The following is a 66,784-nucleotide window of genomic DNA, read 5'->3' on the forward strand; positions in this document are numbered from 1 at the left end:
GACTGTGAACCTGGCTAACAATATTCTGTGTTTACTGGAAATACAGGTGCAATGCTTCAAGCCATGGGAAGAAGGATGGGCAGTTAGACTCTCTCTCTGAGAACCCATAAGAAGCAGAAACAAAAGCTAATATGCAACAACATTATTACCATCTTCAGGCCAGACAAGGATGGATGCAGTCAGAGGCTGTTGGCAGGCTTCCCTCTCTGGGTCCTGCCTCCTTGACCTTCTCCCTGGCCCATGATGCCTTTCCATTACCATCAACCATCACTCTCCAAAGTCCAGGCTTGCATCATTTCTCCCTTGAATTCAGGAAGCTATTTCCTATCTGTCTGGACTCCTTGCCTCCAGTCCCCTTCCGCTTGGGTGCCATGAGACTGAACTTTCCATCAGTCTACAGCCTTAACCCACACCATTCCTCCATGCCTGTAGCTCCTGGAGAGCAGGAACACTGTCTTTCTCACTCTTCTGTCTCCAGTGCTGGCATAGCTCCTGGCAAACAGTAGGTCTTCAGTAATTGTTGGTCAAATAGAGAACCAAGTATGATAAGCAAACCCCTCCACAAGCTGGCCCCCCTGATCATCACAGTCTCATTTCCGCTAGCCCTGCAAATGTGTCAGCCATTCTGAACTGCTCTGTCTTCCCAAACGCACCGTGCATGTTCACATTTCCAATCTTCAATGAAGCTGCTCTCTATTTAATATTCCTCACCCGTTTCTGTTCTGTCACCGCCTAACTCACCTGGTGACATTCAGACTGATACACACTAAATGAACGAATGAACTCACGACTCTCAGAAGCACCTGGCCCCTCCTCCTGCATCTCACTGGTAGGGCTTCCCTGTCAACGCTGTTCTCTGCATCTCACTCCTTCCTGTCAAAAGTCATATCCCACCACATCCTCACATTAACTAAAACAAGTCCTGCAACCCTGAACCAGACTCAGTTTTCCTATTCGTTTAAAAATGTGGTTGGGAGACAGATTCTAGAGCAATGTCAGCTTGGGTCTAATGTTTCTAATACTTTCATTCTTATTTCTCCCACTTTATGATGGAAGATCTGGAAATGAGAAAGTATATCATATATTCAAGAAACAGAAGAATAATTCAACACTTAGGAAACACTGTGTGTATGGAGCAGCAGCAGGAAAGGCAACCATAAAAGGGACGTTTGGGCTGGATTATGAATATGTCCATTAGTCATACTTCATTCCATATCATTTAACAAGAAAAAATAGCTAATGGACAAAGAAATGTGTGTGTTTTTGTGTGTGTGTGTGAGCGCGCGCACACACACACGCGTGCATGCATGTGCTTGCACGTGTGTGTGAAAGACACAGACAATCCCATCTGAGACATTTAGCTCCCAAGGAAACTGAGCTGAGCAGCCAGTGGAGGGTGTGTACTTCTGGAATCTTGTTTAAAACTCTAGCAGGACTCAGTCACTGCAGAGAAAACAAGCTTCTTCGGGCAAGGCTGGTACAATGCAGAGATTGCCTGAAGAACCAGAGCTCGAGACCTAAACCTCCCAAGAACTGAGAATCACGCTCCTCAAAAAGAGTCCAAATCCTGCTTCATTTTGATCCAATCCCAGCAGCTGACACGAGCAAGCAAAGATCATATCTGAATAGGTGGCTCCTACTAAGGCAGATTTAATGGGAGAGAAATGACAATGCTTGGGTAGATCCATTTAAAGGGAAGAAATACGCTTCAACATCAGTTACTATTTAGTGACTACTGAAGGAAAAGAACTGCTCCAAGAACTCTATGCCCCGCCAGAGTATCATTTAATGGAAGCTGGTGAGTACTCTCACTGGTGAGTCCCCTCATTGGTGAGTCCCCTCCCCCGAGACTCTCCTCACTTTGCCTGCACCTGAGTTGAGTAATAAACCTGTAAATTACCTGCTTTCATGGCTCTGGAATGAAAGTCTTTAAAGGAGGAAAGAGCAAGCCCAGCAGTGAGAAGTGTCAAACCACAAAGCAGGTCAAAGAAGAGCATTTTCAAACATAAAAAGACTCAGAATTTATACCACCTATACACATTTTCTGAGGAAATCATGCTAAAGCATAAGAAACAATGGTGATCCATGAATCTAGTAAAATCCATAGTTATATCAAAATGCATGGTGGTATTATGTTTACATCATAAGAGACAGCCCACTTCTCAAGAGGCAGAATGGAAACCAAAAGGGTGAATAATATCTTCAAAGTCCTGAGAGAAGGTAACTATCAATTTATACCTGCATATCCAACTAAATTGTTTTTTTATTAACTAGGACATTTTCAGATAAACAAAAACTGCAAGAGTTTGCCATCAGGAAATCTTAATGAAGGAATCTTATAAGACTATACTTCAGGAAGAGAGAAAATGACCCTAAAAGAATTTTAAGAGATAAGAAGGAAAAATGAGCAAAGATATTTGTAAATATCTAAATAAATTGTTAAATCTAGATATATTATCTGTAACTATAATAATGTTTAATCTAAGAGTTTAAAAAAAGATACAACTAAAATATTAACCAAGAAGAGTAAATAATTTGATGGGAGATGATCAAAGTTCACAACCTTCTATTATTCAGCACGGAGTGTTAAGATACTGATTAACCTTAGACTTCTTGAAGTTAAATATAAGTGGAAAAAATCCAGATGCAACCTTGTAATAAAAAACATCCTAACTTCTAAACAATTAGAAAAAAGAAATGAAAGAAAAAAATATTCAAATTAAGAAAGAGAAAATGACAAATAAAAAGCAAGGAGACCATTAAGACAAACCCAAATATACTCTAAATTCCATTGAATGTTTTTTATTTATTTGTTTGACTGCTCCAGGTCTTAGTTGTGGCATGTGGGAACCTCAGATGCAGTGTGCAAATTCCTAGTTGTGGTATGTGGGATTTACTAATTCTTCTGATCAGTAATCGAACACCAGCCCCCTGCATGTGGAGCGGGGAGTCTTAGCCACTGGATCACCAAGGAAATCCCGCACTGAATGTTAATGCATAAAGCTTCCCAGTTAAAAGAGATTGTCAGGTGGATTTTTTCTAGCTATCTACTACTCACAAGAAGCATACCTAAATAATGAAGACACAGAAAAGTTAAATTTAAAAGGAAAAAATATATATTTATTTCAGGAAAATACAGAGAACTGAATGAAAATCAAAGTAACATACATTTTGTGAGACATGATAAAAGTATTACTTGAAGGGAAAGGTACAGCTTTAAATACTTACCTATTTTTTTAAAAAATCCAAAAATTAGGAACTTAACTTGAACTAGGGGCATCCCTTGTGGCTCAGCTGGTAGAGAATCCTCCTGCAATGAGGGAAACCTGGGTTCGATCCCTAGGTTGGGAAGATCCCTTGGAGAAGGGAAAGGCTACCTACTCCAGTATTCTCTACAAATGGACATCACCAGATGGTCAATACTGAAATCAGATTGATTATATTCTTTGAGGCCAAAGATGGAGAAGCTCTATACAGTCAGCAAAAACAAGACTGGGAGCTGACTGTGGCTCAGATCATGAACTCCTTGTTGCCAAAGTCAGACTTAAATTGAAGAAAGTAGGGAAAACCACTAGACCTTTCAGGTATGACCTAAATCAAATCCCTTACAACTATACAGTGGAAGTGACAAATAGATTCAAGGGATTAGATCTGATAGACAGAGTGCCTGAAGAACTATGGACAGAGGTTCATGACATTGTACAGGAGGCAGTGATCAAGACCATCCCCAAGAAAAAGAAATGCAAAAAGGCAAAATGGTTGTCTGAGGAGGACTTACAAACAGCTATGAAAAGAAGAGAAGCGGAAGGCAAAGGAGAAAAGGAAAGATATATACCCATTTGAATGCAGAGTTCCAAAGAATAGCAAGATGAGATAAGAAAGCCTTCCTCAGGGATCAGTGTAAAGAAATAGAGGAAAACAATAGAATGGGAAAGACTAGAGATCTCTTCAAGAAAATTAGAGATACCAAGGGAACATTTCATGCAAAAATGGGCACAATAAAGGACAGAAATGGTATGGACCTAACAGAAGCAGAAGATATTAAGAAGAGGTGGCAAGAATACACAGAAGAACTGTACAAAAAAGATCTTCATGACCCGGATAATCACAATGGTGTGATCACTCACCAAGAGCCAGACACCATGGAATGCAAAGTCAAGTGGGCATTAGGTAGCATCAGTATGAACAAAGCTAGTGGAGGTGATGGAATTCCAGTTGAGCTATTTCAAATCCTGAAAGATGATGCTGTGAAAGTGCTGTACCCAATATGCCAGCACATTTGGAAAACTCAGCAGTGGCCACAGGACTGGAAAAGGTCAGTTTCCATTCCAATCACAAAGAAAGGAAATGCCAAAGAATGCTCCAACCAATGCACAATTGCACTCATCTCACATGCTAGCAAAGTAATGCTCAAAATTCTCCAAGCCAGGCTTCAACAGTACATGAACTGTAAACTTCCAGATGTTCAAGCTGGATTCAGAAAAGGCAGAGGAAACAGAGATCAAATTGCCAACATCCACTGGATCATCAAAAAAGCAAGAGAGTTCCAAAAAAAATCTACTGCTTTATTGATTATGCCAAAACCTTTAACTGTCTGGATCACAACAAACTGTGGGAAATTCTTAAAGAGAGGAGAATACCAGACCACCTAACCTGCTTCCTGAGAAATCTGTATGCAGGTCAGGAAGCAACAGTTAGAACTGGACATGAAACAGACTGGTTCCAAATAGGGAAAGGAGTACGTCAAGGCTGTATACTGTCACCCTGCTTATTTAACTTATATGCAGAGTACATCATGAGAAACGCTGGGCTGGAGGAAGCACAAGCTGGAATCAAGATTTCTGGGAGAATTATCAATAACCTCAGATATGCAGATGACACCACCCTTATGGCAGAAAGCAAAGAACTATGGAGCCTCTTGATGAAAGTGAAAGAGGAAAGTGAAAAAGTTAATTTAAAACTCAACATCCAGAAAACTAAGATCATGGCATCCAGTCCCATCACTTCATGGCAAATTGATGGGGAAACAGTGGAAAGAATGACAGACTTTATATTTGGGGGCTCCAAAATCACTGCAGATGGTGACTGCAGACATGAAATTAAAAGATGCTTGCTCTTTGGAAGAAAAGCTATGACCAAACTAGACAGTTTATTAAAAAGCAGAGACATTACTTTGCCAACAAAGGTCCATCTAGTCAAAGCTATGGTTTTTCCAGTAGTCATGTGTGGATGTGAGAGTTGGACTATACAGAAAGCTGAGTGCTGAAAAATTGATGCTTTTGATCTGTGGTATTGGAGAAGACTCTTGAGAGTCCTTTGGACAGCAAGGATATTCAACCAGTCCATCCTAAAGAAAATCAGTCCTGAATATTCATTGGAAGGACTGATGCTGAAGCTGAAACTCCAATACTTTGGCCACCTGATGCGAAGAACTGACTCATTAGAAAAGACCCTGATGCTGGGAAAGATTGAAGGCAGGAGGAGAAGGGGACGACAGAGGATGAGATGGTTGGATGGCATCACTAACTCAATGGACATGAGTTTGAGTAGGCTCTGGGAGTTGGTGATGGACAAGGAGGCCTGGTGTGCTGCAGTCCATGGGGTCACAAAGAGTCAGATATGACTGAACGACTGAACTGAACTGAACTGAAGTTGAACTAGAGACATTTTCTTAAAAAAAGAATAACACTATCAAAGTTGAAGAAAGATGAATAAAAGAACAAAAATTAATAGGATGAAAATAAAAATATACTGGAGAGTATCAATCAAGTAAAAAACTAGATGTGTGCAAAAACTAAATAGAAAATCCTCTGATAAGACTGATCAAGAATAAAGAGAGAATATGACAAAAAATATTAGGAGTGAGGCAACAGCATAACTTTAGATAAAGAGGAGAATATTTGAGAGGCTCTTATGAAAAGTTTATGCCACTAAATTGGAAAAATTAAAAGAAATAGACAAATTTCTAGAAATATGTATCTTACCAAAACTGTTTTGAGGAGAAGAAAAATGACTCCACTCATAAAAAAGAATTAGAACTTTAAAATCTCCTCACAGAGAAAATACTAAGCCTACATAATTTTATATGTGAATCCTACTAAGCTTTCAAATAATCAGATGTACCAATCTTATACAAACTCTACTAGAGATGAAAAAAAGAGGAATGCTCCCCAATGTAGCCAATAATGCCAGTGAAACTAAAAATAGAAGTACCATATGACCCAGCCATTCCACTTCTGAGTAAAGGAAACAAAACCCTAACTTAAAAAGATTCTCTGTACCCCCATGTTCATTGCATCATTATTTACATTAAGCCACAATAAGGAAACAATCTAAGTGTCCATCAATGTATAAATGGATTTTTAAAATGTGCTATAGATAGATATAATGGAATATTATTCAGCAAAAAAAAAAAAATGAAATTTCACCATTTGCAACTATACAGATGGAACTTTAAGGCATCATGCTAAGTAAAATAAGTCAGACATAGGTAGACAAATACCACATGACCCACATATTTTAAATCTAAAAAAAAAAAAATTACCAAAAAATCCAAAACTCATAGAGAGCAAACTAGTAGTGAGGTGGTGGGGCAGGGGGCAGCATAAAATGAGCATATTAGTAATATCTACCTCCTAGGCCCACTGTGAAGATTTATAATCATTGCTTGAAACATTGTACTTGCTCCGTAAAATAGTGGCTACATGTCTTTACTCACATCACTGCCATCTACTGGATGGTACTATCTTTCTCTTCCCATCACTACCATCTTCCTCCTCCCATCTACTTAAATTCTACCCTGGCTCAAAGGCCAACCCAAGTTATTCTTACATAAAAATTTTCACCAATTACTCCCTTCATTATCTCCCTCCTCTACAATACATAGTTCTCAACCATGTGGGTGAGGCGTAGAGAGTCACAGAGGTTTTAGAGAATCTGACGGGGATAAAAAAAAGTTTCTATTCATTAAGGTGCAGACACACACACACGTGTTTGCACCAAGCACCAAGGGATTCATGTCCCCCTGAAGCTCATCCAATTAAGAATCTCTGTCTTCAAGTCTATGTTTCCCCGTCACCCACACTTCTCTCTTGAGGCCATATTAACAGAAGCACAGTGCTACACGAAGCTAGAAGGGGCATGGAGAGAAGCTGGTGAAGCTCAAGTCATAGACAGAGAAACTGACAAAGAGAGGTGAAGTGACTTACCAAGCCACCCACAACTATGAAGTAGGGAAATGGAGTCAGAACCTGTCTCCTGACACCTCACAAGGGTTCTTTGCAAAAGTGTGTTTGAATAACTTGTCTTCCACTCACAGAACTCTAAAACCGAGAAATAACGTTAGCTCATTTTTCAGATGGGATGATGAACCCCTGGGGAATTTGTCCCCAGGTAATCAGACCAGAAATCACCAAGACACATTCTTTGAATAATTACTAAACATACCAGAAATATTATTATATTTTATTCTACAGGAATACTTTATTTTATTGTGTTTTGCAGATAACAGTGTTTGTTTTGTTTTGTTTTTACCACTTGAAAGGTTTGTGGCAATGCTGAATTACCAGATGATGGTTAGCATTTTTTAGCAATAAATTATTTTTAATTTAGGTATGCACATTGATTTTTTTTTTTTGGCTCAACGGTAAAGAACCTGCCTGCCAATGCAAGAGATGCAGGAGACATGGGCTCTATCCCAGAATCGGGAAGATCCCCTGGAGGAGGAAATGGCAACCCACTCCAGTATTCTTGCCTGGAAAATCCCAAAGATAGAGGAGCCTGGCGGGCTACAGTCCATGAGGTTGCAAAGGGTTGGACAAAACTTTGAGACTGAACTCACACACACATACTTGGTTTTTTTAAACATAATGCTATTGCACACTTAACATTAAAGTATTATGTAAACATATTTTATATGCACTGGGAAACAAAAAAAATCAGATGACTTGCTCTATTGTAATATTCACTTTCTTTGCAGTGGGCTAGAATGAAAACTATAGTCTCTCCGCATGGGGTATGCCTCTGCTTTCCCTTCCTTGTGTTGAAATTCTCTGACTAGCTTTCTCTGAAGCAAAACAAAACACAAAACTGCCCTGATTTTATTATTTGAGGGAGTTAACTTTGAAGCTTTCTCTAAAACTTTTCTATAATTGTAATAATCAAAGAATAGCATCACTCCTAGATCTTGGGCCAGAAAAGATACAAATAAAGCCAATCTACCATAATCTTTCATTCCCAGACCTGACCTCATAATATAAATATCTTAAAAATATTTTAAAATATATCTTCTATCTTCTTCCCTATAAGGCATTTTTCAAGAACAGATAACAAATAGTAAAACAGTGTAAACACTGCTCATTCTCTACCCTGCCTTAGAGTTCTCAAAGAAGTTTAATGGTAAGCGGAAGAAAAAAAAGGAAGAGGAAAAGCATCATGAAAAACCTACAAAACACAATAATCAACCTCCACATTATTAAACACTGATTAGCACTTGTATAGTCACAGTCTCCTTGTGCGCACAGGAAGCTGTTTCACTATGTGGAGTCATACAACCAGCCTAGGAAATGAAATAAATGACTCAGGAAGAGGGGGAGGTTGGTAAACGGATACATCTGTCAAAAAATTCAATCAATAACCAAAAGAGAAAGTGCTTTATAAGAAAGTAATACTGGAGCATCAGAAGAGTATAGCTTTTCTTTTATAGTTTTTGTTGTTTTTTTTTTAACTTCTCACTTTAATTTTTTTTAAGGATGGCTTTCTTTCTTTTGTTCTTATTTTTTTGGCCTAGCTACATAGCATGTGGGATCTTAGTTTTCTGAGCAGGGATTGAATTCAGGCTCCCTGCATTGGCAGTGTGGAGTTTTAACCACTGGACCACCAAGGAGGTCCCCCAAAACATAGCTTTTTAACAAAAGAAAAGGATCATAGAGATGAATTGTAAAGGCCACATAGTCAAAACCCTTCATTTTCCAGATGAATAAACTGAAGTCTGAGACTTAAAGCCTAATCCACAGGCTTTCTAGAGAAGGAAACCCAGGACCCACCATAGGAAGGGAGATTCCACAGCTGAAATCCACACTGTCTTGGATAATGAGGCAGTTGAAATGCCTGGAAAATGTCAGGAATATTATCTATACATTCTAAATAATGACTCCTAACTGGGCCTTCGGAAAAGCCCACACACCACAAGCAACTGGATCTTCTGTGTCACCAGGCACCCCAGGAACTGGTCGAGACCACCATGCACTCTTGGGATGCTGACAAGGACAGAATCACACACCTATTTGCCACTAAGAGATCCATTGCTTTGCTGTCTTCCTCTGGGAAGTAAAAACACTTAGAGAAGGAAAAGTGCGGGCTACAGAGCTTCCCATATGTGGGGTCTTGGTTTTAGCTTTCTGTTTGTTGCTTTCATTTTTCACAGACATGTTGTACAAATAGAGAAACAATTTGTTTCTGTACAAATTGGTTAGAAACAATTTTTGGCTAAGAGGGCCAAGAATTAATGTTTGTTTGGTATAGGACTAAATTCCCTGTGCATTCTTGATATTGCTCTTATGGGAAATTTAGAAGAAAATTTTGATGGGCAGATCAATATATGTTCACACACGGTCTATGACTGCAAAGACAAGTTGAAGACTGGGTGGCAATGCAGTTGCTTTTATTAGGGGGAAGGAATTCAGGACTTAGTTACCTGATGTGGAGTAAATCCACTCTCAAGCTATGTACAAAAATTATTCAGATTTCATTAACTGAAAAGAAAAACAAAAATATTTCTTACTCATTGCAATTTTACCTTTGTAAGTTAAAGTATAACAGAGAATGATACTTTAATAAATGGATCTAAATTTTGTTATTGAATTCTTAAAGTGCAAATATCCATAAAATTCTGGAACTTCAGTTTTCCTTTTTATCTCACTCTTTCATTTTATATTGAACTCTAAATCTCAAACCAATTTTATTCCCTTGGATTTAATGATGCAGTCATGAATGAAAACTATCGGCCATCGGTGCTTACTTATCTTACAGGTGATAATAAGATTTTGGCAAATGCAGTTTTCTGAAGTGGAACCATTGTGTATTTTACAGAGAACAAAACAACTTAAGTCAGTTCTAAAATGCTACCGTCATTTCTACTATCCTGAAATCCACAGCTCCTTCTAGGCAATAGCACACTGTTCAGTCTGCTTCTACACTAACCACACAAAACCTTAATTATATATCTTCTTCCCTTTTAAAGAAAATGATAGGTTTTTTGTGTCGGTTTCTGATTAAACCGAACTACATGAATACACAGATTTTTATCTATGATTAAGAAAGTTTCAAAATTAAATTTTCCCCTCAAGTACATCTAAATTACATTAAAAATCTGTTAAAAAAAAAAAAAAAAAGAAGAAGAAGAAGATGAACCTTGTGGAAATAATGTGTTTTAGGAGTCTTTTCCTGCTATTGTATCAAATTACTGGAACATTGAATTTCCTCGACAAAAATATTCAAAATAACTGTGCTCACAGCAGGACTAGAGAATGGTTGGATAATTCCCCATGATTTCTGCTACCAAAAGGGGCAACTGAGAAATGTTTAGAAAGGAAATCTGAGTTAATCAAAAGGATGAAGAAACTGCTTACAAAAATGTTTTACTGACCATCTAGTTATGTTTTGAGAGAACAAGAAAGGTACTAGCTTCCCATCTTTAACCCTCCTGCCCATGGCTGGGGGAGGGGAAGCTCCCTAACAGGTTCACTTTTGTTATTGTTTCTCAACGTCGCAACAAAAATAAAATCATTGCTTTTTCTGTCCTGTCCCTCATCTTTGCCTTTCTTGAGAGAAGTAAGGCTCTAGAAAATAGCTAAGATGGAAACTAGGGTGGGAAAGAAGTATCTGAAAGGCAAGTAAAAGGAGCAGTCCATTCTGAAGGAGATCAGCCCTAGGATTTCTTTGGAAGGAATGATGCTAAAGCTGAAACTCCAGTACTTTGGCCACCTCATGCGAAGAGTTGACTCATTGGAAAAGACTCTGATGCTGGGAGGGATTGGGGGCAGGAGGAGAAGGGGACGACAGAGGATGAGATGGCTGGATGGCATCACTGACTCGATGGACGTGAGTCTGAGTGAACTCTGGGAGTTGGTGATGGACAGGGAGGCCTGGCGTGCTGCGATTCATGGGGTTGCAAAGAGTCGGACACGACTGAGCGACTGATCTGATCTGATCATGCCATGTGAGTAAGAAGAGTAGTTTGGGGTCAGATCATTGACATCCAAGACCAAGAACAAGATAGAGGAGTTTTTGAGGAGAAGAGTGATTTGGCTAAATCTGTGAAAGATAAATCCTCCAGATGCACTCTCTTAGAGTGCAAATGCAGTTTTGCATTTCCTGCACAGAGGCAGGAAACTGCTTAGGATGCTCTGGGAAGGGTCTCTGGGTACTAGTCAAGGTCCTGGCAGGAAACAGGTCGCAGGTGGGCCGGGGAATTTCAGATTAACAAAGGGAATATTACAATAATGTGGACATGGCTTAAGGAAATTCACAAAGAATAGGACCACAATGGTAAAAGCCTTAACCACCCCTAGGCCTGCAAAGCAATTAGAGGAGCTGGGAGAGGTGCCTGCATGTGGAGAGATGCCTGATTAGAGCTATGGCCTTTCAGTTAGTAATCAGCCAACCCACACCAGTCTGCAGAGGGCTAGGGACAAGCAGGGTAGCGTGGCTGAGCGGTCTAAGGTACTGGGTTAAGGCTCCAGTCTCTTTGGGGGCGTGGGTTCAAATCGCATTGTTGCCAGCTCGCCTGGGAAATTCCATGGACAGAGGCAGGCTATACATAGTCCATGAGGTCTCAAAGATTCGGACAGGACTGAGCATGCAAGGGACAAACACGCCTTCATCCTTCTCTCTTCACTTCTGATCTGTCACTGCCTCCTGCTGGTCATATGTGGAAGCCAGAGCAGAGAGCAAAGTGGAGAAAGTACCTGGAGAAATGGAAGAGTTCCAGTCTAGGGTAAGGTCATGGTCGTGAGGATGACAAAGGAATAATACAGAGACAAATTTTAATAGACTGACTGGATTTATTTTATTTTATTTTTTTGGCTGTGGTGGGTCTTCACTGCTGTGCTCGGGCTTCTTCCACTGCAGAGTGAGGGCTGCTTTTCTTTGTGGTCCTCGAGTTTCTCATTAGAGTGGCTTCTCTTGTTGCAGAGCACGGGCTCCAGTTGCAGCTCACAGGCTCTAGAGCTTGGGCTCAGTAGTTGCGGCACAGGGGCTTAGTTCCTCTGCCACATGTGGGATCTTCCCTGACCGAGGATCGAATCTGTGTCCCTTGAATTGCAAGGCAGATTCTTAACCACTGGACCACCAGGGAAGCCCAACAGACTGGCTGAATTTAGAGATGGGAAGAGAGAGGCCAAGGATGATATCGTAGTGTCAAGCCTTACTAGACCAGAGCAGATGATTACATTAGTGAGCCTGGTTTTACTCATCGTTGCATTTCCAAAGCTCAGAACAGTGTTTTGGCCATAAAAGCCTTCTATAAACATTTGTTGGAGAGGGGGAAAAAGGTAGTTGGATGGAAGATGGAAGCACATTTTCAGGAAGATGATGGGTTATGTAGTCTTAGACATACTGAATTCAGACTATGGTGGAAGGGCCCAGCAGGTGATCAGAGATTAGAGTCTAGAGCTCTGAGAAGGAAAGAGGAAAAGATGTACCTCTAAGAATCATCTGCACAGCGGTAGCGGCTGACACAATGAAAGTGGATGAAATGGCACTGAGAGTCGGTATATAGAGAAAAGAAGAGGGGTCTGAGGACTGAACTTGGGATCTAGCTGCATTATGGGATAAAGAAGCAAAGACAAAGGGGAAAACCAGTAAGAGGAAAAGACAATATGTACAACCCTTTGCCATACTATTATAGCATATTCATATATATCTGCACATCCCTGGTAGGCTCTCTCTTTCTTAACACTGCACAGTCTTGCCCAACATAAACATGATCCAAATGCAAGCTGCCTCAATAAGATTAATATTCCTTAAAGCTCCAAATCCTGGTCTTACTAGTTTTGCTTACCTTGACTAGAACAGCCAACATTAATCCCTTTTTAATTTAGAAACTAGACTTATTCTTTCAAACAAGTGTGCATTGGACACCTGTTATATATCCAGTGCTAGGCTCAGCAAAGTGAAAGTAAAAATCAGTTTCCAGTCATCAAGGAAATTAAAATTTACTTGGATTATAAACATTAAACAATTCAAGTTCAATGAAGAGTTGACCTATATGATTCAAACCAAATAGCATTTCATCCAGTGAGAATTCATACCATTCAACGTCTATCTACACCTGCTCTTTTTTCCCTAACTCAAAAGACTGACAAAAGAGCTCAATTCTACATAGCTGTACTTCCTGTTAAAGGCTTAATCATGCCATATTGTAAATTTCTCTTAACCTTTCTTTCTTCTCCACTGTTCCATAAGGTCTCATTAATCTTTGCATCTAGTGTCTCAAACATGGTAGTCATTCAAATGTTTGTTGAATGAATGAATCTAAGCCAAGCCCAGAATAGTTATATCAGTGTCCTCAACGCTCTCCTACGGCAAACCCCAAGAGCTTTAAGGTCCAAGAAGGTTACCTAATAAGACCTATGACCTGGCCTCAGCCCCATGGGATGATTGGTATTAAGGACTTAGTGTTGAGTGTTAAGGCAAACATTCAGAAAATCCCCCAGCAAATCCTAAAATGCTTTTAAAAAAGAGGAAGAAAGAATATTAGAGCTAAATTCCTGAGGCATAAATTGCGGTCACGAAATGTCTGCTGAGTGAATGAACAGAGCAGAGCTGAGATAAGTCAATCAGCTCAAGAAGAGCCCAATCTTAGGGAGCAAGTGTGACAGGTATGTGTCTAAAGCCCTCTTTAGCAGACACTCAAGTGAATCTATTTCCTAATGGCTATAATGTCCATTTCTATGGGTTAATTCTTCAGCTAACCCCTTCTTCACTACTCCCAGTGAAGTGAAAGTCACTCAGTCGTGTCCAACTCTTTGCAACCCCAGGGACTATACAGTCTGTGGAATTCTTTAGGCCAGAATACTGGACTGGGTAGACTTTCCCTTCTCCAGGGGATCTTCCCAACCTAACCTACTCCCAACTTCCCATTAAAGGAAAACAAAACCTGTCAACCACACAATCAGCAGTGCCTCCCACAATTGACTACACCTATGGCTTCCCTGGTGGCTCAGATGGTAAAGAAGGTGCCTGTAATGCAGGAGACCTGGGTTCAATCCCTAGGTTGAGAAGTTCCCCTGGAGAAGGAAATGGCAACCCACTCCAGTATTCTTCCTTGGAGAATTCTATGAACAGAGAAGCCCAGCAGGCTACAGTCCATGGGGTCTCAAAGAATTGGATTCAACTGAGCAACTAACACTTTGACTTTCATGGCTTCCCCGGAGGCTCAGATGGTAAAGAAGCTGCCTGCTGTGCAAACCCAGGCCCTAGTTCGATCCCTGGGTTGGGAAGATCCCCTGGAGAAGGGAATGGCAACCCACTCCAGTATTCTTGCCTGGAGAATTCCACGGACAGAGGTCCATGGAGTCGCAAAGAGTTGGAGATCACTGAGCAACTAACCGCTTTCATTTCCATTCATCACTAAGATATTTTGTTAAAATGAAGGTTCTGAGTCATAACATCTGGGCTAAGGCCAGAGATTCTTCATTTCTAACAAGCTCCCAGATGATACTGTACTGCTGGTCAACAGACCACACTTTTCGAGTATCAAGAATCTGGAAGACATTGCAGAGAATATGTGTGTAGTCTTAGAGCCAGAGTTCAGATCTCTCCTGCTCCCACACTTCCTGGCTGTATAACCTTAGACAAGTCATTTTACTTCTCTGAGCCTGCTTCTGTCATCAGTGGAATATAGTGAATAACAATAGCCAACACTTACTGAATGCTTACAATGTACCAGGAACTAATGCTTCATGTTCATCAACTTATGAATAGGACTTAAGTTAAACAACCTGACCAATGTGGGTACAAGAAACCCAGATCTTATTCTAGGTAGCTTGATTCAAGAACCTGGTATTTAATCACTGTATAAGACTGCCTTTTCAGCAGAGTTCCCAGAGCCATGATGAGAATTAAATAATAATTCGTATTCAGCTCACATTTATTGAGCACTCATATGCTCAAGACCCCAGTGTAAGCTCCCCTGGGAGCATATTAACTCATTTATCTTCACGGCAGACCTGGGAGGTAATATTTGCAATCCCATCTTACAGGTTTAAAAATAGGCACAAACAAGTTACACAGCCGAAGGTCACAACACCAGAGCGGTCAAGGTCGGAACCCAGGCGGTTTAACAGCTGAGCCCCGCGCTCTTCTGCCATCAGCCAGGAGAGGAAGTGGCCCCGGACTCCGGGGACCAGATCGCCGGGATGGGGGCACAGCCGCGCCCCTTCAGGGCGGACTAACCTCCAGGCCCGCTCGCTCCCAAAGAAAACCAAGTCTCCGTCTCCACTTAGCTTTCTGTACATCCCCGGGTGAAGTGCCCACACCCAGGGGCACACCATGAACAGGTGTCAGGGCTCTGGTGAAAATGACTGGCTAAACATCTTGAGAACTGACTTTCTACACACACTAAAACTAACAGTCGCTCCGGGACCCCCTTAATCCGCGGCCCCCAAACTTGCCCAGCTCGCACAGGACCACTCCCTCCCGCAGCTGCATCCTGGGAGCCAAGGTCCCAATCAGGCGTCGGAATTCGTAGATTCGGCTCCGCCTACCTCCGGCCTCCACCCCAAAGGCCGCCTCTAATCTCATCTGCTCTCTAACACCGCCCTCTGCCGGCCGTTCCTCGGGTAGCCGGCTCCTTGAGCCCCTTCCGGGTGCCCCGGAAGCGGAACTTTCTCTTCCGGGTCGAGCGTCCGGGAAGTCGCACGTGTTTGTGGTGCGCGGCTTTAACCCGTGTGGGAGGAGACGTGACTGGAACTGTCTCCCAGAGGCAGCGAGCCGAACCGGAGCCATGGAGGGCCAGAGCGTGGAAGAGCTGCTGGCAAAGGCGGAGCGGGACGAGGCAGAGAAGTTGCAGCGCATCACGGTGCAGAAGGAATTGGAGCTGGAGTTCGACCTGGGTAATTTGCTGGCCTCTGACCGGAACCCCCCGACCGGCCTGCGGCTCGCGGGACCCACACAGGAGGCCGAGCTGAGGGCCCTGGCGCGGGACAACACGCAGCTGCTCATCAACCAGCTGTGGCAGCTGCCTACCGAGCGCGTGGAGGAGGCGCTGGTGGCAAGGCTGCCGGAACCCAGCACTCGTCTGCCGCGCGAGAAGCCGGTGCCCAGGCCGCGGCCGCTTACTCGCTGGCAGCAGTTTGCGCGCCTCAAGGGTATCCGTCCCAAGAAGAAGACCAATCTGGTGTGGGACGAAGTGAGCGGCCAGTGGCGCCGCCGCTGGGGCTACCAGCGCGCCCGCGACGACACCAAGGAGTGGCTGATCGAGGTGCCGGGCAATGCCGACCCCATGGAGGACCAGTTCGCCAAGCGGATTCAGGCTAAGAAGGAACGGGTGGCCAAAAACGAACTGAACCGGCTGCGTAACCTGGCCCGCGCGCACAAGATGCAGCTGCCCAGCGCGGCCGGCATGCACCCTACTGGACACCAGAGTAAGGAGGAGCTGGGCCGCGCCATGCAAGTGGCCAAGGTCTCCACAGCCTCTGTGGGGCGCTTCCAGGAGCGTCTGCCCAAGGAGAAGGCGCCCAGGGGCTCTGGCAAGAAGAGGAAGTTTCAGCCTCTTTTCGGGGACTTTGCGGCCGAGAGAAAGAGCCAGTTGGAGATGCTGCGAGTGATGAACAGCAAAAAGCCTCAGATGGACATTACGAGGGCCACCAATAAGCAGATGAGAGAGGAGGACCAGGAGGAGGCGGCTAAGCGGAGGAAAATGAGTCAGAAGGGCAAGAGAAAGGGGGGCCGACAGGGTCCCGGGAGTAAGAGGAAAGGGGGCACTCCCAGCCAAGGAGGGAAGAGGAAAGGGGGTCTGGGAGGCAAGATGAATTCCGGGCCTCCCGGCCTGAGTGGCAAGAGAAAAGGGGGGCAACACCAAGGAGGAAAGAGGAGGAGGTAAATTTCATCCTTGGACCTTCTCCTAAACCAAGAACTGTACTTATGCTAAGTTCTAGATACAGTACCCAGATGCACAAGATTTGGCCACTGCCTTCATTGAGCTTGAGGTTAAAGGGCCAGGACTACCCTCCTCTGAAGATGATATGTAAATATTGGACTGGACACATTAATGTATTAACCACAACCAAAACTCTGGCTGGAGATTAAAGGTTGTATTTAAGGACATCTGAAGTAGGGAAAGAATCTGTGAAAACTAGGAATGAGTTTTAAACAGCCTTTTTTTTTCTCTCTTTAAACTTTGGATGGGGTTTAAGGGAGAGACTTAATAGCTGGGTTTTGCATCATTTTGATGACAAGTTTGTGTATTTACTAAAGCATGTGGGAACAGAAAGGTTACATTTTAAGTAAAACCAATGACCTGGATACCTGGTACAGATTATTTTCATTTACTTTCTAGAAAACATAGCAGCTAAATTATGATTTCAGCAAGACAACTTTTATTAGAAAAACTCATCCTGCTTTTGGTGTCAGATATAATACTGAAAGTGTGTCTCTTTCAAAAATAAAATTTGATGCTTTTCAACACTGAAAACATTAATTTGCTGTAAATGATAAATTTGGGCTTCACTAAATAATGGTAATAATCCTCAATCGTAATTTTTTTTTTAATGTTTGTTTATTTGGCTGTGCTGGGTCTTAGTTGCAGTATGTGGGATCTAGTTCCCAGACTAGGGATCAGACCCAGGCCCCCTGTATTGGGAGTGTGGAATCCTGGCCACTGGACCACCAGGGAAGTCCTAATCCTAATTTTATACTTAAATCTTTATCAGTATTTATATTGCAGGTTTTTTTTTTTAAAGCTTCAAGTGGGATCTGTTTGGGGAAGAGAGAAAGAAACCTACAAAATCCTTACTTGCAATATTACTACTATCTTTTGATTCATTTGTCAAATTGACCTGCTGCTGCTAAGTCACTTCAGTCGTGTCCGACTCTGTGTGACCCCATAGATGGCAGCCCACCAGGCTCCCCCATCCCTGGGATTCTCCAGGCAAGAACACTGGAGTGGATTGCCATTTCCTTCTCCAATGCGTGAAAGGAAAAAATGAAAGTGAAGTCGCTCAGTCGTCCCCGACTCTTAGAGACCGCATGGACTGCAGCCCACCAGGCTCCTCTGTCCATGGGATTTTCCGGGCAAGAGTACTGGAGTGGGGTGCCATTGCCTTAAGCTGATCTGATTAGGAGGTGAAACATTTACAGTTATCCTGGATGTCTTTCCCTAACAGATTTCAGTAACTCGTCTTTGTAAAACTAAATACCTCCTGAAAAGGATTCACAGTATACAGATCTAGAATGGGGGAGCTTTTCTGCTGTTGTTATAGCTCTGGGGAGCCACCCTACTCTTGCTTTTTGGTCTGACACCTGATAGGAAATTGAGAGTTTGTTTCATTTTTCCATTGTCCAATTTTTATATGTTACTTCTAGAAATTGCTATGAAGATGAGATTAATTCCGATTTCATAATAGGTTACTAAAAACACATGTTCAACTTACTGTCTCATACCTTCTGACAAAGCTGAACTGTGCCATCACTGATCATTGTTTCCACTGGGGCCTGGAGCACTTGGTGCTGTAAGCCCTCCCTTCTCATGTAACCATGGCAAGTTTTAACCGTTGATTAAAAAAAGAAAGCATAATGGTATCCTGAACAGCTTCTTCCAAACCAAACCGTTAATAGAGCATTTAACACCTTTTAAATTCTTCTCAACTGTCTGGGATTTTTTGTTGTTTGTTTTGTTTGGGAATTTTTCTGGCTTTTGTTTTGTGACTTGATCTAGCTGCTAAGTCGCTTCAGTCATGTCTGATTCTGTGAGACCCCATAGATGGCAGCCCAGGCTCCCCCATCCCTGGGATTCTCCAGGCAAGAACACTGGAGTGGGTTGCCATTTCCTTCTCTAACTAGTCTTGTTTAAAAAAAAAAGTCGGGGTGGGGGGGGGGCTGTTTGCAAAGTTCTTATTTACCGTTAAATTTAAATGCAGTTGTGTTTATTCTGAAAATACACTTAAGGCAAAAGAGCATTTTAAAGGATTTAGGGAGGGGGTGAGGGGGCGCTGCCCTTGTTTCTCCCTCCCCCACGTCCTTGCCTTGTGAAATAGAGCGTTTTATCTAGAGACAGGAGAGCAGATCAAAACCCTACAGAGCAGTTACCTGTATGGCAATTTCAAAGGTGGACGATGAGACATTGCAGCTGGGGCAGCCGTAGCTTCAACTAGTGGGAAAATGTTCGGCCGCCAAGCGCTGTGGCTGGGGTGAGCGGAGGAGAAGCGGAGGCCGGGATTGGCCGGCGGCGGAGGGGGCGTCGCCGGGGGGAGGAAGACTCGGCTCAGCCATGGCCGCCGCTCGCTCTCGGGTAGTGCACTTGCTGAGGCTTCTGCAACGCGCAGCGTGAGTGCGGGGCCGGACGGGCGGCGGGCAGGCAGGGGACCCGAGGGTGCGGCCGAGCCCACGCAGCCCCCGGGGAGCGACCCGCCCGGGCCCGCGCGTTCTTCCTCGGATCTTTTTCCGGGACGCGGTACCGCAGAGCGCGGCGGCCTGGACTCCGCTGTCAGTGTGCCAAGTAGCCAAGGAGCCAAAAGCAGCCGCTTGTACTTCGTCTGATCTACCGTTGAAACTAAGGTCGAGAGAGGAGAGCTCCAGGTCCCAGTCGAGGCAGACAGAGGACAGCTTGGCACAGTGACCAAGACAAATGCATGTATCCAACCAGCACATACTGAGTGTATGGTAATGCATCAGAAACTATTCTAGGTGCTGGGGATACAAGGACAAGAGGCTTTGGATCAGTTTAAAGTTAGCAGAGACTTGCATGAGGGGATAGCAGTGAAGTTAGGTATTGGTTCAGTGGTAGCATTCTTCCCTTCCACGTGGGAGGTCTGGGTTCTGATTCCTGGCCAATGCAATGTCCTTATGTTGGGGCTTCCCAGGTGGCACAGTGGTAAAGAAATCTCTGCCAATGCTGACACAAGAGAGCCGGGTTTGATCCCTGGGTGGGGAAGATCCCCTGAAGAAGGAAATGGCAACCTGCTGCAGTATTTTTGCTTGGAAACATCCCAAGGACCAGTCCATGGAGTCACGAAGAGTCGGACATGACTTAGCTACTGAGCACATGCACGGGTGAAAGGGGTCTGTGCAGAACGCAGAGGACAGAGGGTGCAGGAGAGAGGGAGGGATGTGAAGACAGAGGTGAACCGCAAGGGACTCAGCCACACATATACATGCATACATTCTCCCCCAAACTCCCCTTCCATCCAGGTTGCCACATAACATTGAGCAGAGTTCTATGTACTTGCTATACGTTAAGTCCTTGTTGGTTATCATTTTTAAATACAGCAGTGTGTACATGTCAATCCCAAACTGGGTTGGGGTGGGGGGAGGGGGTAGTGGGTGAGGGGGTTGATGATGCAGGAGAGCAAAGGAAGAACTGTTGGTAGTGATGTTTTGAGAAGCTGAGCAGAGCTGAGATTTAGTGTGCAGGGGAGAGGTTGGCCTTTGCTAAGATATGGCCAGTTTATCAGTGATACCAGGAAGGAAGTCAAAATTATTGTGCCAGACCCAGAAGGTGTGTAGATGAGAGCCTGGCTGTAACTTTGCAGAGTTCAGGAGGCCAAGGAAATGAAGTCAACAGGATGTGGGTGAGGAAGAGAGAAACCAGAGGGTGAGCAAGCCAGAGGGGAGAGGAGGGTGAGAGTTTTAAGCATGAAACTCTTAACTATGATAACAAGGATCAAGTAAGGGGAAGGATGGGACATAGGGGACAGATGGAGGTCCAAAGAAGGCAAGAGGGGGTGGAATTCAGACTACAACTGAGGAGTAGAAATGATGAATTGAGATAGCCTGAGAGCTTGGAAATTATATAACAAAAAGAGAAGCGGAGTGTCCTCCCACAGTGTCGAATTTTCCTTCCCTTTGAGCCCCTCTTCTTGTCCTGGAGGGGCATAAAGCAGCGAAGGACCTAGAAGGTAATGCCAAGTGAAGGACAACTCTGGGACCCTGCATTATTCGGTTTTCTCCGCGGGAGCCTGCAGATGACTCAGGCCCTCCGGGATGCTCCAGAAGAAACCCTTACACGTGGCGCTTTCCGCGGCGCCCACCAGATGGCAACCTCAACTCACGCTGGCGACTCACACCCGACCACGCCCGTGTTCACTTAATTGAGTTTTTGAGATCTTGACTATCATTGAGTTTAACGCTTTTCCTTCCTTCCCCTTTCCCTTCTGCCCTCTCCCTTCTCAGAGGTTTTCAGTCCAAGTTTGCAGGCGGCGGTCGGGGATGGTGGGGTGGGGGGTATGCACGCGCTTACCTGCGGGACCCACCAAGACAGGGTCCCGTGGGCAATAGAAACACAAACCCTTTTGCGAGGCTCAATCGGATGGTGGTAAACAGAAGAGGAAGCCAGAGATGGGACTGACCAAGGACTAGGAGGCGACCAAGATGTGGAAGTCAAGGGAGGGAACCTCTAGAAAGAGGAACACATGGGATATCTGTAGAGGAGCGGACTGAGGTAAGGGATTGGGGAGAAGAAGGTGACAGGTGTGATCTCGGTTTAGGGGGACACGGAGAGCAGGAAATCCTGGAGCCGAGAAAGGCCAGAGGCGCCACGTGGTGACCAGAGGGGGCCTACTGGCCACTGAGGGCTTCCAGAGGAAGCAGCCCAGAGCCTGTTTGAACACCCTGAAGACAATGGGAAAATACAAGGAAAGTTCAGGAGGAGAGAAGTAGGGTCTGAGGTGCGAGTCCTTAACACTGGGTCAATTTGGCCAAGGCTCCTAACCTAGTAAGAAGTGAGACCTCATCTTAAACTTTATTGTAGCCCAGGAGCACTCATCTCAGTTCCCCACGTCATTAACTGCTGCAGAAGAATAACCCTACAATGCTGGAAAGACTCTGAGTTGGCTTTTTGTCCATAGTGATTTCTGGCTTTTTCTATCGTGCAGTGTTTGTCAATAGCCGCTACTTTGAAAGCATCTTAAAACTAGAATGCAATGTATGTTACTTTAAAACTTCCTAGCTTCAGATTTTCTGGTTTCACTCTCTTTTTTCTTTTTCTGATTCCCTAGATGCCAGTGCCCGAGTCATTCTCATACTTATTCCCAAGGTAATAATACATTTTGTGTCTAGCCGCAATTTCAATTTCCACATTTGGCAATGCATTTGGACAAAGTCAAAGCATGTGAGAGGAAGACTGATGCAGATGGTTGCTTTGCTCTTGAAACTGGTAACATGTAGTTCTAATTATCTGGAGAAGGATCGGCAGCCCACTCCAGTGTTCTTGCCTGAAGAATCCCATGGACAGAGGAGCCTGGAGGGCAGCAGTCCATGGGGTCGCAAAAGAGCTGGACATGACTGAGCAACTGAACAACCGCAGTTCTAATTATGTCAGCTGAATGCTATTTATAATGTCTTTCTTTTTGAAATAAAATTATGTGCCAAAGCTAAAAATGGTAATGCAAATAGGATATTAGGATGGTCTGAGTTCATCAAATAGAATTAAGTTGAAATCTTCGAAAGATTCTAATACATTGCAAAAAAGAGTCTAAAGAACAGTGTGGTTCCCAGAAGGAAAAAAAAATTGTATTGATGTTTAAAATAACACTATTTCTTAATAATTAAAAATGACAAAAAGTTTTCGGTTCCTACAGACATCTTAATCCTTACCAAGTCCATTGTCCACAGTGAACAGCAGGAGCTCACTGTAAGTTCAACATGTCCCCAGAATGTCACATGAATTATAGTGCCACAAAAACTGATTTCACCTCTTAGGAGAAAAGGTCACATCCTAACAGTTGTAAGGGATGAAAAAGGAGCCTAAGCAGAAATTCACCAAGAAGCTGATTGGGAGTAGAACAGATAGAGTAACTAACCAAGGACTATTTCCTGCCATGAGAGTGACTCATTCTTTAGGACCAGCCAAGGGACCACCCCAGTCTTTAACAGCCAACTACCAAGCAGAAGCATGCTATGCCTTTTCAGCCCTCATGGACACATGCAGAATTTTGTCTTCAGCTGCTTTTCTGCAATTCTTAACTTAGTTTCAACAACAAATCAGTAATGTTTCCTATTTGGGACAATAAAATTAGTAATTTAGAGAAAGATAATCTCAGTGTTTTCTAAGATCCAGTTTATGTCTTTTCCTAAATTTTAGTTACTGGAGTAATAGACAATTTCTTTAAAGCCTGTCAGTATCAAAGAAATTTGAAATACGATTAAGGATACCCTTGCCCTCTACCAAAGGTAGACTGTTATCCAGTTGTGGTCTCCTTTCTTTGTCTTGTTAAAAAAAAATGGTAGTGAAAATTGTTCCATAGACTTTTTTCCAATCTTATGACTGGTCAAGACTGATAACAATAAGTAGATGAAAACAAAGATAAAATCCACTAATTAGAGACTTCTTGTTGTTCCAATAAGACAAAAAAAAATTTTTTTGCCACAGCTAAACCTGGCACCTTGCAAAGAAATATCCATTTATAAAAATGTTTATTAAATTTCCCAGAGAAAACTCAATAGTTCATAGGCATAAGCTTGAAAAATATCTTAGTGTGATAAGCACCCTCCATAGAGAGAAGTTTTATTTAAATAATCACAGTTATTAAAGAAGTGTAAGCAGGACTCTAATGAATGAATGTACTAATAGTTGTTCTCTAATAATAATCAAACTCCAAGCATCTAGAGGATTTTTTTCTAGCAGATTTTTACTCATTATGTTTTTAAAAGTATATTTTAATTTCAATGGAGAAAAGATTTTAAATAAGTTTATTTTCACAGTCTGCATCAAGTTAGCATTACATTGTCTTAAAATGCAGAGTTTAATTTGAATTGAATAGGCAACAATGAAACTGAGAAATGTATTTTAAGTAAGGCTTCAAAGGAGATATTTACATTCAACTGCTGAAATCCCAACTTACTATCAAATAGCAATATCTTTGCTCTGTTTCTAAGGCCTACTCTGATGCTAACTTTTGTACTTCTAGCTCCTGGACTTTCACCTTCTGGGAAAACAACAGATTATGCCTTCGAGGTAGATCTAATTATTCATTCTTTTTAAAAAATATTTATTTCTGTATGTATAATATTTGGCTGCCAGATTTTCGTTGCAGCAAGTGGGATCTTTTTTTAGTCGTAGCATGCAAACTCTTAGTTTTGACATGTGGGATCTAGTTCCCTGACCAGGGATTGAACCCAGGCCTACTGCATTGGGAGAGCAGAGTCTTAGACACTGGACCACCAGGGAAGTCCCTATTCATTCATTCTTTTATGAATGACCTGAAAAAATACAACCAGAGTATTTCCCTAATGCATTACTATCTCATTTGAAGTCTGTTATTAATTGATGTTCCCTAACCTTATTGTTTGATCAGCACCTATTTAGCAAAGTATTTTGTCAGGATAATGGAATATAAATATTCTGGTAACATGAGTAATGCCTAGAATACTGTCTTCTGTACAGCCATTAAAACAGGACAGATTCCCGTTTCTACAGACTCCATCATATATGTTGTATGATGAATCTTCTTTAGTTTTGTAACTATAACAGCCCCCCAAAGAGGTTCAAGTAATCTTTGAAGCAGGAATAAAAGAACAATTAATTCTGATGAATTTTTTTATCACACTGTGATTACATAATTATATGTTAAATCTCTGTCTCCTCCTAGTTTAGGGATCATAAATTAAAATGTGACCAGAGGCCTGACAGTTAATCATTCCAGGCGCAGACTGGGACGATGGGGCTGAGCTGGCTGAGAGTACAGGCCCATCTGAAGGGTGCAATCTGCCCTTAGCCCCACTTGGTTGCTGCCACACTGGAATGCAGCCAGTACTGCCTGATTGAGGTCTTCCCAGGTGGTGCTAGTGGTAAAGAACCCACTTGACAGTACAGGCGACATCAAAGACATAGGTTCGATCCCTGGGTAGGGAAGATCCCCTGGAGGCAGGCATGTCAACCCACTCCAGTATTCTTGCCTAGAGAATGCTATGGTCAGAGGAGCCTGGTGCACTACAGTCTATGGGGTTGCAAAGAGTCGAACATGACTGAAGCACCTTAGCGTGCATACACGCTGCCTGATTATTCAAGAGAGAGAGAAATCCAGATGGTCATATTGTTTTGTTTTGTTTTTTTCCTTTAATTGGATAATGAGAGTTACTATCCAAACCAAAAAAAGAAATCTAAACATAATATGGTTCAAACAAAGCATGTCTCCAGGCCAAAAGTAACCCATCATCCATCAGTATAAAAGCTCTTCTCTCGGCTGTAAACTATGAAGCCATGTTTGTCTTCTTCATAGCTGTATTACCAGAGCCTAGCACATGCCTGGAACATAGCAGACACTCAGCAGTGTTGGTTGGATGAATGGATGGATGGATGGAGGGACAGATAAATGCATGCAATAGGGGTTGGAGAGATGAATGGTTGGATGAGTGGATGAAGGCATGAAAAATACACAAAGACAACATTAACATTGGAAAATAAGATACTGAAGAATTAATTTAGGTGTGGAGGCAAGAAGAGACAGGCATGTCAAGCTGAGGAAACAAATGAGGATTATGAAATGTTTGGGGGAAAATACATAATTCTAGTGTATCTGGAAGGAATGTTTGCTTAAAGAAGTGTGATGTGTGTGAGGCCAGTTGGGGTGACTTAGAAGGCCATGCTGGGGCATATATACTTTATTATCTAGACAATGAGGAAGTGTTTCAGGGTTTTAGAAATGAAATAATCAACTCTCCAAACACCTGTCACCTAAATCTTTTATTTTTCCTCAGATGGCTGTTTCAACTATTAGATATGGAGCAGGAGTTACAAAGGAAGTGGGCATGGCAAGTATTTAAGATTTCTACAGTCTTCTACTGTAAATGTTAGATATATTTTACAACAAGCACAGATTAACAACTGTTGATCCTTTGTTTTAATCTCATCTGATCTCAGAAGCTAAGCAGGGTCAGGCCTGGTTGGTCCTTGGATGGGAGTCCTTTATTTTGGACTTAATGTTAATTTTGTGAGAAGTGTCTATTACATTTCTTGTGCAATCAAACTTAACTTATACGTTATTTTTCTTATTGTAGGACCTACAAAGCATGGGTGCTAAAAATGTTTGTTTGATGACAGACAAGAACCTCTCCCAACTCCCTCCTGTACAGACAGTGATGGATTCCCTAGTGAAGAATGGCATAAACTTTAAGGTTTATGATCATGTGAGAGTGGAACCAACTGATACAAGGTATTCTTTTATTGTTGTTAAATTTACTTTAAGCGGAAGCCAATACATATCAGTGCTGATTGAAACTTGCCCCAGGCCTGACTGTATAGCCCTCCAGGCTCCTCTGTCCATGGAATTCTCCAGGCATGAATACTGGAGTGGGTTGCCATTTCCTTCTCCAGGGGATCTTCCCGACCCAGGGATCGGATCCATATCTCCTGCATTGCAGGTGCATTCTCCTCTGTCTGAGCCATCAGAGAAGCCCTATTTAATGGCATGGCAATTTATTTCTGGAAGTCCTGACATAATGGCATTCATTTTCCCTTCTCCAAGCTTCATGGAAGCCATTGAATTTGCCAAAAAGGGAGCTTTCGATGCCTTCCTGGCCGTGGGTGGCGGTTCCACCATAGACACCTGTAAAGCCGCTAATCTGTATTCATCCAGCCCTGACTCTGACTTCCTAGACTACGTCAATGCCCCCATTGGGAAGGGAAAGCCTGTGACTGTGCCTCTGAAACCTCTGATCGCAGGTAAACACTGTCTGTTTATTTTGCAATTGACAAGAGGCCTTAGGAAAAATGTTGGTTGTGGTGTTTAGGTGCTGAATTGTGTCCTCCTCTTTTGCGACCCCATGTACCATACTCCTCCAGACACCTCTGTCCATGGGATTCTCCCAGGCAAGAATACTGGAGTGGGTTGTCATTTCCTTCTCCAGGGGATCTTCCCAATCCAGTGATCAAACTCGCATCTCCTGCATTGGCAGGCAGATTTCTTTACCATTGAGCCACCTGGGAAGTCTCTGGTCTTCATTACTGCACAGACAGAGGCAGTTTGGGTCAATGGTAGGGGTCTGCAGAGCTCAGCTATGAAGTCACTTTTTGGAGGATAAGGAAGGTCAGTGTTTATAGATGCTCAGACCCCTCTCTGGGCAGGCCTGTCTTCTGAGCCCTTCTCTGTTTTGTCCCACTTTGGCATCTGGGAGTTTAAGGGGAATGTTTGCTGTCATTTCTCTGGTGTTGACTCAACCCTTTCTTCCACATGATGGCTCCTCAGCTGACCTGGGGCTTTGTCTGCCCCGGGACATGTGGCCAGCATAGCCTTGTCACGCTGGACGACATCTGCTCGGTGGCAACACAGGACACAGACACGCAAACCCAAATCATGCTCCCTCGTCTGATCCACACAGACCTGGGGATCTTTTGGTCTTTTCTTTCCTCCATTTTATTGCTGTCGGCACATCACTGTTTAAAGCCTTACAGCTCAAATGCCCTAACTGGAAAATATCAGCATAAAGTCTTGTCTTCTATCTTCCCCACTCCTCCCCTAGCCCCATTGTGCTGGGACAGGAGTGAGTTGACAGCAGATGAACGGCTTTGACGTGAACAAGGGATCAGTGGGGCGCAGCATAATTGATGTCTGGAGATTGGAGCCCTGTGGTGAAACTGTGTCAGTATCACACAGAGGGGTGATTAGTAAAGTTTAGAAACTTGACTGAACTGCAAAACCGCAGAGCCCAGCAAAGGCAGGGTGTCACTGTGCTTGCTGCCAAGGGGGAATAAAGATGTCTTTTAGAGATGGCAAATATGAGCTTTCTTCCCAGAGATGGAAAGAGGTCTGCTTTTGAATTCCAAGCTGCAGCTGCTTAAACTCTAGCCCTGAGGGAGACCAGGGCTCCCAGAGTGCCTCCCTGTTAATACAGAAACAGATACCACATGAACACATTAAACACACATGTGCATAATACAAACGTGGATGTGGTACATACATGCTGAGCATACATACATGTTAGCACCATATGGACATCAGACATACATGCTGACACAGATACAAGCATCATGCATACATATCAAGTATACATGCATTAGGTTTACATGCATGTTAATGTAGGCATGTACCTCACATATACTGAGTATTAATGCCAGCACACACACATTAAAGACAGATGCCAGAAAGCCAATGCCAGCACAGGTATCAGAGCTATTCCTCACATGTTAATGCAGACACAGTCATACACATCAAGCATGTGTGTGCTAAGTTGCTTCAGTGGTGTCTGACTCTGTGACCCTAAGGTCCATAGCCCGCCAGGCTCCTCTGTCCATGGGATTCTCCAGGCAAGAATACTTGGGTTGCCATGGGTTGGGAGTGGGTTGCCGTGTCTTCCTCCAGGGGATCTTCCCGACCCAGGGATCAAATCCATGTCTCCTGCATTGGCAGGTGGATTCTTTACCACTAGCACCACCCGGGAAGCCATCCACATTAAGCATACATACATGTTAACACAGATACACATCAAGCGAGTAGACAAGAGCAACAAAGCTTTCTTCTCTAACTTTGCTCCTTATCTTCTGAGGCTGAATTAAATATCTCCACTGACCTTTATTTAGATGCGCTATTAAAATTAATTTTTTTGTTGTTCAAGTTCCAACTACCTCAGGCACTGGGAGCGAAACTACCGGAGTTGCCATTTTTGACTACGAACACTTGAAAGTAAAAACTGGTAAGAACTTCCTCTATAAATGTTTTTTAGTTCTCTTAGCTTTCAATTCCACACCCTTTTCTTTAATCCTAATATTTAAAATTCAAAGAGTTACAGAATTAAAGAAAGAGTATGCACATAGACACATGTTCTTTCTTTTCCCAGATACATATAAGAGTATGAAGCAGTCTAATAATCTTGTTTTTGAGAATTACCTACAAAAGCAGATTGAAATGCGATGAACCAGGGCCATTTTTCTGCCCAAGTTAGTGACTGTATATCAATGACAAATGGTTATTCCCTTTCCCAGCTTTTTTACATTCTAACTCATTTTCTTTGAGATGTGATTTTTAATAATAAAATGTATAATTTTAAGAATCTGGTTTGATGAGTTTTGACAAATATATATACACACATGTACCCACCACCCTAATCAAAATATAGATATTCCCACTGCTCCAGAAAGTTCCCTCATGCTTCTTCCCAGTTAATGTCTCCAGCTCCATTCCCAAGTACCCACTCTTCTGCCGTCTGCCTTCTTTGTCATCTGTTTCCTATCATCTTCTCCAACTCTCAGCTGATCTGGGAGAAATGTCCCTCTCCTTGAGATGGTTCAGCATCCTTCTTCCAGGGCTTTGTAGCAGAACAAACTGGCAATGAACTGCACATTTATGGTAACTTCTCTTTTTAAATTAAATTATATTATCCTGTGACCTTGTTAAAGATACTAATAATAGTAAGCAACACTTAAATTCTCCCTTACATTTTTTTTTTAAAGACTTCCCCATCATGTTATCTAATGTGGTCCTTACAACATCTCTGGGAGGGATGGAGGCCCTGTGTCACCAGAGTCTGTTCTTACAGAGAACTCAGAGAATCTCAGAGAGAGAACTCAGAAAGGCACAGACATGTACCAGTGTCACGCAGTAAGTCACAGAGCCAGGACCCAAACCAGCAGTGTGCTGGTAAACCAGTTCTCTGGAGTTTTATGAATAAATAAGCCCTGAGTTGTAGTGTTTGCGTGGTATAAATACTCCACTATAGTTACAACCTGGAGCTGGGACCAGATGGGATAGTGGCTTTTGTAAACTGCAGGGAGCTTCAGCTGCCCTGAAATTCCCAGGTTTCTGACTCCAGATCTCTTTCCGCTGCTCCTTGGAAGCAGAAATAAGACCGAATCTTATCTCATATTTTGATTTTTTTAGGATAATTTGTTACCCTAAAGTTATTAGATTTTTTAAAAAATTGTGTCCATACCTGTGGCCTGTGTTGCAAATCCCTGTCTTAGGCATTGCTTCGCGAGCCATCAAACCCACACTCGGCCTGATTGATCCTCTACACACCCTGCACATGCCTGAGCGGGTGGTCGCCAACAGTGGCTTCGATGTGCTCTGGTAGGTACCCAGGCCCCCTGCAGGGGCTCTTTCGGGGACTCGGGTCAATGCACAGCACTTGACTGCTGAAAGCACTTACTAAGCTCTCAGTGATTGTGCTCCACAACCACCCTGGCTTTGGCTGTCATTATCTCCTTGCCTGGATGACAAGGCTGAAACTGTAGAGAGGAGGTGAGGTCCTGGGTGAGTCACAAAGCTGCTGGACCGGGCCAGCCACAGCTGCAACCATGGGATCAGAGAGACAGGTATGCAGCATCTCAAGCCCACAGCACCGCCTCTGCTGCATCAACCCAGGGCCCCCGGGCTGCAGCCAGAGGAAGAGAGCAGGGACAGGAGTGTCCACTTCCTGAGCTGGACAGGCTCACTGTCGGCACTTACACATCATCACTTCCCCACATCTCTGTGCCAGGCGGAAAAGAAAACTGAACTGGAGACGTTTAGCAACTCGCCCAGAGCCACAGCCTGTGTTCTCCTGGCTTTAGCTGCCATGTGCTGATGGCTCCCACATCCGTGTTTCTGCTCAAGTTCTGGGCACTCTGTTCCAGTGGCATCACAGGGACCCACGGGCACTTCACATTCAGCCGGCCCCAAAAGACTACCATCCATTTACACATGTATATTTCTTCCCCCATTTTAACATCTCTGAAATCAGGGCATATCTGTATATCTGCGGCATGCAGTATGGTTTTCTTCTTCAGTGGTACTTTTTAAAAATGGTGCATCTTATAATGCATGGCATCTTGGAGTTGATGAAATCTGACCATTCTCTCACCACCACCCCCTTACCCCTCACAGCTTCTCCTCCTGGGTTCCTTACCCTAGTGAGCAGCAGGACATAGTATGAGCTTATCCCTTGTCTCGTGCCTACACCTAGCCACAGAGCTCACCCTCATCTGCTTGAATCTCTCCCATCTGCTCCCTGCTCTCAAGCTTTATGGTCCCACCTCAGTTCAAGCCTGGATCCAGTGCAGCAGCCTCCTCATCAGTTTTTCTGCTCACATCCCATACTCCTTCCATCTGTCCTCCATACTGGCCTCAAGAAGCTTCCAGAATGCAATATGACCACTGCACACATACACACACATGCCCCTCTACCTTATCAGTCTCTCATTGCATTTCCACACCTCCTGTCTAAAGCCAAGTTTCTTTGGCCCTGGACTGTCCCCAGTGCTCAGCTCAGCTCTTTATCTGCTTGGAGAAGTCATCCTTCATTTCCACTGGGGCATCCTGCCCTTGATGGAGCCTTTGCTGACTGCCCCGCCTCCTCAAGAACCACTCTGCTTTGCTCCTCCCCACTGGGGGGCTGTGCCTTGCTTTGGAGATGCCCCTCTCTGCATGCTGTCTCTCTCACCGTACTGTGAGCTTGGCGAGGACAGGACCATCTTACAGACTTCTGCATCCCTGTCCCTTAGCAAAGGGGCTGTCACGTCATAGGTACTCAGTTAACACCTGCTGAGTAAAATTCACACGAGCAGGGGGCAGCAGAGTTCGGGTTCATGTCCAGGTCTATCCCAGTCCATGGTCTGCTTTTCTCACTGCATTACGCTGCCTGCCAAGAAATGGGAGAAAACTGTGTCCAACTCCATCCTGGTCGATGTTGTCAGTGCTTTGGAGAGTTGTCCTCTAATAACTTGGAAATAAGGGAAATGAGATTACCCTCCCTAGCTGGGAACTGCATAATAAATATATTAATATAACAGACCAAAGCAGTCACGTGTAAGTGAATGACCCACAGACCCAAAGATTTTGCTGTCAATCAGAGGGGAGGGGAGTGAGTTCAGAACAAAAGACAGTGATGGCAGCGGCCCTTCCAAGGACTGACCACTGGAGAGCACACGTGGTCCAAGGAGAAGTCTGCCCCCGAGGCCCAGTGGCCTGTACTGAAGATGGACATACCCATATATTCAACCTTAGAAGCAGTGACCCTGGTTAGGGCTCCATGGGCCTTGTGATCATAAATTAGCATCCACAGCTTTGACAACAGGGAGAATAGATGTCATCTAGAAGACTCAGATGTCTGCCCCCCTCAGAGGTTCTATTTTCTCTTTTTTTTTTCTTTCAAAATACATTTTATTAATGGCATATGGAATTTAAAGTGAAGCAGTTTCTTTCCAGAGAGAAAGTAAGCCCTGACAGGTTATAAAAAAATGAGCAGATATGTCATAGCAAAAATACCGTCTCCAGTGTAAAGAGGCTAATAGGAATACTCTCCACCAAGGAAATGATTTTCTTTACCATGCTGACCACAGTGGACACCTAGTGGGTTCCACCCACAGCACTGGACAGTCATGGACAGAGGTTCTATTTCTTGTTGGAAATCAGTAATCAGACTTCCAAGTTTTACACAGTTTCCCTGGTAGCTCAGGTGGTAAAGAGTCTGCCTGCATGCGGGAGACCTGGGTTTGATCCCTGGGTCGGGAAGATCCCCTGAAGAAGGAAATGGCAACCTACTCCAGTATTCATGTCTGAAAAATCCCATGGATGGAGGAGTCTGGCACGCTACAGTCCATGGGGTCGCAAAGAGTTGGACACAACTGAGCGACTAACACTTCTGTGAGCTCAGTTCAGTGAATCTACCCCTGAAAGACAGATCCAGTCTTGGGCCCAGAATCCAGATACACAATGGGCAGAGGTTCAACTCTCCACCTTGGCAGGCTTGTTACCACCCCTCCACCCCCCACGTGGACACCTCCTTACTGCTTTGCCCACATTTCCTATTTAGAACCACAAACCCATAGCTTTTGTCTACCAACTAATTCTTTTTGAAGTTCTAATACTTTGTTTCAAAAGATGTTATCTGCCTCTCACATGTAGAGGAGAGTAAACTCTCCATTCTAAGACTGAGAATGTTACTCACACACACAGTTCATGTTACACTGTGTTCCCGATGAGTCACTGATCTGGATGATTATGTTTATTCCCATCTTCTGCACTTGATTAGCTAGAATTCATGGCAGGCTGGTAGGTAAAGAAAACTCTGATACTTTGTTCTTAAAATAGCCAACCCTGAATTTAGGGCCTATAGGAAAAAGAAGTAGATTTTTTTTCAGGCCAAGCATTAATAATAATGGTGAATGATAAACTTTACAAAGTGCTGCTACGATATGCTAAGTAATTTACATGTGTCAATTTTCACATCAGCACCATGAAGAAAGACATACTATGAGCTATCCTCATCTTAGAATCACGAGGTGGATGGTGACTCTGCTGGTCCCAGGCCCACAGTGGGAAAGCCTGGTGCCAGAATTCACACCTGGGAGCTGACCCACTGCACTACACTCTTATTGGAGGCTAGTATAACTATTATGACCCTCCTTGGATAAGTAATATGGGATCTGATAAAGGGAGGATTTAAAATGGTAAATATACTTTAGAAGGAAGTCATTTTTCAGATTTAATGCTTTTCTTAACACAACTTAAATGTTTAAAAATTCAACATTATAAAGATATATTGGTACTAGAAAGGAACCATATGTAATCTTAACACATTCTGGTCAAAAACACAGTAGTGCTGTTAATGTCAACTTCACTGCGTTGTTCTTCAGTCACTCAGTTGTGCCTGACCCTTTGTTACCCCCATGGACTGCAGCATGCCAGACTTCCTGTCTTTCACCGTCTCCTAGAGTTTGCTCAGACCCATGTCCACTGAGCTGATGATAGCATCCAACCATCTCATCCTCTGTCACTGTGTTAATTTCTATAATAAGTGATGACTGTCATGGACAAGAGACAGATTAGTGAGAGGCCTTGTGATTATCAGCACTACAAAGGCATATCCACGGGGGAGTGAGAACCAAGCATTCCGAGGCAGTTTGTGATCTGAATGAAGGGAAGGAAAAAGAGGATGCTTTCAACTGTGTATTTTGACTATTCCCTGCTAGCCACGCCCTGGAGTCCTACACTGCCCTCCCATATCACATGCGGAGCCCCTGCCCTTCAAGCCCTATCACTCGGCCAGCCTACCAGGGCAGCAACCCCATCAGTGACATCTGGGCAGTCCACGCACTGCGGATCGTTGCCAAGTATCTGAAGAGGTATGTTGTCCAGAAGGGACAGAAACAGGGCAAAAAAAAACCAGTTTCCACCTTCATGAAATGTGGCTCGCTAGATCCTGAAATGTCCTGAGCAAGCCTGTTCACCCAAAAAAGCAGTCACGGTGCATACAGAAGTACCAGAGACCAGCAACCTCTGGAGGGAGCCCCAAGGGGACAGATGAAAACCAGATCCCTCGATCTAGAAAGGCAAAGCCCAGGATGGGGACAACATGGGAGCCTGATTTATAAAGGATGCAGCTAGAAGGTTTTTTACGGGGCTTCCCAGGTAGCGCTAGTGGTAAAGAACTCACCTGCCAATGCAGGAGACATTAGAGACACAGGTTTGAACCCTGGGTTGGGAAGATCCCCTGGAGGAGGGTATGGCAACCCACTCCAGTATTCTTGCCTAGAGAATCCCATGGACAGAGGAGCCTGGCGGGCTACAGTCCATGGGGTCACAGAGTCAGACACGACTGAAGGAACTTAGCACAGCACATGCAGAAGGTTTGTTCATCAAAACCTCAAAACCAAAGCTGAGGGAGGTCCTTTGAGATTTGGTCACCAAGGGCAGAAATGAGAACCACGAGACAGATGTTGGTCCTGCCCCATCAGGCCTTGTCCAGGAGCACACAAGGTCGACCCATAAGCAAATGCACATGAACCTCAGTTTAAGAAATAAATGTCAGGTCTTCCCTGGTGGTCCAGTGGTTAAGACTCGGCACTTCCTCTGCAGAGGGTGCAGGTTTGATCCCTGGTCAAGGGACTAAGATTCCACATGTTGTATGGCACACCAAAAAGAAAAAAGAAAAAAATGTGTAGACAGAAAAGTCTTCCTGAAAAGATTCCCACAAGATTTTGAAAGATTTATGCATGAAACAGCCCTAATAGGCTCATGAGAGAGCAAAGATACACTTAGAGATGAAAAGTGATCCCTAAGACATTGAGACTTAGGCAAAGTCAAACTCATCTTTGTATTTATACACAACGGAGGGAAAGAAGAGGGCAGGTTTGGTCTAGATGTAACTACAGGGCCTCCTCTGGCTGGAGGGGTGGGGTCTAGGACCACATTTTGCAACAGATCTGGGAGAGGATCACGAACTATCGTGGACTCGTGGGGGCATCAGGGAACATCTGTCTGCATAGAAGCGGATACAGATTATGGCCGGTCACCATGTATGGAAGGGACACAGGCTCGGCAGAGCAGTAGTGGGAGGTGAGGGGGCAAAACGGACAGAGGAGAGGCCACAACTCCACCATCCACTACTTCATCTTGCTATTTGGGAATAAGGAACTGACCCTGGATTTTGGAAAGAGACAGTTGCCTGACTATTCCAGATAAAAGAAGGAGAAAGGCTGTGGCATTTTTATTTCAGAGCAGGAACCCTTATTCCAGGCAGAATCACAGAAAAGCAAGTGGGAAGTGGTTCCTTTGGCTGTCTCAGGCATTCCGCCCTGGGGCAGGGTCCTGGAAGCAGGAAGGCTCAACTACATCTGAAAGCGGCCTTTGAGAATTTGCCTTTCCCATATGGCACTGGGGAGGGATAGAGTGAGCGAAGGCTCGCCCTACAATAACATGCCACTTCCACAGTAAAAAGTATAAAAATAACATGCGGTTTGCAGATACCAAAAGAGGTCTCCAGTGGGTCCAGTTTGGGTGGTGCCACAGAAAGCATGATGTCTGGGCAGCTAGTCAGGCCTGTGGGTACCCCCAGGCGACAGGGACTCACTTCATCTAACTAGCCTAGACCCATGCATCCTGAGCATGTGTTTACTCTAGGTCCACTCACAACCACAGTCAAGGTCATTGACAAGTGAAGAAGAAGAATGAGTCTCAGGGCACTTTTCTAGAGCAGCTTTTGCAGTTTAAGGGTCAGTGCTTTCTTCCCTTGGTACTCTTATCACATGAGCAGCCTGACGGCATAATATATGCCTTTGCTCCAGCCACTGATGAGAAAATACATTTCCCTTCAATTTTCATCTAGAAGACAAGGTGTCATTTGAATAACTTGCCTAATTTTTCTTCAGTTTGAGTAGTGTTTTTTTTTTCCTCCCCCAGATCTTTCTCTAAGGTGGCTCTATATTTCAGTAGGAAATGCCAATGTTGATATGTTATTGTTATGTATTTATATCATCCACAGGGCTATCAGAAATCCTGATGATCTTGAAGCAAGGTCTAATATGCACTTGGCAAGTGCTTTTGCTGGCATTGGCTTTGGAAATGCTGGTGTTCATCTATGGTGAGCAAATCTGAGATTTTATTTCTTCACCTAAGCTATTGCTCTAAAATTTTATTTTAGTGTCTATCATTTGGGATGTGTTGTAAGATTTTAAACATGCTACAGAAAAAAGAAATTTAACTTAGGGTCCCATAATATTTTCTTAGCTCAAATGCAGTTTATTGGGTCATAGATTATTTTTTCTTTTTGGTAACAGCCTTATTGACATATTATTCATACCCTATAAAATTTGCCCATTAAAAATTTATAATTCAGTGGGTTTTAGTATATTCACAAGTTGTGCTACCATTACAATAATCAATTTAGAACATTTTATCACCTTTGAAAGAAATCCCATATATCTTAACTGTCACCCACCAATCCTCCTATACCCCCAGTCTTAAACAACTACTAATCTACTTTGTCTCTATAGATTTGCCTTTTCCAGACATTTTATAGAATGGAAGCAAATGATATGTGGTCTTTTCTGTCTGGCTTTTTAAATTTAGCATCATGTTTCCATGGTTCATCCCATACACATTATCAGTACCTCTTTCCTTTTTCTTGCCAAGTAATGTTCTATTGCATGGATATACCACATTTTATTTACTCATCAGACGATGGACATTTGGGTTGTTTCCACTTTTTGGCTATTATTAATAGTGCTGTTATAAATAATCATGTATAAGTTTTCCTGTGGACATACATTTCACATCTATGGAGTATATACCTAGGAGTGAAATTGCTGGGTCACGTGGTAACTCTGTGTTTACATTCTGAGGCACTGCCAGGCTGTTTTCCAAAGAGGCTGTACTGTTTTGCATTCCCACCAGCAGTGGATGGGGGTTATGATTTCTCCACATCTTTGGCACCTGTTATGGATTTTTCAAACACCAAACGTAGGATTTTCTTCTTCTGATCTCTCTCAAAAAGAAAGGAATTAGAATATTTGTTGATAGCCCAGAATTAATCTGTTTGATCAGAAATGTATTGGTATGTTGCTTTAAAATTGAAAACCAGTGAACATGGAAAATTAAGAATTGTCCCTTGCCCTGTATGGGAGGGGAGTCTGGAAGAGAATGGATACATGTATGTGTATCGTTGCATCCCTTCGCTGTTTACCTGAAACTATCACAGCATTGTTCATTGGCAATATCCCAATACAAAATAAAAAGTTTTTTAAAAGAATTGGCCTTTGCTAGGGAAGTGCAATGAAATGGTCACCCTCAAACTCGGCTGCTGAGAGGAGCACAGATTGGCACCTTTCTAAGAAGCAAATGAGCAAAATCTACCCAGAGCTTGGAAAATGTCTCTACCCTTTGCCCCATGAATTCTACTTTTAGGAATGTAGCTGAAAGAAATACTCATGATATGATCAAAGACTTTCCTTATGAGGATATTCATCTAAAAAGTTATTTATAATTGAAAATTTTAAGAATAACGTAAATTCCCAACAGTTTGGGAATGGTTAACTAAATTTCAGTATTCAAAGAATAAACCATCAAAAGTAATGTTTTAAAAGAGTAAAAATTATATGGGAAAGTATTTTTAAAGAATAATAAGTAACTATATGCATGCATGCTAAGTTGCTTCAATCATGTTCGACTTTCTGTGACCCCATGGACTGTAGCCCACCAGCTCCTCTGTCCATGGAGATTCTCCAGGCAAGAATACTGGAGTGGGTTGCCATGCCCTCCTCCAGGGGATCTTCTCAACCCAGAGATCGAACCTGTGTCTCTTACATCTCCTACATTGGCAGGCAGGTTCTTTACCTCCAGCGCCACCTGGGAAGCCCTAAGTCAACAGCAGTGTTTAAAACTGAATGCACAATGCAATCATAAATTAAAGATATGTGTAAGAAGACTAGAAGGGAATATTCTATAATGGTTATCTTGAAGAAATAGGATTATGGATCATTTTTATTTTTTACAACAAATATATATATACAATGGTTAAGAGAAATCAAACTAAAATATTGGATACTGTTAGAAAGGTACTTTAAAAGCTACATGAATCCTTTCATATAGTGGAAGAACACCAAGCCATAATTTCCTGAATACTATGGAGCCTGAAAATGGTAAAGCACGTTCCTATCCAACAACTCAGAGAGCTTATACCTTCTGATCTGCTTTATGAGTGATGACAGGCATGGGGCATCTTTTTTTTGGATAACCATACAATTCACCAAAACACTTCATCTTTCTATGAAATATAAATTTTTTACTAAGAACAAAGTAATCCAATAAAACCCACATTAACAGACTAACAGACCCTTTTACTATTGTAAAGCATTTCATTTTCAAAATATCAATTGTAAAGATATTAACTTCTCACAGTGTTTATCTCCTGGGTCATCTTATAAACTATTATATTGTCCTATTTGTTCACTAAGAATTTGAGAGTTTTCCCATTAAAACAAACAGAAAAAATCCCCACAAATGAAAACCATGGTGCCTTTTCTCGATAGCCTTACAGACTGAAATAATCGTGTATGACTCAGTTCCCATTAGTACGTAGCATTTAAAAGAACGTATTAATCACTGGCAAGATGGATCGCTGGCAGAACAAGCTTGCACGTCTAGCACAGTACATCTTGGTTCATAAAACTCCCACCAACATATTCAGTTTGTGAAGGAGCACATTGCCAAGGCTGTGCCGAGCAAGATAGAAAATGCATACCCTGAAGATTGTTTAAAAAAAAACACTTCAAAGTGAATTCTTGATTTCTTCAAGATCATAAGGTTAACCAATGTGCTCAAGGAGCAACTTCTATGTCAGTACTTTTTAATGGCGTGTAGTTCTATCAACATTTGATTTTGAACATTTCAGTAGTTTTGTCAATGAATATGCCAAATATCAATTGCATAATAATATATCCTTATAGGAATCAAAGAAAACAGAACATCTAACCTTGTGGGTTAATGATACTGTCAAGAGACTGTGAGGGGCTCTTCCATAAGAGTATCTTTGTATTGTTAACTTAAATTACTGTTAGATATATATCAATATAAGGACTTTATTTTTTTTCTAGCCATGGAATGTCTTACCCAATTTCTGGCTTAGTGAAGACTTATAAAGCAAAGGATTACAATGTGGATCATCCCCTGGTGGTAAAATCATAATAAATGCCTTAATTTAATCTTAGATTCCTGTCAATTGCCATCAGTGTTTTTTGTCAATTCTTGATTGTTTGGAATACAGGATAAAGTAATTTAATATCTAGAATATTAGGCTGAAGACCAGCCTTGCCCCAGCAGTCACCATGTTTCCTTTCTCCCCAGCCTCATGGCCTTTCTGTGGTGCTCACCTCCCCAGCAGTGTTCACATTTACATCACAGATGTTTCCTGAGCGACACTTGGAAGTGGCAGAAATATTGGGTATGAACCGTTCATCATAACTCTGTGACCCACATCTATGGAGCGTTTCCTAAGATTGTTTCTGAAGATAAGCCATAAAGACTAATACCAAAAATACTGATTTGAGATAATCTAATAATAAAATGCCAGCGACCTTCCCAGATTCCTATCTAGCACTACAATTCTGTAATTTTGTGTTTCTAAGAGTCTATTAGCAATGAAATGGAACTAGGTATTTCTTACTTTAAGTTTATAGTAATAATATTTCCACTGTTTTTATCTCCAAGGAAAGTTAAATTCTGTATACTATTCATGTTACTAGTGATTCTTGTTTTAATAGGAAATAAAGTGAGTCTAAATCAGGAAGTAACAGTAAATTCCCAATTATAGAGAACCTAAACAACTAGAAACTTCATAAAAAGTTCCCCAGAGAAGAATCTGTTTGCTATTCTGTTGATAAATCATGTCTATAATAAGATACCCACAGTGCCTTTTGAATCTTACAAGAAATACACTTATGATCACTTTGTGTGTGCTCAGTCGCTCAGTCATGTCTGACTCTTTGTGACCCCATGGACTGTAGCCCACCAGGTTCCTCTGTCCTTGGAATTTCCCAGGTAAGAATACCAGAGTGGGTTGTCATTTCCTCCTCCAGGGGATCTTCCCGACCCAGAGATCAAACCGTCCCCTCTTGCATTGGCAGGCGGATTCTTTATCACTGAGCCATCTGGGAAATTAGCCATTATATACTTTGATTCCCTGTAATCAAAATCAATAATGTATCTTAGATCATTTTAACTTTATACCCATCTGTTCTCTTTCCTACCTTCTCTTTTTTTCTAAAACACTTCTTATGAAAACCTGGAGGTTTGGATGGTGTGTTTTATGGCAGCAATCTTGAGAACATAAAAACCTCATAAACCCCATTTCGTGTGTCACCCTCCACTTAATCCACATTTGAGCTACCTCTATGTAATACAGACTGGTCTTGTCAGGCAAGCTCTACTTTCTGTCCAGCTGCTCTCCCAACTAGCTCTGTATCTCGTTCTATTTATACCTTTTCCTGGATTTCTTAAACAGCTCTCTCTGTCAGAGAACAGAGAGGCTAAACCTAATCTACATGGAGGCACACCATACATACTAGTTTCTTTTTGACCAATACAGAGAAAGTGGACTTGGACTATAGCATGGGGCATTTTGGATAATAAATAGTGCTACAATCTGTTCGCAGATTGCTTCCCTTCCTGGCAGTGAATGTGTCTAGCTGGGATAGATGAGGGACAAGGGTGCTAAGGGTTTGGGATTGGTTCTCTTCATCTGAGAACTGTCACTGCCACCCTGGCTGAGGGCAGAACCCCCTGGCCCTTCCAGACTGACATCTCTATGATTGTGTGCATTAATTAGTAACCATGTCCAAATTGTTGTTCAGTCGCTCAGTCGTACCTAACTCTTTGCGACCCCATGAACTGCAGCACGCCAGGTTTCCCCGTCCATCACCGTCTCCCAGAGTTTGCTCAGATTCATGTCCATTGAGTCAATGATACCATCCAACCATCTTCTGCCCTTGCAAACCTCCAACCCTTGGCAGCCTCCTTCCTTATTCACTGATATGATTGAAGTTCACTGCTCAGTCATGCCCAACTCCTGGTGACCCCATGGACTGTTGCCCACCTGGCTCCTCTGTCCATGGGATTTCCCTAGGTAAGAACACTGGAGTGGGTTGCCATTCCTACATATTAAATACTGCTTTCTAAAAGACTCCTTGTTCTTAAATTTGCCTGAAAGGTTCTGTAAAAGATATTTAAAGGAACTTGCCCTTTGGCAACAGAGCCCAAAACAATTCTCTAGCTATAGACAGGAGATATATTCCTTCTCTGGCCATACTGAATCCATTTGTCATCTCATTTTCCTCCTTTCTGGCAGTCAGTGGCAGAGTTTTTTGAACTTCTGTCTTGTCTCACAAGGTGTTTGCACAGGGCTTGTCTTTTCTTCAGCTGTGACTGTGAGAAGGGACACTGAAAGCATAGACCTCTAGATGTCAGCAGATTCCAAGTCCTGAAAGTTATATAAACTGTTTTCTCCTACAGATTTTCTCAATCCTCCTCAGCCAAACGCCAGCCTTCTTTCTTGGTCTCCTTCCTGTGCCTCTTTTCTTGGCTCTGTTCCTCTTCTTCCCACCACACAGCGGGCCAGCTGCCCATTGGAGATGTGAGAGCCAAGTGAGCCCGCAGCCCGTACCCCGGCTCCTCTCTGGAGGGGCTCCCAGGCTGGCCCATCTCTGGCGGGGCTGGCCGCTGGGCCGGTCCTCCACGGGGAGGCACAGCGGCGCCCTTGTCCTGGGGTGAGGGAGCCGGCAGCAGGTTATGAATTCAGCGAGCCTGGGGCTGAATCACACCCAGGGCTGGCTTCCCCCTCTCGCTACAGTCAGTGCTTTGTGTCTTCCAGGAGCTGACACCCGCACTGCCAGGAGGCCAGATGCTGGGCCTGTCTTGGCAGACACGCTGCGGAAATTCTTATTCGATCTGGATGTGGATGACGGCCTGGCTGCCATTGGCTACTCCAAGGCCGACATCCCCGAGCTGGTGAAAGGAACGCTGCCCCAGGTAAGAGACACAGCCATCTTCACTCCTGTCTGAGAAGCACCGAGCTGCAGGAGAGACGGGGTCCATCTGGGACATCTTAGAGGGGGAGATGGAAACCCAGATCTACCCACACCAGGCAACAGCTCCCCATTTCCCCACTGAAAGGGGTCAAGGCCCCCTCACCCTTCTTCTTCCATAAACTGTGGCTTGTGTGAAGCTTTGATGATGTAACGAAGGGATCCTTTACAAAAATTTAAGACAAAAACAACCAAGCTTATTTCGAGTATAGCAGAATTTATTTCCCTTTTCTCCATTTCTGCTCTTTCAAGAGTCCCCTATGAAACTATATGAAGTTAAAAGGATCACTAATGTTCTTTGCCAGTATAGAGTTACAAATTCTACTACTTTGTGAAGAACAGACATGGCCTTTAAATGAAGATGATGACGAAATCACTTTTTAACTTATTTTAGATCTTGTAGATTCTATACATATACATATGTATACATATCTGTGTCACTTTGGGTCTTATTTTTATGTTCCTGAAGAATTTAAACCTAGCAGCTGTCCTTTACGTGGTAGAACCATAACAGATGTAAAGTTTCCCCTCTCAAGGCTCTTATGAAGAGAGTTTATTCCCCTTTGGATGTTTCCATTTAAGATCAGATACCCAGGTGGTAGAGCACCAGAACCTAATAGCCCAAGACCCTGTTCATTGTAATTTACCATAAAATAGAGAGCTCAGAGCCATGAGATGCCACCATGCTTACCAGGTCCAGAGCACTCACTAAGTCCTCCTATCCAAGATGGGAAAAGCAAGGATCACTTAAACACTGTAAGGATACACAGAAAAGATAAAAACTCTAATTCAAAAAGATAAATGCACCCCAGTGTTCATAGCAGCACTACTCACAGTAGCCAAGACACGGAAAAAAACCTAAGTGCCCATCAACAGATGTACTGGCTTAAGAAGATGTGGTACATATATAAAATGGAATATTACTCAGTTGTAAAAGAATGAAATATTGTCATTTGCAGCAACATGGATGACCTAGAGAATATCGTACTAAGTGAAGTAAGTCAGACAGAGAAAGACAAATATATGATATCATTTATATGTGGAATATAAAAAAACAATACAAATGAATCTATATACAGAACAGATATAGACTCACAGACATAGAAAACAAAGTTATAGTTACCGAAGGGGAAAGGGAAAGAGGAAGGGATAAATTAGACATACGGGATTAACAGATACAAACTGCTGCTAAGTCGCTTCAGTCGTGTCCGACTCTGTGAGACTCCATAGACGGCAGCCCACCAGGCTCCCCCATCCTTGGGATTCTCCAGGCAAGAACACTGGAGTGGGTTGCCTTTTCCTTCTCCAATGAACGAAAGTGAAAAGTGAAAGAGAAGTTGCTCAGTCATGTCCGACTCTTAGTGACCCCATGGACTGCAACCTACCAGGCTCCTCCATCCTTGAGATTTTCCAGGCAAGAGTATTGGAGTGGGGTGCCATTGCCTTCTCCAAACAGATACAAACTACTATATATAAAATAGATAAGCAATAAGGATTTATTGTATAGCACAGGAAACTATATTTGTTATCTTATAATAGTCTACGGGAAAGTTATCTGTGTTTATATATATGCATGCATGCTATGTTGCTTCAGTCATGTCTGATTCTTGGTGACCCCACGGACTATAGCCCACCAGGCTCCTCTGTCCATGGAATTCTCTAGGCAAGAATAGTGGAGTGGGTTGCCATGCTCTCTTCCAGGGGATCTTTCCAACCCAGGGATTCAATCCATGTCTCCTGCATTGGCAGGCAGATTCTTTACCTCTGAGCCACCTGGGAAGCCCCATGTGTGTACGTATGTATATTCAGTTATATATATATATATATATACATATATACTTTGCTATACACCTGAGACTAACACAATATTATAAATCAAATATACTCCTATTTAAAAAAACACTGTGAGGATAAGGCAGTTCTCCCCAAAGTCATGACATTCATGTATCAATCCTTGACATTGTTGTTTAGTTACTAAGTCATGTCCGACTCTTGCGACTCCATGGACTGTATAGCCTTCCAGGCTCCTCTGTCCATAGGATTTTCCAGGCAAGAATATTGAAGTGGGTTGCCATTTCCTTCTCCATCACTGACATTGGAACAGAGTGAACAGCTAGACTCTCCACTCATATAGCATCCTGCTGACCACAGTGGCAATGCTTTTCCCTCAGCCCATTTCAGTTAAGCAAAGGCCTCAGACTTGCTTCTTCTCCACTTAGCAAGTACTGAGAATGTCGAAGACCTCCCATAATACCATAATATCATGTTTGTATGGATTGGGTTCACAGACTTACCTGTCCGTAGGAGCCAGGTAAATAATAGCAGTGAACAAAGTACTTTTTGTTCACTAGGGAATGGTGGGGACTTTGGTGAACTGGAAAGTACACAATCCATTTCATTGGGTGAGCAGCTTTTCAGCTACAATTTATTATCACCAAACATAAATTCAGGTCCCAGTGATGGCAGAAATTGCAATTTTTAAGAGAAGTCAGCAGTTGGGATGTTTGTATTGAATTCCCTGATTTCCCAGTGCACAAACAAAACATGGCCCATGGGCACCAGTTTTCCTGATTTAGGGTCAGGCCCAGAGTAGGCTCAGTTGCAACCAAAAATGTAAATGAATGAGAAAAAGAGGAATCTCTAAGAGACCCTGGTTCTAAACCATTGTCCTAACCTGTAAGTCCAAGGGACTAAATTAAAAAAAAAAAAAAAAAAATCACAATTGTTTTATCCAAACCTACTAAAGTTCCATGAAGTTAGGACCCTGTTTTGTTCATTCATCCTCTACAGCACCTGACATGAGCTCACAAACATCTTAAAGGGGCAGCCCTCTCCTGTCCATATGAGCTTAATGACTGAATGGTGGACACTTTTTGAGCAATTTCCTTAGACTTAATAGGACTCAGCCAATGACAAAGATCCATGAAAGCCCATTCAGTGACATCAGAGATCAAGTGGTCACTGTGATTTTGATGACTGGCTCTTATAGTTCCTATAGCATGGTCACAACAATAGTATCCACTCTTCAGGAGGTCCTCTGAAAAGCTGTGCTTATTTATCCCAGGAAAGTGTCCAGGAATACATGTTGTTCATTAGCCTCCAAGAATCAGATCAGTTGCTCAGTCGTGTCCGACTCTTTGCGACCCCATGAATCGCAGCACGCCAGGCCTCCCTGTCCATCACCAACTCCCGGAGTTCACTCAGACTCACGTCCATCGAGTCAGTGATGCCATCCAGCCATCTCATCCTCTGTCATCCCCTTCTCCTCTTGCCCCCAATCCCTCCCAGCATCAGAGTCTTTTCCAATGAGTCAACTCTTCGCATAAGGTGGCCAAAAGTACTGGAGTTTCAGCTTTAGCATCATTCCTTCCAAAGAAATCCCAGGGCTGATCTCCTTCAGAATGGACTGGTTGGATCTCCTTGCAGTCCAAGGGACTCTCAAGAGTCTTCTCCAACACCACAGTTCAAAAGCATCAATTCTTCGGCGCTCAGCCTTCTTCACAGTCCAACTCTCACCTCCATACATGACCACAGGGAAAACCATAGCCTTGACTAGACAGACCTTTGTTGGCAAAGTAATGTCTCTGCTTTTGAATATGCTATCTAGGTTGGTCATAACTTTCCTTCCAAGGAGTAAGCGTCTTTTAATTTCATGGCTGCAGTCACCATCTGTAGTGATTTTGGAGCCCAGAAAAATAAAGTCTGACCCTGGTTTCCACTGTTTCCCTATCTAAGAATAGTATCCATCATTTTCAGATGAAACTGGATGATGTGCTGTGCTGTGCTTAGTCACTCAGTCATGTCCGACTCTTTGCAACCCCACGAACTGTATCCTGCCAGGTTCCTCTGTCCATGGGGATTCTCCAGGCAAGAATACTGGAGTGGGTAGCCTATCCCTTCTCCAGGGGATCTCCCCTACCCAGGAATAGAACCAGGATCTCCTGCATTGCAGGTAGATTCTTTACCAGCTGAGCTACCAGGGAAGCCCAAAACTGGGTGATAGTCTCAGCCATTTAATTGCTAGTGACCGTGCATCTTCTAGCCATCAGCACACACCAGCAGGTGTGGACAGTTTTAATTCTACTACCCAGGCTTCCACTTGCAAAAGCTGTTCCAAATGGCAACAGGTCCAGACTAACACTCAAGACCATCCGCTAAAATAGCAAGTTAATTAGGTATCATTCTGAAAGCCTCAGTGCACATGCCATACCGGGAAATGACAGATAGCAGACTAATTTCTTAGTTTCACAAAGGATGCGAGGTAAATTGAATCTTTTGAATACAAGTCATGTCTGTAAAGTAGGAAGCCAGGATTTCCTTCAGCTGTGTTCATAAAGCAGCCCCCAACCGGATGCTGCCTTTTTTCCCTTTGATCATGTTTTCACGATTAGGAGAAACACAGTTCGTTTGAATTCACTGGCGCTCGTTCAATTTTGAAGTCAACATGAGAGATTTATATGTGTATAAGGGGAAGGAGGGATAGTCATAGGACTTTAAAAGGAATCTTAGGAATAAGCTTGTCTATTTTGCAGTTGAATTACTATTGGATTTTTGTTTAGTTTTTGGATTTTGTCGGGGGGAGGTTTGCCGTGAACATTTTGCAGGAATGCTATGGCAGTTTCAGAATGGTACGCATTCAACAGACTCATCTTCACTCGTTAGTGTCTACAGGACTTAAGGTGGTGGGAGGGATACACTGGTTGCTGCAGAGAACATCACCAGAAAGGATGTTTTGTGTAGCTGATACTCGATAAGGCTTCTTTTATGTTCAGCAAAGGGGAATCAGTCTTCGCTGGAAGGAACAACCAGGCCAGTCATTCCTGACCAAACACCACAGCCCCTACTGATGGCAACACACAGGAGCCCGGAGGATAGAGGTGTCCAGTCACCATGGCTTGGCTGCTCGGGGGCAGGCAAAAATACATGAATCTTCCGGGCTGGATTTCTGAAACCTCTGGAAAGTAACATTTACATCTCAAATCAAAACATCTCATTACTGAGAAGAGCTGGGGACCAAAGTGAGCACTTCCACTCCCTGGCAGACAGGCCCATTGAAATGTTGCTTTATGAATGAGCTAAAAGTGGTAGTCTGAATTTATTTCGGTGTCTGCGTTACTCACTTGTCCTTCAGTCTTGTGTGTCTATAAATAAGAGCATGGTACGGAGCATGTCTGATTTCTCAGATATTAGCTTTTACAGGGCACGGCTGATCTGTGCAAGGAAATATCACAGACCTTACCCCCATGGAACCAGTTGTTTGTTGTTGTTGTTTAGCAGTGAAGTCATGTCTGTTTTGTGACCCCTTGGACTGTAGCCCGCCAGGCTTCTCTGTCCATGGGATTTCTCAGGCAAGAACAGTGGAGTGGGCTGCCATTTCCTTCTCCAGAGGTTCTTCCCAACCCAGGGATCGAACCTGTGTCTCTTATGTCTCCTGCATTGGCAGGCAGGTTCTTTACCACTGAGCAACCAGGGAAGCCTGGAACCAATTGTTGGGAGTCAGAAATGTGAAAAAGAAACTGAGCTCAGCTTGGCCTGAGCTAAGAGTCCTGAACTATGTCACCCAAGATGAACAGGGTTGTTTTAAGGGCCCTTGAATCTTCCCCTGTGGCTCAGCCTGCAATGCAGGAGATTCGGGTTTGTCCCTGGGTCAAGAAGATTCCCTGGGGGAGGGTGTAGCAACCCACTCCAGTATTCTTGCCTGGAGAATTCCATGGATGGAGGAGCCTGGCAGGCTACAGTCCTTACGGTTGCAAACAGTTGGACACGACTGAAGCGACTGAGCACTCACGCACAAGGGCCCTTGAGCTCATCAGATAAGACTCTGCTGTTATGAACAGAATGTGGCCATTTTCAGCCACAGCAAATACCCAACTTCAGTCCCGGACCTGCCACAAACAAGCATGTACATAAGTCACCATGAACAAGTCTCTGCCTTGCTGTGGATTTTCAAAATTCTTTAGCATCTGTACAAGATGTGTTGGGATAAGAGCTTTACCTTGGCTTCACCCATGCTCTTCAGCAATGTCCCTGAGCCTTCTTCTATCTGTCCATCCATTCCTTTTTTTTTCTATTGTGGTAAAACATACCTGACATAAAATTTACTATTTTAATCATTTTTAAGTATACAACTCAATGCCATTAAGTACACGTAAGTGGTATGCAACCATCAGCACTATCCATTTCCAGGACTTTTATTTTTTCATTTTCAGAATTTTTTGGCTGCGTTGGATTGTCCTTGCTGCATGCAGGTTTCCTCTGGTTGCAGCAAGCAGGGGTTACTCTCTAACCGCAGTGCACGGGTTTCTCGTTTCAGTGGTCTCTCTTGTTGTGGAGCACCAGCTCTGGGGTGCACTGCTGCGGTGGTTGTAGCACGTGGCCTCAGTCATTGCATGCTCGTGGGCGTGCCCCAGATCAGGGATCAAACCGGTGTCTGCGCACTGCAAGGCGGATTCTTAACCACCAGGGAAGCCCCCAGAATTTTTAAGTCAGGCCAGATAGCAGCTCTTCTCTATCGCTGAATGGTAAACAGTAACTCCCCACACTCAGAGGAAGAGTCCCCGCCTGGGGCAGCCTCTATTCTTTCTAGCACTCTGAATTTGCCTATCCTAGGTACTTCATGTAAGTGGAATCATACAGTATTTGTCCTTTTGTGTCTGCATCATGTCTTCACTTAGCATAATGCCTTCAGTGTGTCAGAATGCCATTCCTTCTTATGGCTGAATAACATTTCGTCATGTGGATAGGCCACATTTTGTTTATCTGTTCAACTGCAGTTGGGCACTTGGGTTGTTCCCACTGTTCAGCTATTGTGAATAGTGCAAGTATGAACATCAGTGTACAAGTATCTGTTTTAGTCCTTGCTTTCAGTTCACCTGGGTATATATCCAAGGAATAGACGTGTTGTGTTTAACTGACAAGCTGCCATAATGGCTGTACCATTTACATTCTCACCAACAATGCACGAGGGTTCCAGTTTCTCTGCAGCTTCACCATTATTTTCCATTTTTTGGATAGCCATCCCAATAGGTATGAATGGTAACTCACGGTTTTCACTTGTATTTTCCTAATGACATTGAGCATCATTTCATCTGCTGGTTAGCTACATATCTTCTTTGAAGAAACATCTATTCAAGTCCCTTGTCTATTTTTGAGTTGAGTTTGGAGTTTTTAGCTATTTAGTTGTAGCAATTATGTATCTATTTTGGATACTAACCCCTTATTAGATATACATATGATTTGAAAATATTTTCTCCCATTCTGTAAAGTTGTCTTTTCACTCTTGATATAGTGTCCCTTGAGGCATAAAAGTTTTAAATTTTGATGTAGTCCAGTTTATCTCTTTTTTCTTTTGTTGCCTGTTAGCTGATGTCATATCCAAGAAATCACTGCCAAACCCAGTCATTAACATTTTCCCATTTTCTTCTAAGAGTTTTAAGGTTTTAGCTCTTACATTTAGGTCTTTATATTTAGATGCCTTAAAGTTAATTTTTTTTAATGCGTCCTTCCTTCTTTTCATTCTTACTTTTACCTGACAAATACTTATTGGCATCTTAATATATATCATGAATTGTATGGGATACAGCTAAGAAAATAAAAGTCCCTTCCATCCCTCATGGATCTTACATTCTAGTGAGGAAGACAGACAATAGACATCTGATCAAATCTATAAATAAGATATGAATGAAATCACTTCACATAATGATGAGCAGTCTGAAGGAGTCCTGGGTGATGAGATAGTGATTTCACATGGGACTGTGGCGGGAACTCCAGCGGATGTGGTCAGAGAAGGCCTCTGATTGGAGGCTGAGGCAGCTGGGTGAAGAGCTGAGAGAAGCATTTCAGGCAGAGGGGAAAGACCCTGAGATACGGTGAAGACAGCATTTTCATGGGACTGAAAAGGGATGGTGGGTCCACGTGAGTTGAGTGAGTGTGAGAAGAATCAGAGCTGGGGTGAGAAGCAGGGCCAGGTCTGGCTGGGGTTAGGGGATATGGTTTTGTTCTTCTAATTGCATTGGAGGGCGTTAAGCAAGGAAATGGTGTGATCAGACTTGTAATGCGGGACCATCACTCTGGCTGCCATGGGGGAGAATGACCTGAAGAGGATGAGAGTGGAGCAAAAGTGGAAGTAGCTCTTAGAGGATTTTCAAGTAGGACAGGAGCATGCAGTGAGTAAGACAGGCTGTGATGGACGGAGAGGTGAGAAGTGGTCTGATTGGGGATTTATTTGGCAGGTAAATCTGACAGACTTGCTGATGGCCTGAACTTGCAGAGAACAGAAAGGGCAATCAAAGATGACTCCTAGGGACTTCACTGGTGGTCCAGTGGCTAAGACTTCATGTTCCCAATGCAGGGGGCCTGGGTTCGATCCCTGGTCAGTGAACTAGGTCCCACATGTTGCAACTAAATATCCTTCGTGCTACAACTAAGCCCTGGAGCAGCCAAATAGTTTTTTTTTTTTTTTTTTAAAGGGATGACTCTAGGTTTTTGCCTAAGGAAAAGTGGAAGGTGGAGTCAGGTCCTATCTTGTACATGTGAACCTTGAGATGCCAGTGTCCCCTCCTGCTATCTTTATTCATCCAGTAACTGTTGAGCACCTGTTTGCTGTGTGGGGTGCTGGCCGCAGCCCTGCCCCTTGGACCTTCCCCCTTCTACCAGGTGTGCCCCCACACCAGTGCTCATCACAGAAAACAGACCCAGAGACCCACAAAAACCCAACCAAACACTGGCATGTTTCTTAATTTCATTTAGGCCTGGAAATCTGGGGGTAAGGAGCCACTGACAGGACTGACCATAGCAGTAGGAGGGGCTGGTGTCTTTGCTGACTCGGCTCAATGATCACTGGAGAAATTAAGGGAATCATGGAATTTGTTTGAGGAGGTAGAGATAAAATCTTAGTTAATTTTTTTTTTTTTTAAGTCACTTGTTGCCCGCAGCCTGAAAGTTAATGTCCTGGGGAAGTCCTTCTTAGTATACCTTAAGTCCAAGTTGCAAAGTCTTTGAAGTCAAGGATGACCCTCTTCTGTTTTCCTTGGCAGCACATGCAGGGCTTGGGGCCTTGCCCTCTGCACAGGGAGAGCCTGGCAGGGGTGCCTGATCCACATAACTTGGTCACTGTAGGTGGTGTTTTTCCCGAAGCTGATGAGCTTCTGAATATTTGGGTAGAAGGCCCTCAGGCAACAGTAATGGCTTTTGAAAGCTTTGTGGGAAAGAGGTCTCACTTGATAAATTCTGAGTTGGGAATCAGCGAGTACGAAGCCAATAAGAAATATGACTTTCAAAACTATGACTACTATCAAGTCACTGTTTCTCATGACTGAGTTAATTTACATACAAGTAGCTTTTACAAACTGTCTTTGCAAAGCCCTGGGTAACTATTTTTGTTTACTGTTTCAGGAAAGAGTCACCAAGCTTGCACCACGCCCTCAGTCAGAAGAGGATCTATCTGCTCTGTTTGAAGCATCAATGAAACTGTATTAATTTTCATTTTCACTGAAAGAACTACCCTTGGCCATCATAGTTCTGATAACAGAAGTTGATCTAGCAAGAATTTTGTCTTTTCACCTCCACATATAACTCCCTCGTTACCAGCTTGAATGTGATATAAATTTATCCTGTAGAAGATTCTCTGATGCTCCAAATCCAGCTACTTCCATAGGGCAGCCTGGACAAACGCCCACCATGATGGACCCTCAGACAGACTTCAGGGATCCATGTTCTTACCCCAAACCCTGCAGACTGCCCTTGCTCCATGGATCAAAAGGGCAAATACTCAATATCTACCAAAAATGTTAATGCATGTACTCTTTGCCCAGTAATCAACCCCACATCTAGAAATGTATTCTATAAAATTCTAGCACAAGTGTGTAAAGAAATATGGCAAGAGTGTTTCTGGCAGCACATTTTCTAATAATAAAATATTTGAAAGAACTTAAGTATTCATTAATAGTGTATAGATAAATACATCATGTGTGCTCAGTTGTTCAGTCGTGTCCAACTCTTTTCGACCCCATAGACTGTAGCCCACCCCTCTGTCCGTGGGATTTCCTGGGCAAGAATACTGGAGCTGGTTGCCATTTCCTCCTCCAGGAAATCTGACCAACCCCAGGGATCACACCCGATTCTCCTGCATCTCCTGCATCTCCTGCATTGGCAGGCAGGTTCTTTACCACTAGCACCACCTGGAAAGCTCTAGGTTTCAGTGTACCTGCATATTTATCTGTATTTTAAATTGGATTAAAGTTTTAATCAAGTGAAGTACATAATTACATCAAGATTTTTTAAAAAACAGATGAGAAGGGCATTACTGTGCCATTCAACCTGCCTGGGGCAGGTTTATCTCTTTAAACATCTTTGTTTACTTGGGATTTTAAAAATAACATTTAAATATTGTTTATTGGGCAGGTGGTCTTCTCTAATTACACACATAAAACATGTTCAGTACCAAAACCTGGTAACACAAAGAAACACAGAAGAAAACATTTGTTCACAATGTGCCATCCAGAAGATAATCACCACTAAAAAATAACAAAAATTTAAAATATATGTTCTCCCTATAATTTGTGCACATATATAGTTATAGATAATTATATGTATACATATGTATTTATATTTTTTTTAACTTAGAATCACTGAGGTGTAATTTTAGTTCCTATAGAATGAATGTTCAAATTCTTTATGCCAAGTGCCCAAAAGGCAAGCACAAGAGAGTTTCAATAGAATTTCAGCTCTACCTTGCAGACTATATCTAGCTAAAATTCCCTCCAGCTTTTTAGGGGAATCGTGGATTCTGAGAGCAGAAGCTTTGTAAATAAGGTAGAGAACAGTGAAACTCTCTGTCAATCTGAGATCCTTTCAGTTCAGTTCAGTTCAGTCGCTCAGTTGTGTCCAACTCTTTGCGACCCCATGAATCTCAGCACGCCAGGCCTCCCTGTCCATCACCAACTCCCAGAGTTCACTCAGACTCACGTCCATCGAGTCAGTGATGCCATCCAGCCATCTCATCCTCTGGTGTCCCCTTCTCCTCCTGCCCCCAATCCCTCCCAGCATCAGAGTCTTTTCCAATGAGTCAACTCTATGCATGAGGTGGCCAAAGTACTGGAGTTTCAGCTTTAGCATCATTCCTTCCAAAGAAATCCCAGGGCTGATCTCCTTCAGAATGGACTGGTTGGATTTCCTTGCAGTCCAAGGGACTCTCAAGAGTCTTCTCCAACACCACAGTTCAAAAGCATCAATTCTTCAGCGCTCAGCCTTCTTCACAGTCCAACTCTCAAATCCATACATGACCACAGGAAAAACCATAGCCTTGACTAGACAGACCTTTGTTGGCAAAGTAATCTCTCTGCTTTTGAATATGCTATCTAGGTTGGACATAACTTTCCTTCCAAGGAGTAAGTGTCTTTTAATTTCATGGCTGCAGTCACCATCTGAGTCCTTTAGGAAACTTTAATAAACAAATAAATGTTTAATAAATATTTCAAAATACATTTGTCAGGGAGGAAGGTGGGAGGGTGGTTCAAGAGGGAGGGGACTTAGGTATACCTATGGCTGATTCATGTGGATATTTGGCAGAAACCAATACAATTCTGTAAAGCAATGATCCTCTAATTAAAAATAAATTTTTTTTAATTAAAAGAAAGAAAAAAAGTACATTTGGCATAGCAAAAATATATATGGCCCCCACCAAGAACGTCCAGGAAAATTTGGGGCCTCTTGTATTTTGTAAGATGATTTGGCATCATTAGAACCCTGGATTCCATTTCCAGCCCCTCGCTCTATCTGAGTCTTACTTTTTATTCAACCAAGTCCTCTGCAAGCTTGAAAATGCCCTGACTGGATTTCAGGTACTACCCTGTCCTTAATGTGAGATTTTGAGTTTGGGAAATTTAAAATCATTTGAGATATGAAAATGCATTCGTTATCTCTCTGAAATGTTCCATGCCATTTCCACCAATACACAGATGTCTCACTGTGACTCACCAGGAGGGGTGCTTGGTATTCATGCTGAGATGACTCTTAGAGGAAGGATTTAAAGGTCAAACATGAAGAAACAGATTTAGGAAGCCTCGTGTTTTTAATCCCATCATTTCAGTCCTCACAATTTGAGAATACAGAAGAGATGTATTTCTTGACTTAAGAGTATGACACAAGAGATCATGTCAATTTCTGTAAACCAAACATATTTGTGTATCTGAAACAACAATTACATACATTTTTTCAAGTTGGATTCTACTTATCGATTGATTTCCTTAAATGATCAAACTGTTCCTAGGGGTCACAGCTCCATTTACATGGATTAATCTAGTTGTTAAGGAAAGGAAAATTAAAGGAATCCTATTCAAAAGTTTATATAATATTACTTTCATAAAATTATCACATATGGTGGCATTTTCACTTAAAATACATCATCCCTAATTTATTTCTTGATACAAAATCACCAATTTGTTTCACACAGGTCCTGTTTCTTAATTTTTGCCACAAGCCACAATAAACTGCTGGTGTGTTGCACTTCTGTCCCTTTCCCATGCCCAGAGGAGGGCTGTACTGGGATTGTCCTTATGAGTATGTCTGTGGACACAGCTGGGGGGTGTTTTCCAGTGGTCAATGAGGTGAGTCTGCTCTTGTAAAACAGAGACAAGTACAGTATCAAAATAGAGAGAAAAAACGGCTTTTCTGGCCTTTTAACCCTGAGAAAGATTAATGGTTGTTTAGATTAGAAACTGTACTTTAATGAGGGACTGTCGCCCCTGGGGAGTGGGTATGAGAAAGGGGGTTGTTCACCTCCAGGTCAACATTGCACAGGCTGCAGGGCCTCTGATGACCAGCAACCCCTAGCGGAGACAGCTGCCCAGGCTCCTCCATTGAATGCTGGGTCCTCTGGGAGTTGGTGAGGAGGCCAGGCCACAGCCTGCTCCATCACCATCACAATGGCCTGTGGAAGGTGGTCCCCAGGGATAAACCACACTTTGAATGGGAAGAAATTGGTTCTTAAAGCCTTAGGTTGAATTACTGGCAGCTGGGGGTAGGAGGGTCTAGTTTCTCATGCTATTATTCTTTCCAGCCACCCCAATAACTCTCAGAATTAATGCATATCTCCCCACCCCCCCAAACTGCTCTAACTGTAATTTTGTCCCATGTGAAATCCCTCATGAAACTACATGTGGGACAGCCAACTTCAAAGTAACTCCATCTCATTTCTTCTGGCTTTAAAATTGACTTTTTTCTTTGAGTGCTTTTAATTGGTTTTCTAACTTATAAAATTGGAAACTGATTAAAATAATCATGAGCAGAAAGAAATAAAGAAAAACTGCCATCATATCATTACCCAAACACAGCTGTGATCATTGGCTATATTTTCTTTCCATCTTTTTAATTTGATGGTGTCGTTTCTAGCTCTTTTCCCTTAAGCCATGACATTTTAAGTATTTTCTGTGTTGCCATATAATCTTCAGGACCATTATTTTAGAAGGTACATAACAGTTTACTGAATAGGAATTTAATCATTTATTCATATTACAGGGCACCAAAAGTGCTTCCAAATTTTTACTCCTACCACTACCATCACAGTGAATAAATGAGAAGGTACATGTGGCTTGTCTCATATTCTAAATTAACTTCTTAGATTAATGAATCCCCAAATAGAATTTTTACGTTAAAGTATGGCCATTTTGAACTTCCCTGGTGGCTCAGTGGTAAAGAACCTGCCTGCCAATGCAGGACATGCAGGAGATGCAGTTTCCATCCCTAGGTCAGGAAGATCCCCTGGAGGAGGAAGTGTCAACCCACTCCAGTATTCTTGTGTGGGAAACCCATGGACAGAGGAGCCTGGCGGGTTACAGTCCATGAGATTGAAAAGAGCTGGACATGACTGAGCAACTAAAGAAACCTCACTTTACAGGGTTGTTATAAATGTCTGCAGGAAGTGCCTGACCTACAGTCTATACTCAGCACTTGTGAGTTCTCTTCCCTTCCCGAACACCCCTACATGATGTCAGCTGGGTACCAAGGGCCTCTAAACTTACCCCAGGACAAGAATGACCTGGGGCACTAGTTTAGAAAGATAGAGATCACCAGGCCTTTCTTCCATCCCCCAGAAATTCAGATCTTGTCAGCCTGGGTTTGAACTCAGGGATCTGTTGTTGGGTAAGTTTCATTTAGGAAAATGAGGCTGCTCTGGGACCTGTTTGGCAGCTTCTCTGCATAGGCGGTGAGAAAAACAAAGCTGCAGTCTCAACCTTCAACATGCACAGAAACTTCTGGAGAGTTTGGAAAAACATGGGTTTCTGGGTCCCAGCCCCAGGGTTTCTAATTTAGTAGGTGCATTCTGAACTAGTTCCCAGGTGATGCTGCTAGTCTGAGACCACATGTTAAGAACCACTGAACCCATGGATTGCAATTTTCTCATATTTCAAATTCAGGAGATTCCAGCTGGAATTAGTCCCACCCAGCGCAGAGCAGGACCATGAGTCCATGATGAGGGTCAGGACAGGACCAGGACACGACCACAGGACATCGTCTCCCCCAGAGTGGGAGACCCCAACCCCAGGCACCACCCTGCCTCTTTCCCACTGTGCCGGCCTCACCATGAAGCCCCTTCCTCCTTCGTTTCCACCTGCTTTTCAGACTGAAGCCTTTTCAGGGTATGGAGAGGTTCTTCCATCAAAGCCCAGACAGAAAGGAGACACTCACTAGTGACTGCAGCATTGAGGAAGACCACGGTATTGGCTGCAATCAGGATGTGACTATTAAAAACTGCAGTAAGTACCAGGGCATTGAGTTTCATTTTTGTAAAATTGGTATAAAGAATAAAAGATCTCCCAGCTATGGGGTTAACAGACTAGTAAGATCACTCTGTCTTACCTCTGTTTGTAAAAAAGAAAACAAAAATTCTCCTTTTTACGAGTGGTAAGTCACTTCAGTTGTGTCCGACTCTTTGCTAGACCCCATAGACTATAGCCCACCGGGCTCTTCTGTCCATGGGATTCTCCAGGCAAGAATACTGGAGTGGGTTGCCATGCCCTCCTCCAGGGGATCTTCCTGACCCAGGGATTGAACCTGCGTCTCTTACATCTCCTGCACTGGCAGGCAAGTTCTTTACCACAAGGCATTGACAGGTTTGATTTGTCCTGACATCTCTCTCCTTGGCCTGCAGGCGGCGCCTTCTTGCATGGTCTTATTGCATCCTTCCATGGCAATGGCAGAGTCGGACACGACTGAAGCGACTTAGCAGCAGCAGCAGCAGCAGCAGCAGCATGGTCCTTCCTGTGTGCATCTCTGGTGTTTCTTTTGTGTCCAAATTTCCTCTTCTTCTAAGGACACCAGACAGATTAGATTAGGGCCCGCTCATTTGATTAACCTTATACCTCTTTACATGCCCTGTCTCCAAATGCAGTCACATGTGAGGTACTGGAGGTTGGGGCTTCAGCACACGATTTTGGGGAAACTCAGTTCTGTCCTTCACACTGGGTATCCCATTTCCCCCCTAAGAAGGCTGGAGGCCAAGCCAGCGAAGCCAAAGTTTCTTGTAGGGGCCAGGATGGGGAGAGACTAAGTGTGCTCCCCCACTTATGGTGTTTCTGCTCTCAGGTGACTACTTGGGCCCTTGAGAGGGGAGGCGGGGTGTCTTATGCAGCCAGTTCCCATCACATTGCCGGAGGCAGGGGGCGCTTAGTGGGCATTCAGGGAAAATTTGAGAACTGTTCCCTCTCTGACCCCCTCCCATACAAACTTAGGGAATATCAGTATTCTTGCCTGGAGAATTTCATGGACAGGGGAATCTGGCAGGCTACAGTCCATGATGTCGCAAAGAGTCAGGCATGACTGATGAACACTTTTACTTTCTTTCACTAAATGTCCATAGACAGAGGAACGGATAAAGAGGATGTGGTACATCTATACAATGGAAAATTACTCAGCCATTAAAAAGAACAAAATAATGCCATTTGCAGCAAAATGGAGGGACCTAGAGATCGTCATCCTGAGTGAAATAAGTCATATAGAAAAGAAGAAATATCATATGACATCCCCTTTATGCAAAATCTAAAAAGAAATGATACAAATGAGCTTATTCACAAAACAGAAATAGACTCAGACTGAGAGAACAAGCTTGCAGTTGGAGGAAGACTGGGGTAAATAGATAGTGAGTTTGGGACTGACATGTACACACTGCTATATTTAAAATGGATAACCAACCAGGACCCACTGTTTAACACACAGAACTCTGCTCAGTGTTATGTGGGAGCCTGGATGGGAGGAGGGATTGGGGGAGAATGGATACATGTATATGTACCTGTATGGCTGAGTCCTTTTGTCGTCCACCTGAAACTATAACAACATTGTTAATTGGCTACACTCCAATATAAAATAAAAAATTTAAAACCAAGCAAAAAAATGAAAAGGGTTTGCTAGCAAATGAGGGGTAGACTTGAAGGATTTACATCAGAAAGGGCTAAAAGCCACTGGTAGGGAATTGCATAATTTTACATTCCCATCAGAAGTGTGTGAGTTTCTCTGCATCCTCATCATCACTTGGTGTTACCACATTTTTTTTTTTATTTTAGCCACTTTGGTAGGTCTCATTGTGATTTTAATTTGCATTTTTCTAATGGCTAATGATGTTGAACATGTTTTCATGCACTGATTTGCCATCTGTGCAAGAGGATTTGGTATCCTCTTTAGTGAAATGTCTGGTCATGTCTTTTGCCTGTTTTCAAATTGGATTATTTTTTTACTGTTGAGTTTTGAAAAAATGTTCATACAGTCTAGTTATAAGTCTTTTGTCAGATATGTGGTTGGCAAATATTTTTCTCCCAGTCGATTGCTTGCCTTTTCATCTTCTTACAGGGTTTTTCACAGAGCAAAAGTTTTTAATATTTTTTAAATTGAAGTATAGGTGATATCGGAGAAGGCAATGGCACCCCACTCCAGTACTCTTGCCTGGAAAATCCCATGGACGGAGGAGCCTGGTAGGCTGCAGTCCAAGGGGTCGCAAAGAGTCAGACACGATTGATCGACTTCACTTCTACTTTTCACTTTCGTGCATTGGAGAAGGAAATGGCAACCCACTCCAGTGTTCTTGCCTGGAGAATCCCAGGGACGGGGGAGCCTGGTAGGCTGTCGTCTATGGGGTCGCACAGAGTCGGACACGACTAAAGTGACTTAGCAGCATAGGTGATATACAATATTATATATGCTATGCTGCTGCTGCTGCTGCTGCTGCTAAGTCGCTTCAGTCGTGTCCGACTCTGTGCGACCCCATAGACGGCAGCCCACCAGGTTCCTCCGTCCCTGGGATTCTCCAGGCAAGAACACTGGAGTGGGGTGCTATTGCCTTCTCCGTATATATGCTATAGGTGTACAATATAGTGATTCACAATTTTTAGGTTATACCCTGTAATTTTTACAAGATACTGCAGAAATTTTTAATTTAATGAGATTCAATTTATCACATTTTCCTTCTACGCATCATGCTTTTCATGTGACGTCTAAGAACTCTGACTAGCCCAAGATCGGTAAGATTTTATCCTAAACCTAACACTGCAAACTTGCTGAACTCACTTATTAATTCTTTAAGTTTACTGTGGATTCCTTGGGATTTTCTATGTTGACAGTTATGTCATCTGCAAATAGGGACAGTTTTATTTCTTCATTTCCAATATGTATGCCTTTTATCTCCTTGCCTGATTGCATTGCTAGAACTTCCAGTACTATATTAAATAAGAGAAGAGAGAGCAGACATCCATGTCTTGATCCTGAACCTATGGAGAGAGCATTCACTCTTCCATATTAACTGTGATGTTAGCTGTAGAGCTTTTGTAGATGCCTTTTATCAAGTTAAAGAATCTGTCATCTTTTTTAAAAACATTATAATAACACAGTAGCTTTTCTTACTTCCTGATGTTTATGCTTAGATAATCTATTGGAGATGGGTTATTTTTGTAATCAAAGGACAAAGCAATCTTCTCTATTTCCATTACAATCCTATTAAGGTATTATAATTTTATTATAATTATCCATGCAGATATTATAATTTTCATTTATCAAATAAATGTTCATATAATTTTATTTATTTATTTATTTTTGGCTATACTGGGTCTTCACTCCTACAAGCAGTCCTTCTCTAGTTGCAGGGAGAGGGGGCTACGCTCTAGCTGAGGTGCACTCGAGGCGCCTGGGCTTTTCATTGCAATGGCTTCTCTTGTTGCAGAGCCCAGGCTCTAGGTGCACAGCTTCAGTAGTTGTGGCACACAGGCTTAGCTGCCCAGTGGCATGTGGAAGCTTCCTGGACCAAGCGTCGACCCCGTGTTCCCTACATTGCCAGGTGAATTCCCATCCACTGCGCCGCCAGGGAAGTGAAAGTGAAAGTCAGTCCTCAGTTGTGTCTCAGTCCTCTTTGCAAACTCATGGACTGCAGCCCATCAGGCTCCTCCGTCCATGGATTCTCCAGGCAAGAATACTGGAGTGGGTTGCCATTCCCTTCTCCAGGGGATATCCCAACCCAGGGACCAAACCTGGCTCTCCTGCACTGCAGGCAGATTCTTTACTGCCTGAGTCACCAGGGAAGTCCCACGTAAGCTTTTTAAAATCAGACACTCCAAGAGGTAAATTGACTTGCCCAATTTACATGCAAATTAGTAGGGTCTGACTAGGTCCTAATAGCATTAGTTCAATAACTTTACTGTAAACCTAGTATTGATAATACAGTTGAACCCTTATATGCCAGGCACTATGAGTGCTTTACATGCATTATGCCATTTAATGCTCAAAACAACCTGACGAGGGTTATTACTATCATTCCCATTTTACAGATGATGACACCAAGCCTTGGAGAGGTTGGATAAGTGAACAAGGTCACACAACCAGCAAGAACACAGACACAGATCATGCTCTTGAAAACCACCCACCGCCAACTCCTGTGCCAGGTTTTGGGGATACAAAGCTGGATGAGAGTCTCCCTTCCCTGAAGGTGCTGTCAGGTGAACAGGAGAAACAGATCAGCTTTGTAGCTTGGTTCCTAAAGAAGCCATGGCCCCAGTTAGTGAGATATCTCACCAGTGTTAGAGAAGTTCAATAACATTTATTGATTGAGTGGTCAGAAAGGAGGGGAGGAAGGGAAGGAAGGAAGGAAAGAAGGAAGGCAGGCATTAATCTGTTTTGGGGGGGCCGATCTAATGTGAATCATATTTTATGTAGAAGGTAACTTGGTGGCCCAGTGATAAAGAATTCGCCTGCCAATGCAGGAGACACAAGAGATGCTAGTTTGATCCTGGGTCAGGAAGATCCTCCAGAGTAGGAAAGGGCAACCTGCTCCAGTATTATTGCCTGGGAAATCCATGGACAGAGGAGCCTGGCAGGCTCCGTCCAGAAGAGATGCATGCGACTGAGCACAACTCTTTCTAGTAGAAAATACTTTCTACTTTATAGAAGTAGAAGGAATTCCTTAAACCAAAAAACTACCTGCCTCTACCCATCCTGGTCAGTTTGCATAACTGTGCTGGGCAACACACTGAAAACTATCAAATATAAAGAAAGGGACTGAAACATCGTTGAAAGAACAGAACCAAAAAGTAGTAGGAGCTGGCCATCCAGAAAGAAAAGCAAATCCTTCCCACCCAGCTCTATGGAACAGCCAGACTCAGCCACAACTGCAGCCCAGGGAAGGCTTTGCTTTCCAAGTAACTTTGACCTGATTGTTCCAAAACTCCCGCCATCTCACAAGACCTCCAATACCAAGCCCGCCTCTCCTTGTGCACAGAGTCTCACCTACAGGTAAGGTTTCCTGCAGGGCAGAGATGCCAAGAGACATTGTGGGGGACGCTCTCCTCTCTGTACACTATCCTTTCTCCTCTCCCATCCCCTAACTATTCCCTCTTTTACATACTCCTCTTCCTGTTTTCCCTCTGTGCTATTCTATGACCACTGGGAATTATTCATTCCCAAAGAGGAGAAACGGAAATCCAAGTTAACACTGATTGAGCATGGACTGGGCAACAACTTCTGTTCTAAGCGTTTTATTTAATAATGTATGACCAACCTAGATAGCATATTGAAAAGCAGAGACATTACTTTGCCAACAAAGGTCCATCTAGTCAAGGCTATGGTTTTTCCAGTGGTCATGTATGGATGTGAGAAAGCTGAGCGCTGAAGAATTGATGCTTTTGAACTGTGGTGTTGGAGAAGACTCTTGAGAGTCCCTTGGACTGCATAGAGATCCAACCAGTCCATTCTGAAGATGAGCCCTGGGATTTCTTTGGAAGGAATGATGGTAAAGCTCAAACTCCAGTACTCTGGCCACCTCATGCAAAGAGTTGACTGATTGGAAGACTCTGATGCTGGGAGGGATTGGGGGCAGGAGGAGAAGGGGACGACAGAGGATGAGATGGCTGGATGGCATCACTGACTCGATGGACATGAGTCTCAGTGAACTCTGGGAGTTGGTGATGGACAGGGAGGCCTGGCATGCTGCAATTCATGGGGTCGCAAAGAGTCGGACACGAGTGAGCGACTAGACTGAACTGAACATTTCAATAACCTTATGAGTTATTATTAATATTCCTCTTCACCCCAAACACACACACACACACACACACACACACACACACACACACACACCCCTTGGTTCAAGCCCACCATCTCTCACCTGGTTCACTCTAGTCACTTGCTTCAGTGGCTGCCCAGGCTCCAGTTCTTAACCACTTCTTCATCCTGCCCTCAGGATGGTTTTGATAAAACACAAATTATATGACCATGGCTTTCCTTTAATTAAAGTCTTTCGGTGGCTTTCCCTGGCCTTTAAGAGGAGGCACACATCCCATGGCAGACATTGGGACTGTCATGATCTTGCCGCTGTCTCCCGACCCATGCTCCTGTCTCCCCACGAACTCTTCCTACAATTACACCCTCTCCCTGGGGAGTCAGAGAGCCCTCATCTGAGGTCTCTGAACTCCCTAACATCCTCTGTGTGCCCCTGGTGGTAGTGGTGATTTAGTTGCTAAGTCATGTCTGACTCCTGTGAGCCCATGGACTGTAGCCCACCAGGCTCCTCTGTCCATGGAATTTCCCAGGCAAAAATACTGGAGTGGGTTGCCACTTCCTTCTCTAGGAGATCTTCCCCAACCCAGGGAGCAAACCCTGGTCTCCTGCATTGCAGGCAGATTCTTTACTTACTGAGCTAACAGGGAAGCTCTATGTGCCTCTACTGTGCTGCAGAAACATCGTATTCAGTGCTCACTTATTTCCTAGTCCATCTCCCCCTCTAATCTGGTAACAGAGGGTAAAATCGTGTCTTAATCATCTCTAGATCCTTATTGCCTGGCAGAATAGTGTTCCTATATAGCAGTACGTTTCCAGTAAGTATTTGCACAGTAGGATGGAAAGAAGAGAATGAATAGTCATTGGCCAAATTCTCTAACTTTTCAAGTGAATTCATGCAAAGCCCATGAGCCCCAGATCCTTAGCTATAACCAATGAGTGCTGGAACCAACATCTTCTGTCCAATACATCCTGATAAAAACAGCCTGGCAAAAAGTGTTCTAGGACCCACTTTTTAAAGTACTGGTCTTCTGAGAATGTTGGGAGAACAATTTGGGGGGTCCACAGAACTTAGGAGCCTCCTCTTACAGATCAAAACACAGAGAAACCTCCAGCTGAGCCGATAAGGAACAACTTCATCAAGAAAAGACAACTATTTAGCCCCACAAAAGAAAATCTTCCTACTGGTAATAAGGCCATTAACATGTCAGCAGCTTTTCCATTATGAATCTGACATTTCTTTCTTCTTCAAAGCTCCATTTGAGTGCTTTTTTAAATGAAATAATAAAGCCATCAACACACAATAAAAGCTCTACAGTATTTATAATCAGGTGTCTCTAGAGTATCCTATATGTTGAAGAAAAGATTGAGTTACTAGGCCTTCCCTTTCAAATCCCTTAAAACCTCAGCTTTAGAATGAGTGACTCAACCTCTTCTCTTGGGTCTTAATTTTTATGTGGCTTCTTATTACTTTTTTTTATCCCCTTTAAAACTCTTAAATCTCCTCAACACAGCTTTGGCTCCTTCCATGGCTGAACTGGCAGCCAGCTGATCTTTTTATTGGTGGGTAATGGATTTAGTTTGATTGCTGACACGGGAACAATGAGAGGATAAACAATTCCATTTGTGGCCATGAAATTCCCCATCTGTTGAGTGCGTTCAGGCCTGGAGAGTGGTGGGCAGAGACAGAGCCATGCCTGATGTTAATAGCCTCTGTCACACAGGCTGAACATGTGGCTTCATAAATCAAGAGCTAACAGCAACTCTAGCTGCCCTTGTCATTAACTCTCTGGCCATTTAAATATCCAAGAATTTACCATCAGGTTGAGCCTAAAGACTTGATTTGCAATTCTGATCTCATCAAGAGACTGGAGGTAGCAAAGGAAGCCAGAAATCATTTTCCTAAGTTTTTAAAAAAAAGTTTCAGATGCACATTCAAATATTTACAAATGAAATAGATGATATTGGAATGGGTTTCAAAATAAAATGGGTTAGGGGAGTGGGGCAAGGTATAAGTGAAAAAAGACTGGCCACGAGCTGATCATTGGTAAAGCTGAGTGATGGGAACCTGAGGGTTCGTTATACTATATTCTTCATTTTTATATTTGTTTAAGAGCATTCATAATTTAAATCATTCAAAAGTTAAGGTTAAGAAAAACACTTCAAGATAACGGGAATATGGAAGTTTTCATTGTTTAGCGTAAGCATCTTGGCCTAATTCTATCTTTTCTTTTAAGAAAAAGAAAAAAAATTATGCTCACACAATGGTTCGAGCGTCTAACAAGGCAAACCAGCCATGACCACCAAACAGGAAGGGAACACATCCCAGAGGGAGACAACACCTCTGGGTTGTCAGGCAACATCTACTGTGGCTTTTCAGCAACCAACACCTCCTACAGGCCAAGCACTACGGCCTCCACTGGGGAGGACCTCCTGGCCCAAGATCACACCCCTTCCCCAGGCGGCCTCCATCCAGTGCTAGTCGAGTAGGAGGCCTGGCCAACACCCTGCCCCAGTCTGGATAACCCTGGAGGACGCTTCATGGGCTGGCTGAGCTCCTCATCAGGACTACCTGGCAGATTAGCACTCCCCCTGCCCTGTCTCACCTCCTTCACTTCTGCCCCAGGGGCTGATCCTGTGAGCACCAAAGTCAGCATGTTGTTTAGTCTGATTCTTTGCAATCCCATGGGATGCACCATGGCAGGCCTACTGCGTGCAAACTTCAGCTGAACCAGCTTCCTGGAAACTTGACCTGCCACAGGGCCCCCTCTCCCCCACAAATATCTTCCTCTTTCACTCTTCCCCAGTGCCATCCTTAACTCCTCTCTTTCTCTCACACCCACAGCCTATTGGTCAGAAATCCTATTAGAAAGTGAAAGCGAAAGTCTCTCAGTCATGTCTGACTCTTTGCTACCCCATGGACTGTATAGCCCATGGAATTCTCCAGGCCAGAATACTAGAGTGGGTAGCCTTTCCCTTCTCCAGGGGATCTTCCCAACCCAGAGATCAAACCCAGGTCTGCCATATTGCAGGCAGATTCTTTATCAGCTGAGCCACAAGAAATCCTATTGGCTTTACCTTAAATTACACCCAGAATTTGACCAGTTCTCACTGCCCCTTCTACCACTGCCCTCATCCGAGTCCCTGTTATCTCTCACCTGTGGTCCTTCAATGCCCTCCTGACTCCATTCCTGCTCCTGCCCTGGCCACCCTTCAGTGCTTCTCAACAGAATGAAGCTCTCAAGTCAGGCATGGGGCAGCTCTGCTCCAAACCCACTGGTGATTTCCCATCCCACTCAGAGTAAAGGCTAAATCCGTGCTGTGACTCAGCATTCCTAGGACAATTCTAGTTTACACCTAGTGTCCCAGCTTTTCACTTTCAAAAGTAGCCTAGTCTGGATCATCAATTGCATGGAACCCACCTACCAGGCCCTCCAGGAAGGAGCTTCCTGCTACCCTGGGACCTTACCTCTTAGTCAGTCAGTTCAGTCGCTCAGTCGTGTCCAACTCTGTGACCCCATGAATTGCAGCACGCCAGGCCTCCCTGTCCATCACCAATCCCGGGGTTCACTCAGACTCACGTCCATCGAGTCAGTGATGCCATCCAGCCATCTCATCCTCTGTCTTCCCCTTCTCCTCCTGCCCCCAATCCCTCCCAGCATCAGAGTCTTTTCCAATGAGTCAACTCTTCTCGTGAGGTGGCCAAAGTACTGGAGTTTCAGCTTTAGCATCATTCCTTCCAAAGAAATCCCAGGGCTGATCTCCTTTAAAATG

At 43.3% G+C, this 66,784-nt stretch overlaps 2 protein-coding genes across 4 annotated transcripts; both read left to right on the top strand.

Annotated features, from left to right (window-relative positions):
- The first annotated feature begins 15,885 nt into the window (after window positions 1-15,885).
- Window positions 15,886-17,754, top strand: RRS1 (ribosome biogenesis regulator homolog). Its single transcript, XM_027561092.1, has one exon. The coding sequence runs from the start codon at window positions 16,007-16,009 to the stop codon at window positions 17,102-17,104; it is 1,098 nt and encodes a 365-aa protein (XP_027416893.1). The 5' UTR covers window positions 15,886-16,006; the 3' UTR covers window positions 17,105-17,754.
- Window positions 17,755-19,438: 1,684 nt separating this feature from the next.
- Window positions 19,439-52,416, top strand: ADHFE1 (alcohol dehydrogenase, iron containing 1). 3 transcript variants are annotated; one of them, XM_027561093.1, is made up of 14 exons: window positions 19,439-19,545; window positions 22,215-22,252; window positions 24,126-24,172; window positions 25,915-25,968; window positions 26,215-26,369; window positions 26,682-26,878; window positions 28,768-28,845; window positions 30,113-30,218; window positions 34,100-34,252; window positions 36,391-36,489; window positions 39,500-39,578; window positions 39,750-39,846; window positions 42,271-42,428; window positions 51,878-52,416. In XM_027561093.1, exons 1-14 carry the CDS (start codon window positions 19,490-19,492, stop codon window positions 51,959-51,961), a joined length of 1,401 nt encoding a protein of 466 aa, XP_027416894.1. In that variant the 5' UTR covers window positions 19,439-19,489; the 3' UTR covers window positions 51,962-52,416. The 3 variants fall into 3 exon arrangements, with proteins under 3 accessions (XP_027416894.1, XP_027416896.1, XP_027416895.1); XM_027561094.1 differs by lacking the exon at window positions 19,439-19,545 and adding an exon at window positions 19,635-19,881; XM_027561095.1 differs by lacking the exon at window positions 39,500-39,578.
- Window positions 52,417-66,784: the final 14,368 nt, after the last annotated feature.

This window comes from Bos indicus x Bos taurus, chromosome 14, assembly GCF_003369695.1.
Source record: "Bos indicus x Bos taurus breed Angus x Brahman F1 hybrid chromosome 14, Bos_hybrid_MaternalHap_v2.0, whole genome shotgun sequence".
Taxonomy (NCBI): Eukaryota; Metazoa; Chordata; class Mammalia; order Artiodactyla; family Bovidae; genus Bos; species Bos indicus x Bos taurus.

What these genes read in the sequence shown, in the direction of transcription:
- RRS1 (XM_027561092.1), top strand. Translation starts at nt 16,007, where the DNA reads ATGGAGGGCCAGAGCGTGGAAGAGCTGCTGGCAAAGGCGGAGCGGGAC.
- ADHFE1 (XM_027561093.1), top strand. Translation starts at nt 19,490, where the DNA reads ATGGCCGCCGCTCGCTCTCGGGTAGTGCACTTGCTGAGGCTTCTGCAA. An exon ending in TTACAAAGGAAGTGGGCATG is followed by an intron (nt 25,969 to 26,214) that starts GCAAGTATTTAA and finishes TTCTTATTGTAG; the next exon opens with GACCTACAAAGCATGGGTGC. An exon ending in TCTGAAACCTCTGATCGCAG is followed by an intron (nt 26,879 to 28,767) that starts GTAAACACTGTC and finishes TTGTTGTTCAAG; the next exon opens with TTCCAACTACCTCAGGCACT.